General features: G+C 35.5%; 2 protein-coding genes across 2 annotated transcripts; both read left to right on the forward strand.

Moving 5' to 3' along the window:
• The first annotated feature begins 1,500 nt into the window (after positions 1 to 1,500).
• LOC149571962 (peroxisomal 2,4-dienoyl-CoA reductase [(3E)-enoyl-CoA-producing]-like) lies at positions 1,501 to 19,389 on the forward strand. Its single transcript, XM_089815754.1, has 4 exons — positions 1,501 to 1,702; positions 1,854 to 2,044; positions 4,655 to 4,722; positions 19,203 to 19,389. The coding sequence occupies exons 1-4, from the start codon at positions 1,501 to 1,503 to the stop codon at positions 19,387 to 19,389; spliced, it is 648 nt and encodes a 215-aa protein (XP_089671880.1).
• A 13,275-nt stretch (positions 19,390 to 32,664) lies between these two features.
• On the forward strand, positions 32,665 to 58,472 carry LOC149571963 (ankyrin repeat-containing protein ITN1-like). The gene is made up of 3 exons (XM_089813349.1): positions 32,665 to 33,520; positions 55,662 to 56,074; positions 57,267 to 58,472. Exons 1-3 carry the CDS (start codon positions 32,983 to 32,985, stop codon positions 58,149 to 58,151), a joined length of 1,836 nt encoding a protein of 611 aa, XP_089669475.1. The 5' UTR covers positions 32,665 to 32,982; the 3' UTR covers positions 58,152 to 58,472.
• Positions 58,473 to 72,089: the final 13,617 nt, after the last annotated feature.

A 72,089-nucleotide genomic window follows, 5' to 3' on the forward strand; every position in this document is an offset into this window, starting at 1 on the left:
ATCATATTAGTAACATTTTAGTTCATATGGTGTTAGCAGTAGCCCTCTGAACTTTTTTAGGAGGTTAGGTCAATCCTATAGCTAAGATAGCTATGAATTTGCAGTATTCAGTTAATAACCATAATATAATTAAAATCAAACTCATTTGATGTGGGAGGGTCTAGGATTGAACCCACCTAAGAATCAAAAAAGCTAAAATCAAACATTTCCATTCTGGTATTAAGTCCTTAACAGTAAACAAGTTTTACCCTTTTAGGCAGATCATATCATAACACAGGACTGAGATTCCTTAGCCAAGCATTATTTGACCCCATTCCGATGACATGGGTCCCTAGATCAAAGAGTAGCTTCAAATTACTACTCAGAATCCTCAGCCTAATCTCATTGGCATTACTGGTCTCATTCAAATGATATGAATCTACTACTTATGAGCTAAGCTCAAGACCAAAGGGTAGCTCCACATTACGACCACATTCCTCAGCCTAATCTCTTAGGCATGGTAGCTTTGTTCATTCTAGCTAGTATTATTCCTCAATTTCAAATGCACATAGGGGCTCTATTCATCCTTAACTTCTATGTGTTAGGGGCATGGTGCTTTATTTTCATCTTCCTACAACTTTTTTTAAACTTTTGCTATCTCTAGTCCCTTGTGGACATTAATATAATTTTCTTTTCTTGCTTTACACAAGCTCTGGTTTGACTATTTTCTTTTGAGATTTTATCCTGAAGTTCATTTGGTAATGCTAAACTATATTGATCTTTAAGCTTCCTTTGGAACTCAATGATTTCTTTTTTGAGGGTGATTTCTATTTACTTGTTCTGCCTGCAGTTTCCATTGTCTTCTTTCTCATGGGACATGACAATATTGTAGGCATAATCTTCTTGGTTAATTGGAATGTGCCTTGTGATCCATGCCATGGAGGATCCAATTTAAGTCCTTTGTATGATGATAACTTATAAAGTGGCTATAAACCCCAGATGTAATTCCTTCAAACAAAGAGTAGCACAAGAAATTTATTAAGTTTTGCCATAATTTGTACAATATGTATTAATTATTGTGCATTATAGTCTTTCACAATTATTATCTCGAACGTGGATGATCTAATGAGGGTATTGAAACCTGTGGATGAGAAATGACTGAGTGCTTTGTGGGAGCACACATAGGGAGACTACAACTTGAGTATTTGCCATTGTCTAAGCACGCATGTTGTTGATTAGCTATGCTATGGAAAATGATGGGGAAAGAAATTCAAACTGGTTTCCTAACGAGGTTGAGTGATTTATTGAAGTTTCTTTGACATTGATGTTCTATGGAATAGTGCCAAGTCACTTGGATGTTTGAATTGATCTCTCTGTCGAAGCATAATTTCTTAAGGACTTTTTTTTGAAGGGTTTGGATGACTCATACTTTTTAGTTCATTATGACATATGTCAATGGAGGAAGTGCTAAGTTTTTGTCTACTCTTTTCAGATGTTTTAGCTTTTCCCCCTAACTGTGGCATGAAGTTAGATAAATTACATGTGGTTGCAGTACTGGATATTGATGTTGTTGGCACATTTACAATGAGTCAAGCAACATTGAAGTATTTGAGGGAAGGTGGAATTGGAAAGCCTCCTTCAGAGGCTGATGTTATTTTAAACTTAACTGCTACAATACAGTACCTTAGCTTTTTGGTATCAAATTCATGTCTCTACTGCAAAGGTTCATTTTTAATCATTATATTCTTCTTGGATTAAGATTTGAATTAACTATTTAATAAATTTAAATGTTTCAGCATAAACATGAGAGTCATTTTACTTACATAATAATTTAAACAAGTTATCTAGCAAAGTTTTCTTTTGTTTACATGTAGTTGTTGATAGTCTTACAAGATCTATGGCTTTAGAGTGGGGGACAGATTATGGAATACGTGTAAATGGTATTGCATTTGGTCCAATTGAAGGTATTCCTGGAATGGGCATACTTTCACCCAAGGAATTCCTAGGTGATCTTCGAAAAAACCAACCTCTTTATAAAGAAGGAGAAAAATGGGATGTTGCTATGGTGATCATCTATTTGGCATCTAACATTGGTTAGTATCTCTTGAACCTATCTAATAATCAATATTCAAATCTCAAAGATGGAAGCTATTTAAAAAAAAAAATTGTTTGGAGGGTTTATTTGTTTTTAAATTTATTTTCTATAGACTTGGATGTATTTTTTTTAAAAATTAACAATTTTTGAAATTTCCATGGTATAGAACTTTGAAAATAAGAATAGTATATTAGTCATACAAGAATGCTAATAGTGAAGGTTCTCTCTAACAAAGGATCAGTCATACAATTGTTTATGTCCCTCTTAAAAGTTGTATACCTGATCGCTATAACTTTACATGAATTTCTATATCATTCAAATTATCAGCTTGAAACATTATATGTTCTTGTTTTATTTATTTGCTCTTTTTTGCTTTTAACTTGTATTGCAAAATTCTTCAATTTCTAAAAATTAATGGAGACATATCTCATACCAGAGATGTGTCCGTCTTCAAAACATGTCTCAGAAGGTGCAAGATGGCTCACCCTGTACCAATGCCTTTTTCCTTTGTCTGAAATTCATTAAAATCCTTCTATCCTAATCAATTTTCATTTAAATTTTGGCATGAATAAGGTCTTTACATTAAAACTTAATAAGTGTACAAAAACATTCAAATCAGCATTTTCATCCATGCTCAGAGTGGTAATTAATCTACCAGATGAATTCTCAAAAATAAGGGGCATTGACATGTTATTATATTTCTTTGAAGTGTTCATAGTTGTAAACATTAAACATCTGGTTTTCTTTCTTTTCTTTATAGATTTCAAGAAATTGTGCCATTGAATGTTGGGAACATATTGGGTGTAGAAGACAATGGTCTCGCTACAAAATGGTTAGCCCTTATTCGCCATACATTGAACAAAAATACAAGTTTTTCACCATATAGCTTGGATGGACCAAAAGATTCATCACTAGAACCTTGTAGTTCTGATTCTGATTGTGGGTGTTCTCAAGCAAATCAGAATTATGCTTCTTACCAGAGTAATTCCTTCCAGACTTTGAAATTTCATATCAAACCAAACATTGAATTGACTAAAAATCCAACCTTGTTGATTGTGTGAATGTGTCCCTTTGGAAATAGATATCTCAGTAGACTGCAATGCCTGGTTTGGATCAGTTTCATCACATGACAAAAGTGATTTCAATGTAAGGCATTCCTTGTAATATTGGTGTGTATATACATAGTTCCATGTTTGCATTTTTATATGTTGAATCAATGTAATTATGTTGTAGTAGATTTGATGATTGTCTCTATCATTTCGGTGTGCTCTATTTTATTTTAACTCTATTTTTACTGCGACTCTCCTGCATAATTCCTGCAAAGAAAAAGGTCTTAAGTACAAAATGAATTACTATCTCAATATGAGAGTCAACTATTGGAGAAGGAACATTCAAGTTGCCATGCATTGCTAAGAGATGACAAGGTATTATTTTGGTCTATGAGTTTTAATATTGCTACTTGTGTGAGAGTTGTGACCATGCTTTTTAGTATTTTTGTTTCTTACAATCTTCTACTGTTTAGAGTTTATGGTGTGCCTAAAATCTCTTTTTAAACTAAAATGCCACTTTTTTCTTGATGTTGTTTCTAATGAAGTCCATTCTCTGTGTGAGAATATTAACCAGTTTCTCTTTTATGAAATTCAAGTTGCTTGTTAATATATTTTGTATAACAATTTTACTATATTTTGCATTTACAGAATGCTTCTGTCCAGGTGAAAGGCCCCCCAAAGAAAGACACAAGCTCTAGAATTAGATAGTGAAGAGTCTAAAGAGGATATTGTACAAAAGGTATATTGCTTAATCTCTTTGCAATGAGGATAATGCTAATTAACATACTAGTTTGCTTCAAGTTGTTTTTATCTTTTGATTTTCAAAAATCCTAGGCAGAATGCCATGTCTATTTAGCAGGCATTTGATGCTTTTGAAGTATCACTCTCATAGTTGCATGCATTGAACTATTTGCATATGTAGATTATTTGATTTTTTTCCTCAAGAGTGAAGCATTTTGTTGTTCAAATACTTTTTGCTTTGTAATTCCTGACAGATATCAAAGCATCTATTTATGTGTGCTACTACTGGTTCAATTGTCAAAAAGTATTCATTGACAACTCTTATTTATTTACACAACTCCTTTTTTGTTTTTTTCATGTCTGAATGCATGTTTTTTTAAACAAATATTATTAAAAAATTAAGTACACTTTGCTAATTGTTTATAGTTAAGTTAGTTCCTCATTTGAAATGACTCTATGGGGTGTAGTTGAAATTGTATTTTTAAAAACTGATTGGTATTTTCATTTTTGATGATGTCCATGACCTTATTCTTATTTTCAAACATTCTAAAGCAAAAAACTAAAAATATGCTAAATGTATAAGTTTTGACTCAAAACCTCCACGCAGTTGAATCCTGATAAATTAACATAATTTGATACACTGGAAATAGTACTCATATGGGAATTAAAGTTACAATATCCATAAAGATAGAGGTTTCACACATCACATATCCTTTTGTTATTCATTGATTACATGATCAATAAACAAGTTAACTAAAATCTCTAGATTTCATGTTATATCCATTTGCAGCATGTGCCTCATGGCTATGTTTTTGTGATGGGCGATAACTGGAACAACAACTGTGACTCTAATGTTTGGTAAGTAGAGTGGAAGCTTAATTTTCTAATAGACAGTGTGCCACCTATATTTGTATATCTGACTTTTAAATGGACTAACTCTGATTTGTCTTATTTTAAAATAGGGGATCTCTTCCTATCAAGAATATTCTAGGAAGATATGTAATGTGTTATTTGCAACCGTCACAATTGGGATCCGACATATATAGACATCATTAGAAATTTAGAGGCATGAGATTTTCCAGGATGTTACTAGACAATAGATTTTATGACAACATGAATTTCTTTTTGTGGAGAAAATCCTAGTAGTAGTCATGCATCATATGCAACCTTCAAATATTGGTAGGGACCCTGGTGGACAGAAAACTAGTGGTTGTGAGTATGTGTCATTGGAGTATCAATTCTTGACTGGGGTAAAGCTTCTTAGGAAAATGCTATCTATAGTAAAATGAGCAACTGCAGACTCACTTCTCAGTCACATAATTTGGTGGTTGTAATTTCCTTATGTTTTTTATTACGAGATACTACTTGAATTTTTCACAATTCAATGAATATAGAAACAATTTCTTGTATTAAAGTAATATTTGAATGATTCTTAATTCCAAATGCATATACAGTATGGTTCAGATCAAAATAATTATGATTGCATAACAATCAAGATGATATATATTTGCTATTTCTGATATACAAAAAATTACATGCAATGACGGAGGAAATTCTCAGTACCTTGTATTGTTTGTTGTGTCTGATATACAAGCAAGAATTTGCAAATATGTAGGTCGTCTCTAATATAATTTTATATTTATGCTCTAAATAATGTGATAAGTTGTATGATATGACAATATAAATATACTCAAAGATGATGTTGTTTCTGATGGTAGACTTTATATTCCTGCACTGAATGGGTGCCAAAGGCAATATGCTCTCTTACAGAGCGATCATTGTGAGATACAAAATATAATAAGTTCTTCCAATCATCCTGAGTTGAATGATAGAACTACCTTTTTACATCTTTCATTAGAAATTATTAGTCATGTTGTAAATGACGTGAGTTATATCTCTTTTCACTCGCACCCTTTCATAATAATTTCTAATCACTTCTCTTATAATCCAAATTGGTTTGTTCACAATAAGCATTGGGTGGGGGTGACTTGGTGAGCTAACCTAGGGGGTGGACTTGGTGAGTGAACATAAAGAGTCCACTTGGTGAGTGTACTTGAATTGTCAGCTTGGCGAGCTAACTAGGGGAGTCAGCCTGGTGAGCTGACATGGCGAGTCGACTTAAAATGACGAGTTGGTGGGGGCAAGTGGGGGTGACTTGGTGAGCCGACCTGGAGAGTTGGCCTAGGGGGTGGACTTGGTGAGTGAACTTAGAGATTCGACTTGGTGAGGGTACTTCAATTGTCAGCTTGGTGAGCTGACTTGGGGAGCCAACGTGACGATCTAACATGGTGAGTGGGCTTAAAGTGGCAACTTGGTGGGGCAAGTTGGCGAGCTGACTTAGCGAGGCCACTTAGAGACGCAACATGGCGAGCTGACTTGGTGAGCAAGCTCGATGAGTGGACCTAAAGACTGACCTTGATGAGGCACTTTGGTGGGGTGACTTGATGACCGAACTCAAAGAGTTAACTTGGCGAGCATACTTGAACAGTCGACTTGGTGGGGCAAGTTGGCGAGCCGACTTAGTGAGTCCACTTGGGGAGGCGAGAGGTGAGTCAACTTGGTGCGGTGACTTGGTGAGCTAACTTGGTGAGCGGACTTAAAGACTGACCTTGATGAGGTGCTTTGGTGGGGTGCCTTGATGAGTGAGCTTAAAGAGTCAACTTTGTGAGTATACTCGAACAATCGACTTGGTGACATGACTTGGTGGGCTAGCTTGGTGAGCTAACCTGGCGTGCGTACTTGAATAGTAGACTTGGTGAGCTTACTAAAAGAGTCAACTCATTGAGGTGACTGGGTGGGAGTGACTTGGCAAGTTGACCTAAAGAGTTGACCTAGGGGATGGGCTTGGTGAGAAAACTTAAAGAGTCAACTTGGTGAGCGCACTTGAATTGTCAGGTTGGCGAGCAGACTTGGGTACTTGGTGGGACATGTGGGTGAGTCGACTTGGTGACATGACTTGGTGGGCTGGCTTGGCGAGCCGACCTTAAAGAGTCAACTTTGTGAGCGTACTCGAACAATTGACTTGGTGACATGACTTGGTGGGCTTGGTGAGCTGACCTAGCGTGCATACTTGAACAATAGACTTGGTGAGCTGACTTAAAGAGTCAACTTGTTGAGGTGACTCGGTGGGGGTGACTTGGTGGGCTGACCTGGAGAGTTGACCTAGGGGCAGACTTCATGAGCGAACTTAAAGAGTCAACTTGGTGAGCGTACTTGAATTTTTAGCTTGGCGAGCTAACTATGGGAGTCAGCCTGGCAAGCTGATATGGTGAGCTGACTTAAAGTGGTGACTTGGTGATGCAAGTTGGTGAGTTGACTTATCGAGGCAACTTTGCGAAGCAATTTGGTGAGTCAACCTACTAAGTGTACTTAAAGACTGACCTTGATGAGGCGCTTTGGTTGGGTGACTTGATGAGAAAATTTAAAGTGTCAACTTGATGAGCATACTTGAATAGACAACTTGGTGACATGACTTGGTGGGGTGACTTCGTTTGCTGACTTGGTGAGTGTACTGGAAAAGTCGACTTGGCATGCTGACCAAGTGAGTTTACATGGTGAGTGAGCTTAGAGAAGCAACTCTATGGGGCAACTTCGTAAGCACACTAAGTGAGCCCACTTGTTGGGGCAAGGTGGTAAAACCATTGGGTGAGTCGACTTCATGAGCTGACTTAATGAGTCAACTCGTTGAGGTGACTGGGTGGGGGTGACTTGGTGAACTGACCTGGAGAGTTGGCCTAGGGGGCGAACTTGGTGAGAAAACTTAGAGAGTCGACTTGGTGAGTGTACTTCAATTGTCATCTTGGTGAGCTGACTTGGGGAGTTGGCCTGGCGATCTAACATGGTGAATGGGCTTAAAGTGGCAATTTGGTCAAGTTGGCGAGCCGACTTAGCGAGGCCACTTAGAGAAGCGACATGGTGAGCTGACTTGGTGAGCAAGCTCGATGAGCGAACCTAAAGACTAACCTTGACAAGGCACTTTGGTGGGGTGACTTGATGACCGAACTCAAAGAGTCAACTCGGTGACCATACTTGCACTAGTGCATTTGGGTTCATTTTTTGACCTTCATTGATCAAATTTTTGACCCAATATTCAACCAAATTCAACCAACCCATTGGTCAAAAATTTTCTGGTCAAAATTTTGACCAACTCACTGGTACATGATTTGTCTCAATCATATAACTAATTATATATTTTTCATATTAGTTACTATCAGTGTTTTTCAAGCATTCTATAAAATAGTGCACATGCCTTGCGTATGATATGACATTTTGCATGCATCCTGCACTCTCTCTCATCTAGCTAATGATGGATTACATAGAGTGATCTGAAACCATGATGCTAAAAAACACACAATCAAATCCAAAATGAACTTGCACTACAAATGGATTGTGGAAATCTGATATTGGTAAAATTGTGTGCATGTCTACTAGGACAATCACAACTTAAACATATATTTGTCCTGGTAGACATGCATGCAAAATTAACAATATCAGATTTCCACAATCCATTTGTAGTGCAAGTTCATTTTGGATTTGATTGTGTGTGTTTTTTAGAATCATGGTTTTAGATCACTTTGCGTAATCCATCGTCAATCGGATGAGAGAGTCTAGGATGCATGCAAAATGTCATATCATACACAAGGCATGTGACTATTTTATAGAATGCTTGAAAAAAAATTACACCTACCTGTCGGTGGAAATTTCCACCAACAACTGGGTTTTTTCTACCTTTGTTGGTGGAAATTTCCACCAATGCCTAAACTTTTTTCTACCTTTGTTGGTCGAAATTTCCACCAACACCCAATTTTTTTCCACCTTTGTTGGTCAAAATTTCCACCTTAATTGGTCGAAATTTCCACCAACGCCAAAAAAAATTTCCACCATTGTTGGTCGAAATTTCCACCTTCATTGGTTGAAATTTCCACTAACACCAAAAAAAATTCTACCTTTGTTGGTCGAAATTTCCACCAACGGCCAAATTTTTTTCTACCTTTATTGGTCAAAATTTTGACCAATTCTTGATTGAACTTAGACAATAGCTATGGAAGGTTTTCGACCAATAGATTGGTTGAAATTTTGACCAAGCAGTGATTTGGTCAAAATTTTGACCGAAAAAATATCGACCAATGGGTTGGTTCAATTTGGTCAAAATTTGGTCAAAAACTGGGTCAAAAATTCGACCAATAAAGGTCAAAAAATGAACCCAAATGTACTAGTGGTGCATAAATAGTGAGTCAAAACATTGGCTCCAAGAAAATAACACAGCTTCCAATGAGGATAGACACCTCCACCAATAAAAATGGGCACTCCAAAACTTAACCAAGGTGGTACTCTATGGTCTACCATGTGGATCAAGAGGGCATGTTATAATTCAATGTGTGGGGCTTTATTCCTCTAAAACAAGCAATCTGCATAAGCGCTTTTATTTTCCAAAAAAAGAAATCTGAACAAGGACTCTTATTCCTCCAAAATGTTGATGGTTTTGGGTAGTGGGTGAAGTGCCTACATGGTCAACCCCACCAAGAAAATAATGTGCCTTCCAAGAAAAATCCACCCCCTAGTACCAATGCCACAAGCAATAGATTTAAGGATTCATATCCTCATAATCCACCTTTGAACAAAAGAATTATTTCATCTATGTCTCGGTGGTCTATTGCTAAACAAGAAGGGCATGTAAAAAGAATGCCTCCAAAAAATGAGACCTGTATTGTCAGTTCATACTTGTGTTCGAGCCTCTCTCACCCTACCAATTGCAAATGGGAATAGTGTGAGCTTCCCAAGAATGGCACAAGCCTATAGGGGTGACAGCCTACATGTCTCTTGAAATGGCCCACAAAATAAAGTTAGTCTCCAAAATAATATTGACATCTCCACCTCCGAAAGAAGCTGCCAAAAGAAATCAAACCACCACATGCCTTCAAAGGTGGAATAACTCACAGTCATAAGAAATGGAGCAATCGAAACACACACAAGTCAGGTTCCAAAAAAAGCCACTATAATGCCACAAATTTCTCATTAATATCCACACAAAAATGACCATGAATAATCGGAAGCCAAACTTTGAATCTGCCAAAAAAGGTGCTCTCCATGTACAAGGCAAAATCATGGTGCATCAAATCTACCAAAAACCATCACTAAACTCGACATAGAAGCACATCTCAAGGCATGGGATTGCCACAATCAATGGGAATTTCCAAACTCCAAGTTGGTGGCAAGTCAATCACTTGAGAAGGGGATGTAGATCAAAAGAGCATGTCTCGGGAATAAACATGCTATCTCCAAAGAATGAATGTGGGAGTCCACAAAACTTGGTGAAAATCACCATTTTAAAAATTCTCCTTCTTTCAACAACAAAAAATTGTTGATTGGGGGCTTAAACTAGCGGCCACATGATATTCCCTTCAATCAATGATGGAATGCATTGACCAAAGAAGGGCTTTGATGTATGTGTTGGGGCAAAACTTGAGGTCGTAGGTCTCTATTTCTTCAACATGAAGCACTTGTGCATTAAAAGCCATAGTAGACATAGAATGGGCATGAAGTTTAATTGGGGTGCTAGTCAGCAATCTCCAAGTGTTGCAGAGTGTGCGAGCTGGTAGGTCCTCCAAAAGGGGCAGAACTTAGCAAGGTTTGTGGTTGCAGAGGTACCTACATCAACTCTCATAACTAAGAGCCAATAGAAAGCACAAGAAGCCAAACAAAAAATGTGGGCTCCACCAAAAAAATATTCCCCTCCCTTGCCACACAAAAATCCACATGGGTTTGCCACCAAAAAAATGTCACTAAGGAGTGCGCAAGCTTGAAGAGAAATACACGGTGCCCAAGAAAGCATTGAACCCCAAGAATGTAAGTGTCTTCCAAGGCATTGTTAGACCATAGAAAGAGGACAATATGTCATCAGCTATAAGGACATCAGATGTAATGCGCCTCCCTCCAAGAAAAATAAGCAACGCTCCAAAGCCAAAAAGTTTGTGATAATTTTTTTATAAAAGAAATCAAAAAATCATAGTCCTCTCGATTTGTGTGCCTAGGTCAATATGGCCTAGGTGCAAAAAGCTTTTGCCTTAGATTTCATCAACATCCAAACTGGATGTATTTTATATGGAAATGGGGGTTTTCAAGTGTGTTGAGCTCAACAGTGATGTTTGTTTGGGCTCAAAGTGCTCTGAGCTCAACAATGATGTCTGTTTGGGCTCAAAGTGCTTTGAAAAATAGGTCCTCCCTAAATCCAATACAAAATCCTTTAAAAGTTGAAACCTTCTAAAAGAGAAAAAATATAGATCTAAAAACCAAGCCAAACCTCTTACAAATAGAATAGGGGCATGAAGATTTGGTGCTCTGATACCATGTTGAAGTTGATGAAGGATCAACCCCACATCTCCCAAGAATCACCTGCATGCAAACACATGTCATAGAAGAGAAAAGCAAAAGGTTATGGAAGCTGAAATTGTCAGATCCATAGATGAGACATTCTTGATGAGAAAAAAGAGAAATTGCTATTACCAAAAGTGAATTACAAAGAGAGATCATCCTTATAAAGAAGATCGAACCCCTAAAAAGGTCTAACCTAGGTTGCATCATAATAATTAACAAAAGAATTAATTATTAGATGCCTAAAGTTTAGCTTAAGCAAACTAGAGTTAATTAGGAAATATCTAATTACTCTAATAGCCACAACATGTGGAGATTGTTAACATGATTACCATGCTGCATTCATGACTATGTTTGTCATTGATGACAACATTGTATGGTTTCTGTGAAGACTGGAAGAGTAACAAATAGAGAATGATGTCGTACAGACAATGTATAGATTATCAGGTGAAGCGCAGTTATGGACATGTTCTACACTATGTCCTGATGATGAGGTTAAGTGTGCATGAAGTAAGTCAAAGACATGAAGAAGATATGCTTGATTTACAGAGAGTGGTACATAGAAAAAGTATCTAAGAAGCAATTTCTAATGAATGGATTGTATCTCCTAACACGTATGGAATCATGATATGTGAAGTTGTGTAGTGATAGTAGACAGCCCCATGGTGATGTTAGCGAGTGCATAAGGTCTAGAGTTGCATGTGTGAGAAGTTGTAAAGACTGTGAGTCCATAGTGTTGTATAATTATGAAATAAATAATTATCTTAATGTGGTCCTATTGTAATTAATTTGGAAAGCCTCAAGGCCAACTCAAGGAATTGTTTTAAGGTCTTGGTATAAAGGAAGGTATTTTTCTTGATTCAAATAAAGCTTCAAGTCTATGGATTGTGTGAACAAGAGTAGAGTATTTGGTAAATGCGAGTAAGCAATCCAAGAGATTATTAGATGTGAAGTTTATGATCTAGTATCAAGATCAGAAGAAGAATCAAAAGTTTGGTTGATAGGATAGAGGAAGAGGAAGTACAAGTACAATTTGCAAGGAATAATACAAAGATCATTTGGATAGTGGGTTCATTGGTCTTGCCCCTGAAGTTGTTTGGACAGTGGGTCCATCTGCCTTCTAAAACTCCTAATAGGCTTGGCACAACTCTTAATAGGGTTTGAATCTCCTAACAGGGATTCAAAACCTCCTAATAGGGGTTGATATGTACTGAATGCATTTCATTGACTCCTAACAGGGTCCATCCTCCAACAATTAATATTTATATTAGTACATCATTTTGTGGGTACCATCCCCACCACTACTAGGGCTTTCCTTCTGATCAAGGGTTACCCTAGTTAACATATATGGTGTTATTGTGTATGAGTATCTTGTTATGATTGCTGATTATATTGCTCATATGGTTAAGGATTAATAAGGTTGATAATTGTTATAATAGTTGTATAATTGATTCAACCCCCCCCCCACCCTTCCCTCTTAGTTATATTGGCAGACTTTACATTCTAACAGACACTCCCTGGTATGTAGCTTGAGTCTCTTTCATAGATTTTGTATTTGGCTTTGGTGATGTTTTATTGTAGGATGTATTTATTGTTGACAATTTACTTTCATTGATGAAAGTTGATGTATTGATAGTTATTATACTTTAACATGTGACTTTTGACTTAAAGTAGATATTTTTCATTGATTTTGTCTCTTGATTGATGATACTTGATTTATACTTAGTATCTATATGTTGACTTTGTATATGGTGTTGGTATTAGATTGAATGTCTTTTTTATTTTGACTATCTTTTCTTCTTTAGAAATTGTGTACACTTGAGGTAGTTTGAACTATTATGATTTTTTTGTCTACAATTATTTTATGATTGATTAGTCATATGTACATCATTCATTATCTTCCCCGCACTATGGGACTTGAAGCTTGACTAGGTGGCCACGCGGTCAGGAAGTAGTGACTTCTTACCATTTGGGTCCCCCTCAGTTTGATAGATGTTGGATGTTTGTTGATGCAGTTGCACCATTATCATTTTTATTCTTATCTTGGAGACTTCTATTCAGTTGATGTATTTATGTTATCATGTATCTTGTATTTTGATGTACTTGTATACATTCTAGAATACCCTACGACGTGTGCAGTGAATATTAATCATTAGATGCATTTCATTGTATCAGTTGTACTTATGCATTTTCTTATGAGACGATGTATATGTTATTTCCTTTTGATCATGACATTGTACTTGAGACTCAAATCTAATTAATGTAAACTTATTAAATGTGAATCAACATGAAGGAACCCTTAAGGAATGAAATTTTTATTGTGTTTGCATATGTTTAATTGATGTGTATGTGTATATTGCTTCTATGTTGTTACCTTGATATTGTTCAAAAATTTTAAAAATAAATGGTTCAGTAACATTGTGACATATTAGGTTAATTTCTCTTGAGTTCCCAAGTAGGGCATTACAAAAGATTTTCTACCAAATTAAAATGAACATACAAATTTTTATGTTTACCTAATATTTAAAAAAAGTTACAAATACAAGTTATGACATGTCATACTGAAACTTTATGAAAATGTTAATGACAATAAAATATTACAAAAATTAAATAATAAATGAATAGACTTAATAGTGTTACATAGCATAGGTTTCCTTAATCAAAAACATTATTACATTAGCATATAAGCCTGCCATTACGACTGATGTTACAATTAATTTATTAGTTGGTTAAACAACATGGCCCATATCAGAATCTTCAGGATTAAGCCTTTATTATGTTCCACCTCTATAGGCTTCATGGTACGAACTCCAAGTAAGGCAACAAATGCATATTAAATAGAGACATTGTTAGGAATTTTTTTCTCTATAAGTCCTCCTTTGCCACTCTCATTGGAAGTGTTTGGATAAAGTGGAGTATAGGGAACCTCTATTGGGTTTGATTTGTTTTTCAATCTTGGGTTATTGTTTCTTCTAGTAATATTCTCCTCAATCTGTTTCAAGTGGGATCTAAAATTCTTAAAGGCCTCCACTAGACTTTCATCGTCAGTCTAATTAGAATATGCATGTTGCCCCCAATACACTTCATCTGTGGAATGCTTGGAAAGGATCTCAATTAAGGCTATTCCTAGTGTCATTTGAAATTGATTTTAAATGGGTTTCAGTAGGAGGAAATTAGGATTCTCCTTCAACTCTGTCAATTTTTGGGAGCCCTCTTGAGGGATCAAGCTTCTAGTCACCATGGGTCGATTGTGCATGTACCTTGCATATGGATATTGAACAAAATTACTTACAATGTGTAGATTGACATTGGGAAGGATTTGGGAGGGTTTAGAAAAATAAATTGTTTGCAAAGAAGAGCACAATAGAAGTCATCATAAGCAATTATGTGTCATGTGTTGCCTTAACAGTGCTCTCAAATATGTTAAAATGTTGTGTTGATGAATGGTTTAGTGCAAGAAATTCATCAGAGGGTTTAAGCCATGGAGCTTATGTTGGACTACGAATTGGGCACCAGATAAACCCTCTCATGGCTACTTGAAGTTTCTTCTAACTTTTAGACTAGTTCCAAAGGTTCCTGGAACTTTGCAAGAGTTTCTACAAACTATCACACATTTTATTGTTGGGATTTTTACATTTAAAAAATAAAATAAAAAATCCTAGGAAAATTGAAACCAACCAATCAGAAAAAAGAAATTATTGATTAATTTTTTTTAAAATAAAATCTACCTTCAAAAATGAAATAATGTTAGTTAGGAAAATTAATTAGAAAGAACAAATTGAAATGTTAGTTCTCTCGCTGTGTAAACTTATATATACATAAGGACTAATAACAAGAGCTCTGAAGAGCTTTAGTCCCTCCTTATGCAAAAGGATAGAATGTAAAGATTTTAAGGTGAAATAAGTTTCAAATTTAATAGCAAAATATATATTGAAATTAGACATTCAATGGGGTTCTGCACTATCCTTTATGTCTAAGGAGTTAAGATATTAATAGGTGTAGTATTTTAGATCTTAAAAAAAAAAAAAAAATTGTGTTGAAAAAAGAACACTAAAGAGAAATGTCCAATACATCAAGAATTTCCTCCACTTAGAAAAGAGTTGAATTGATAATGTTATTGAGTGCCATAATGGGTCACCAAATACCAAATATCATTAATCTACATCATATAATACTAAGATCTTTATTGACATCGTAATAATTTCTAAATTTAATTAACACTCTACAATTTAAATTTATCCAAACAAAAATCATTATTCATTTAACAAATCATATTTTAAAACTAATTCATGTATACCTACATTATTCTTTCATTCTTTAAATTAATTAATTTCCTTTTAATAAATAAACTTAGAAAATATAATTAATTAATTTAAAAATCTTTTATTCATAAAGGTATTATATATCCTCACAATGCTTACTAAAAAAGTCATAAAATTAAAACCCAAAATCTTAATTGATATATATTTAGTATTATTTTAGTTATTTTATCATCTCCTAAAATTAGGGTAATCTAATCATACTTTCCAAAAGCCTTACACTCAAGTTTATTGTTTTATCCCATTTTTGGGGCTTTTATTAAGGGCTCCAATTTTTAATAAATAGAGAAATGTAAAGTTAGGTGGAAAATTTTAGGAGAAAGTAGAGTATAAAACACACTTAAGAGGCAATTCTTCATTCTAATATTAATCTTTTATTGTTATGTTTATTCTCCGCTGTCAACTTGCTTGAAATGTTAGGGCCTCAATGTTTGTTGCACTTTGTATTTGGGTGTATAACAATAATGGAAAAGTAAAATTATAATTTTTCTTTAGACGAGGAGGATGTTGCCACGAGGGGGGAATATCGTGGAGAATGTAGGAAATGATTAACAAGGTAATGTTGCATTTGTCACTTGGAAAAGGGTCAATGTGGATATTTGTACATTTGGCGTCTAAATTGAATGGCCGAGAAATATTTTTTGGGATGTTTGTCAATGGTGGTTAAATATATTTTTCTGATAGTCTGAAATTATTTCTGTGGAGATTCTCATGGAGGAATAAAGTTTGATCAATTGTTAAGCTATAGATTTTTCAATTGAAATTTTTGAAAAATTTAGTAGAGGACAAGAAAAGAAAAATGTTGTGAACACTTTTGGTTTCAAATATATATAGGGTAAGTTTTGATTGTTGATATGCTTAGGCTTCTATCATAGTGGGGATATATTAACTTTGTATAGTATTTTTGTTTGAAATTTGAAATATAGTCAAGTGGTTGGTTTCTAGTGAAACTTCTATAAATGTGCATTGTGACTTTAACAGTAAGCTTTTAATTTTTAGTGTTATTATGGTTAGGTTAAATTGACTGATGGAGGAACTATTTTAGAGGGCATTCCATCCAGTTCCTTTGACTACATCTTGAATGTGGTTTTTGATTATGCCTTCCAAATATACTGAAGGAAACTATCTAAAGGGAATACCAAGTGTACCTTAATGTCTTGAAAACTAATGTCATGTGGACCAATGAGCAACTATGGTAGAACTTAAAATTATTAATAGAAGACGTCAACCAGATTTCAGCTCAGTCAATAGACTTCCAAGGAAATGCAATTAGCAGGCGAAAAACAATCGATACCCAAGTATCATTTATTAATATTTTTGAGTTTTTGCCTTATTCACTACTATACCAGAAGGGCAACAAGTGTCATTTTATGCTACAATAGTAATAGGAAATTATGGTAGGAAACTTTGTAAATTTCTTAGTTAGAATCAAATCCATCTAAATTCAAGGAGCAAGGAATTCAAGCAGTCTCTGATCTCAATTTTCTTTTAGGAGAAGTAGAAATCTTGTTGCATTGAAATTCACTCTTGGTATAATTGACACTTGTCCATGGTTTTCTTATGAATTTAGATATTGTCGGGTAGGTAGAGGTTCACATATAGTCTATGGTGATACCGGATCTGTAGGCATCGACTTAGCTACTTTTTCAAGGTGGATATGCCTACTATGAACTAGTAGGGATTCCAAATTTGCAATTACATTGCTTCTGTATTCATGTTCAAATATACCAAAGAATCACATGATGTGATCTTGGCAAGTGTGGAACTAATAGTGGTGCAATGACATTCATCACATGCATTAATGATTCACAGAAGGACATCAATGGCAATTTTGGAACCAATTCCTCCACGGTTGCACCTAGTTTTCCCAGGAAACTTTAAAATGCAAAACAAATGGTCATAATTGAGTAATGAACTCAGAGTGTTTTAAAGAAGGGAGAAATACAGACATTAATGATTTGTAGAGAAATTGTGTTGATTCTAGCAATACATTGTTGGGTTTGTTCGAGAATTTGAAACCCTGAACAATGAGAGATAATCTTTTTAAGTGCTTATGGTGATTTAGTTACCAACAGTGGTTTGAAAGAGGGGTTTGCTCCCACCATTGATGATCAAGTGGGTTTTCCTTGAGTGCTTCATCAAAGAAAGACACCTGTAAAAGAGACTACAATTTAATTCAAGATAAGTATGAAAAGAGTGGAAACCATAATTTTATGGGTCATCACAAGACACAAACTAAACTCCATTAAGAAGAAACATTTAAAAGTAAAGCAATGTTTTTTGGAGTACCATTTTTTAGGTGATCATCTTGTTTTCGTTTGTTGAATTTATCTAATAGTTTGGCTGGAATTGTATATCTCCCCTCAAATTGTCCTACAAATCCCTTGACTTTGTTGAAGTTTGGTTATCCTGCAAAGCCCTGGACTTGATGGAAGTTTGGTATCGTATGCCATGAAATATTGTAAATAAGAGAAACTAGCTTGTTCGCTTTGCCACAGCCTAGAGTTGAGATTATGCTACTTCAACCATTATAACGTTAATTAGTCGTAGTACGAATTGTAGGCCAGGAACTGAGATGTAGGAGGCTAGAGGCTTCTAAACAAGAAAAAGGAGGTTGTATTAGATAAGCTTGGAATGGTTCCAGAAGTTTCTTTGAGTTTGACAATTTTATTGAATTTTTGAAGAGATAAAATAATAAAAAGCCCAACAAAATTGTAAAGATCCAATTAGAAAATAGAAATTTTTTCAAAGAATTCAAAATAAAAATAAAACACCACTCAAACATTAGAAATCTTGTCAATTTTTATTTTTTTTATAAACTACAAATTAATACAAAGCGGTGCAACCAAAAATATTAGTTCCCACCTATAAGACTAAGCGGGACTAATAACTAGAAAAAAAATAGATAATTAATGATTTTCATAAAATTTATGACATTAGGGTGACCATCAAATTCAAGGCCTAACAAGTTATTAATTATATCCTTTCATAAATCTTTGGTATCATTTTTTAAGCTTTCTTTAGAGCCAGAGGGTGGTCTAGTGCATTCCCCCTATCTCCAAAGCACGTTAGATGCAAATTAATATTATAATTTTTTTCCCTAGCCAATTATTTTCAAGCATCATGATAAGTTTAATAAAAATGTTGTATATTATAAAAGTTTAATAAAAATATAGTACATTATAAACCAATTGTTTTCAATTTAGTGCAGCCCTCTCACCGATAAGACAAACATCACGACGTGGCATCACACTCCATCGAGGCATGTGTTTAAAGAGCACCGAGTATACAAGATGACCTCTTTAACACATTTCAGAAATAAAGAAAAGATTATGAACATGGTGGCCATTCTAGAATGTCTGGTAAAGCTCTCAATTTTGTCCGATATGCCCAAAGCCTCATAAAATTCCTCCCCCACCCAATCCAGTCAAAACAACCACAAAGGCCCAACACTTACGGACGTAATTCCACGTGGCTTCCGTCATCAGTATAAATTACACTTTCCTCGAAGCTGCACGCCACATTAGCTGGAGCCCCCGGTGACGTTAAATGTCCTTGGGTCTCAATTAATTCATTTTAATTATCGTAGCCGAGAATGCTATTTCATTCATTTAGGGGAAGAATATTCCTGGCGGCACTCTCATGAAGTGCTATGGGAAGCCGCTGCGAAGGTGCGGGCTTGGAAGATTTGGGGGCATTCGTGCAAGAAATGACAACGCTTGACACGTGGAAGATCATTGAGCGTGGGTCCCGCTTTGACCGGGCGTGGAAGACGGCTCAGCGTGAGAGGACGGCTGAGGGTGAGAACACGAGTAACATTTGCAGTCTTTGTTAGGTGCTCGCTTCTTTCGGAATCTTTGTCTTTGACCTGCAAGCTGCTTGCTTCTGCTCTAACATTTTCCCAATTTATTTTATACCTCTCAAAGACAACCCCGGAGTTTTAGGGTGTAATTTGTTTGAACATTATAGTGATGGACAATGGTGTTTGAGACGGAGTTGATGCTAAAAAATTATATACAATTTAATTCTAAATGTAACTATTTATAAAAAATGTTGGATATGTAGTATGATTAATGGGCTTTGGTTTACTAGTGGAGTTGGATGGCTCACAAAGAGTCCACCAAAGATCAAGTCTTGTTGAGTGCAAGGTTCTGACATCAACGGGATGAGGTCGGATCACGCTCCAAATGATTTTGGTGGTGTGGATGCCCCTTAGTCATTGGCTCTAAGCCGAAGAAGTTTCAAGCACAAGTGGGCCCGTATTGAGTTCGTAAATCGTTGAAGTGGTGATTTCGCTGGTTGGTAGATTGCAGGCTTTGTGCCTTCGTTGGATTGCCTCACAATTTTTTTGTTCAAAAAATTTGTAATAGAATTTGTCTATCATAATTATCAATAGAATCTATTTAGTTTTTTGCATAGAAGTAATATTGTTGTTATTGATCAAAATTATCAATAAGAGGTTGATATTGATACTGCATGATGGTTAAGTTATGGTGTTATTGATGTCATTAGCAAGATTTAGAACACAATCAAGTTAAATTGTTGAATGGTTATTTTGGGGTGAGGTCCCCTGTTTGTGACCGCACCAATTCATTGCTTTGGTTCAAGTGTTTATTGCTCTCTAAAAAAATGTCAATGAGGAGTATGGTTTTATGTTTTACTACATATAATTAATATTATGGTTTTATAGTCTTTGACAATCTTATCAATCATTTTAGTCATTTTCTAGCTTTGGCTATTAAATATATTAATTGTCAATGGAGACTATTCACTTGCTTCTCAAAAAACTTATTGACTTTGAGGTGCTCTTGCATAACACTTTGAAAAGTTTGCCACTTAGAGAGGAAGGTTGGAGTAGAGAAGTTGCATTCAACTCCATGAGGATTGAAAGTGTTAAACATATGAAATAACAAGGGTCAAATACTATAAAAAAAAAAAAAGTAAAAGATGCAAATGTTAATCATTAGTTTATTTATGAAATTATACTTAATTTATTAAAAACATATTATTCTAAATTGAAACAAGCTCAGACAATATATATGATCAAATTCTTATAACATTTTTAGACTGAAAAAAGAAAGAAAATTATTTAATTATTTTTAAAAAGTAAGGCTCAACTAATAAACTCCACAAAAGTAAACAATTGACCCTAGATACAAATGAGTTATCGTGATAATCAAATTCTATAAGCACACTTTTTGAGATAACAAAAAGGAATGAAGACATGACTTTGTCTATAAATGAGGTTATGTGGTTGAAGATTGTTCCTTGATGATCCAAACGATGCTTTGCTATCATATTTGATTTTAGAAGACTTTGATGGATGACTAATTAAATGTTGTTCTACTTAGGGTTGAACCTAAGGACATGAAAGTAAATTGTATTTGCAAAAGTAAACCTTTCTCAAAAAGTTGACCTCCAAACATGAAAATGATCTATGCATGTCTCTAAGTTCCCAAATGGTCTTTTCCCTTACTTTTTAGGATCTTAATTTATAAAACAAGCAAATGACACCTTTAGGAGTTTTCTTAAGAGAAGATTGTCTTCTAATATCAAATTCCCAGATTCAATTTAATGGTTTTAGAATAAGAATAAAAGACACCAAACAACCTTGTGAATACCCTCATTAGTCACTTTCTAGTGTAGATTGTATGTGTAATGATGAGGTAATGATACATTATAATGCTTGTTAAGTGATAGGACTTGATCTGTAGTAAATTTTTGTCGATTGTGAAACTAAAGTGTTAGGGTTTTTCCTTTCATCTAAATCAAGTGTCATGACATGAGGTTATAAGCTCCCAAAATTATGTGTGTGGTTTAAATTCCCTTTCTTCATATAAAAATCTCCATTTAGGTGGGGGATTTCATGTTTTTTTGGCTTGATAATGACTCATAAAAAACCTTAATAAACAATTGACTCCAAATCCACAAATTGGGAATGAATATATTATATAAATGTGCATTTATTGTGAAAATTAGATGCCTTTAAAGGAAGCTCCATAAGATCAAAATCTAGAGATTTGTCATGGGAATGCATCCACTAGTTTTTTATAATAAAATATTCCTTAATGGGGGCCTTTGATTGACTAAATCTAACTTTCCATCCACCACCACCACACAAGTTGTATAAAGTTGATGAACTAGGTTGGCCAAATTAGGAACCCCAAAATAATAGAATGTAAATCAAATCTCATAAATACCAAAGAAAACACAAAAATAATATAGAAATATAATGCCAACATCGAAGGCACCTCACCATAAGTGAAATATTTTTGAATAATATACAAGGCGACGCAATTTAGGAGGCTCCTATTATGCAATCACCAATCAAGTGTATAACTAAATTAAACACGAGCCAACACCTCCACATACAAATTAGGGTTAAAACACCATTCTTTCACACATAACCCAATAAAGACAATACAACAAAATAATAGTAATATGTAGAATTATTAAAAATATCATACAATATTATTATGGACCTGGTTAATGTAGAACTTTATCAAGCCCCGCCCAAGAATAAATATGCTCATTGAAGAGGTTTTTGAAAAGTATATGATTTACTTCTAGGTTCGAAATAAAGTCTCCATTACGTTGAACTCTTTCCAATGTTGAGAATAAAAAAAATTACACTAAAAGAGTTAAAAAACCAACACTCACAATGAAAAAGACAATTCTTCCAACTCAAGAAGGGAACATTGTTAGGACCCCAACTAATAATCATAAACCATCAATTTATTAGGATTAAGGCATCATCCACCTTATATATCTAATGTCATAATATATGGTTCCAGTGATATCCTTGGAAAGTTTCATTAGGCACTTAGTGATGAAGGGCCACACCACCCTACCAACTCATAACCAAAAATGCAACAATATGGAGACAAAGAGAGACGAAATGCTTCCCAAACAATTTTATTATACTTGAAAATCCTTACAACATCCACAAGATGATATCATAGATATGACTTCTTCAAAAAGAAGTTTACAAATTCTTCAACATAAGAGAACTCCCAAATAAGAATTTCCACAAGAAAATTCTTCACACCAAGAGCTTCACCAAGAAGAACTTCCCAACTAAGAGCCTTCATCTCCAAAGCTTCCATCCAAGAACTTCTACTTGAAGAGCTACACCTTGAAGCTTGACCTTCCAAAGCTTGATTAGAAATGCTCATATGCCTTGCTTAAATAGGCACTTACCACCTAATGCATGATTTATCTACAACCTTCTAGAATTCCACCTACACAATATCCACAACCTTCTAGGATTCCACCTACACAATATCCACAACCTTCTAGAATTCCACTTACACACCTCGATAAATGGAATGACAACCATTTTTATTTTATTTTTCTATTACGCCACCTATGCACCTCGAAAATAGAAATTCTTTTTTTTTCTTTTTTCTATTTTCTATTTTTTTTATTTTTCCTTCTATTTTCGTCACTTTCTCTCTCCTCCATAATTTTTAAAAAAAAAATAATTTTCCCATGTGAGATGCTCCTACATTAGACTCTCCTGGTAGATAGAAAAGTGTGTCCCACACTTTGACGCCAAAAAGAAAGATCTACAACCATCTTCATCTTCACCAAAGGTTTCCACCTCAACAGGGACAACATAACCAACATGTAAATCTTCCACATCTACATCCATATGTCAAACACCATAATCTCAACCATCTAATCAGCATGCTCACTTCCCGGAACAAATGGAACATAATGCTTCCTCAACAAACCCTCATCCACATTAGCAACTAGTGAATCCACACTAGCAACAACAAACTCCACATCAACAAACTCTACATCAACATCAATATGTAGATTTCCATCAACACAAGCCAAACTCCCAACACCAGCAATCTCATTGCTCACAACAAGATGCTCTGCAACATACAAATCATCACCAACAACAACTAGATCATCCATGGCTGAATGCTCCACAATATCCATGTCAAACTCAACCAACTGATCATGAAAACCATTCTCCATCCCAACATCAACAAGGTTAGAAATATCTTCAGCAACAACCTCCAGCTACTCTACAAGTTTTGTATGAGACTCCACCATCTGATCAAAAAAACCAACTTCTTCCACTTTAACCTTGCGATGCCATCTTCTCTCTCAAACAAGTTTCTTAATCGGCCAAACAACTCTCTTTTGGATTGGTAGACTCCCACTCCACAAACATTCATGAAATTCCTTCCTCACCCCATCCCTAACTCAATCAGCCAAGCTAGCTTCAAACCGAGTAGTCATCTCAGAAAAACTCCTCTCCACCACATCAAAAAGATTCGCAATCATCTCAGGGTCCAATCCTCTTGGAGCCATTTATTAAGATCTTCATAAACCCTCTACAAATAATCCTTCCCACGCTCCTTGTGATAACCTTGAATTGTTTGCAAGTCAGATCACAACCTACCACCTCACATGAACAATCAAGAACCAAATCACAAGTCCAGGACCACGGATTTGCAATCCAAAAAAATCTTTACAATCATGCCTCAACAAGATCAATCTTCCATCTTTGCATCCATCTATCAATCTGCATGTCCTCCCAAGGTCCCAAGGTCCTGGTGCAAACTGGCTCACGTTCGACGATTTGTTCGCATGCTCAAGAACTCCCACTCTGATACCAATTGATGAAGGGCCACACCACCCTACCAACTCATAACAAAAAATGCAACAATATGGAGACAAAGAGAGACAAAATGCTTCCCAAGAAATTTTATTATACTTGAAAATCCTTACAACATCCACAAGATGATATCATAGATATGACTTCTTCAAAAAGAAGTTTACAAATTCTTCAACATAAGGGAACTCCCAAATAAGAATTTCCACAAGAAGAGTCTTCACACCAAGAGCTTCACCAAGAAGAACTTCCCAACTAAGAGCCTTCACCTCCAAAGCTTCCACCCAAGAACTTCTACTTGAAGGGCTACGCCTTAAGAACTTTCACACCTTGAAGCTTGACCTTCCAAAGCTTGATTAGAAATGTTCATATGCCTTGCTTAAATAGGCACTTACCATCCAATGCATGATTTATCCACAACCTTCTAGAATTCCACCTACACACCTCAATAAATGGAATGACAACCATTTTTATTTTATTTTTCTATTACGCCACCTATGCACCTCGAAAATAGAAATTCTTTTTTGTTTTTTTTTTCTATTTTTTATTATTTTCCTTCTATTTTCGTCACTTTCTCTCTCCTCCACAATTTAAAAAATAAAAAAATAAAAATTCCCATGTGAGATGCTCCTGCATCACTTAGGGCATATTAAGAAAATAATTTCTAATATTTATTTTCACTATTATATAGAATACATTCATAAGAGGTAATGACTTCCACTATGATAAAGGTGACTTGTGGACATAATTATTTAATATTATTTTCCCAGAATGTGGATCCGTGGAATAAAATGGAACTAATGACAAGTGAATATGACAAAGAGTAGTTGTTGAGCTTCTCCAAGCCCTTACTTGGAAAGAAGTAATAGGAAACTCTCAATATTATCATCTATCAGATCTAATGTAATACTTCTCTTCTAATTTTAGGCACCCAAGTTAGAGGGAAAGTAGTGGAACCAAAATGAGTGTCCTTCAACATTCTAAGGGGGCAATCCAAGGTTTGGGAATGTATAGAATAAAGAATCATCTTTGGGCACCTTGTTTGGTTTTCTAGAGCTCTTGGCATGTCCATATAAATGACTCCTTGGATGTGGAAAACAATGACAATCAAATGAATATAGAGTTACTTAGGAGGAATAATTGTGAGTTGAAGCATCTTATATTTCTCGAGAAATTCTTATAACAATCTTTAAGTTCCTTGAGATATCTCAAATAAAATAAAAATTTGTAATCTAAAAAGTTTTATACAACTTATTCTGAGCAATATATCTCCTTATATTCCTAAATATAAATTTAAAATATTAATCTAACATAAAAGATGCCTCCATTAAACCTATCCATCTTTAATCTTTGGTGCCTAGTTGAGACGATTTTCTAATCTAAACAAAATCTTGGGCTTCATGGCCTTTTACGTATTAAAAAATAAATAGCTACATTAGAAGTCCCTTGTGGTGGATAATCAATTTAACATTCTTCATCTTGATGATGATGCAATCTTTTCAAATCCCTTTAATGAAGTATACAACCTTGGAACACTCAAGATCTATTAATGTGGACTAATCGCCAACGTTCCCCTTTAGGATCCACGACATGGCTTAACCACCTCTTGTATTCTATAGGTCTAGTAGTTGTATCAGGCATTGATAGGTCGATTCTTTGGTACAATGAAAACCATATCTTGTAACAAGTAGTATCAGAGCTTGGTCACACGTTCAAATATCCTTGGGTAACATTGAGGGGGGGGTGGGATTGTTGGATCAAATTGTGTGAGATTTTTTTCTCACCATTGTATAATCACTCACAGTGGTTCATCATCATGAGAACATGAATCATTATGAGTGATTAAAAATGATGAGAAAAAAAATCTCACATAGCTTGATCTAGAAAATATATCTGATACATTCATGGATTGTGGAAGACTTGTACCATTGAGATTAATCATATCTAGCCCCCCTACCTTTCACATCATCCCTAGTTCGTATGATTATCTTGTTCACATTGACATTGTCACCATCGTATAATTTTTTTACCATGATTGAGCCTAAATACTAATCCCACTTAACATCACTTTAAACTTGAAATACTACTCATCATAGATATAATAATTGTTTTGAGGGTTTATTACTATTGAATGTAGAGTATAAAACTCAATGGTCATATTGGATAACTTGGTAGAAGTAGGTCATTACCCATTGCAAATTATTTCTTTCATGAACAAAAAGGATATCTACACGGATGAGTAAAATATGGAAAAGTCACTTAAAAGAGAAATATTCATGCTTTCTCCTTCTTCCCATGGTATTAAATCTTAATAATAGGTTACAACTCCTCTAAAACATTTGATAAGATAATTGGATTTCTTCAATGGAAATGGTTCTCTATTTCTATTTGCTACATTGGATCAAAGATAGGGATGGGGATATTAAGTTCTTATTTTAATATTAAAGACATAAGATCATAAATATGAACACACCCTTCTCATTAAGAGGGATAACGTCTCTTCGTACATTGACTTAAAAAATAAATTCATGTGAAGGTTTTCTCTGAACAATGTGAGTCCCTCTTCTTAGATGAATTAGTTATTAAACACCCATGCACATGATGAAAGAGGGTTTTAAGAAGGGATAACATCTCTCTGTACATTGACTTAAAAAATAAATTCATGTGGAGGTTTTCTATGAACAACGTGAGTCCCTTTTCTTAGATGAATTAGTTATTAAACACCTATGCACATGATGAAAGATGTTTTTGACAATTATGTCTAAAGATGATTAGTAAATACATTCACTAACTATAGTTTCTCACATTCAATGAAAACTATTATTTATATTAGTGTGTTATCTATAAAGTTTTTCGATGCTACCTTTCCCTACATCAAAGAAAACTTTTATTTTGTGTATATGAAGGGTACTAAAACTAACTCTTTAGATGCCTTCATAAACTAAGCTTTAATCAAACTTTTTCTTAGTTTGAAATTGAAAGGAACTACAAATATCCTCATTATCATGTGCAAAATTAATGCCAAAGCCTTGACTCTTGGAATCAAACATATCATCTAGGATATTCTTATATCAGAGTAAACTAAAATCTTGGGGATATACTTTATCTTAGATAAACTAGTTCTAGCTTGGGAGATCATTAAGTGGGTTCAATATTGTATGAAAGATAATCTCTTTCTCAAGTTAAATTTTGATAATGATCATGATATTATTTGATGACCTCTCATCTAAAAGATAATCAATGGTTGGGGTTCAAGCCCATATAATATGCCATGTCAATATGCTCAATGATGCCAATGATAAGTTGGTTGTTGTCTATCATTTATTTTCTTAGTTCCTCTTACAAACAACCATTTAATAAGATCATTCACTTACCCCACTTTCTATGTGTGCCCGTTGATATGAAAAAACCAACACTCATATGAAAAAAGACAATTTTTCCAACTCAAGTAGGAATCATTGTTAGGACCCCAAATAATAATCATAAACCATCAATTTATTAGGATTAAGGCATCATGCACCTTATATATCCAATGTCATAATACATGGTTCTAGTGATATCCTTGGAAAGTTTCATTAGGCATTGAGGGCATATTAAGAAAATAATTTGTAATATTTATTTTCACTATTATATAGAATACATTCATAAGAGGTAATGGCTTCCACTATTAGTGATAAAGGTGACTTGTGGACATAATTATTTAATATTATTTTTCCCAAAATGTGGATCCCTAGAATAAAATGGAACTAATGACAAGTGAATATGACAAAGAGTGGTTGTTGAGCTTCTCCAAGCCCTTACTTGGAAAGAAGTAATAAGAAACTCTCAATATTATCATCTATTATATCTAGTGTAATACTTCTCTTCTAATTTTAGGCACCCAAGTTAGAGGGAAAGTAGTGGGGCCAAAATTAGTGTCCTTCAACATTCTAAGGGGGCAATCCAAGGGTTGAGGATGTATAGAATAAAGAATCCTCGTTGGGCACCTTGTTTGGTTTTCTAGAGCTCTTGACATGTCTATATAAATGACTCCTTGGATGTGGAAAACAATGAGAATCAAATGAATGTAGAGTTACTTTGGAGGAATAATTGTGAGTTGAAGCATATTATATTTCTCAAGAAATTTTTATAACAATCTTTAAGTTCCTTGAGATGTCTAAAATAAAATGAAAATTTGTAATCTAAAAAGTTCTATACAACTTCTTCTGAGTAATATATCTCCCTATCTTTGTAAATACAAATTTAAAATATTAATGTTAACATTAAAGATAGCTCCTTAAACCTATCCATCTTTGATCTTTGGTGCCCAATTGAGACGATTTTCTAATCTAAACACAATCTTGGGCTTCATGGCCTTTTACCTAAAAAAAAAATAGATAGCTCCATTAAAAGTCCCTTGTGGTGGATAATCAATTTCATTTTCTTCATCTTGATGATGATGTAATCTTTTCAAATCCCTTTAATGAAGTATACAACCTTTGAACACTCAAGATCTATTGATGTTGGACTAATTGCCAATGTTCCCCTTTAGGATCCATGACATGGCGTAACCATATCTTGTGTTCTATAAGTCTAGTATTTGTATCGTTCATTAATAGGTCAATCTTTTGGTACAATGAAAACCATATCTTGTAACAAGTAGTATTAGAGCTTGGCCACACGTTCAAATATCCTTGGGTAACATTGAGGGGGGTATTGTCAGACTAATTGCCAATATTCCTCTTCAAAATTTATGACATCGTTTAACTGCCTCTTGTGTTCTATAAGTGTGTGTGTGTGTGTGTAAATAGGCACATTGATATTTTCTACTTTGGTAAGCGAATAGAATATTGAAAGCTAATTTTCAAACTACTTATATAGACAAATTATTCTTCTATACTAGTTACCAAAAAGGTAATTAGGGGAAGGGGGATTGCTTGATCTTTTAACTAGACCTTCCAAACTCTATATTTTTCCCAGTTTCAAGCAAAAATACCTATTTCATGTGGGACATTAATCTTACTCAAGCCACTTAATCGAGTTTATTGTCATATTTTATATTACATAACTATTGGAGTAGACAAGAACTAGCATACTCATTGTGAATTGTACTCTTCAAAGTGCCATTGATACAATGAGCAATGAAATGAACTAGATTATAATTGTCACCCCTACTTCTCTAATTTGGAGATTAATTCTTTGACATTGACTTATAACTCCCTTTATATCTTTTTTCTTTCCATTTCTAGATATCTTTAACCATGCACTAGTGATTGTATAAAGGATTATTTAAGAAATCTTAACAAGATTAATCTCAAATATATTTTATGGATCAAATTGTGTGAGATTTTTTTCTCACCATTTTATAATCACTCACAATGGTTCATCATCATGAGAACATGAATCATTACGAGTGATTCAAAATGATGAGAAAAAAATCTCACATAGCTTGATCTAGAAAATATATTTGATACATTCATGGATTGTGGAAGACTTGTAACATTAAGATTAATCACATCTAGCCCCCCTACCTTTCACATCATCCCTAGTTCATATGATTATCTTGTCCACATTGATATTGTCACCGTCCTATAAATTATTTACCATGATTGTGCCTAAATACTAATCCCACTTAACATCACTTTAAACTTGAAATACTACTCATCTTAGACATAATAATTGTTTTGAGGGTTTATTAATATTGAATCTAGAGTATAAATCTCAATGGTCATATTGGATAACTTGGTGGAAGTAAGTCATTATCCATTGCAAATTCTTTCTTTCACGACAAAAAGGATATCTACATAGATAAGTAAAATATGGAAAAGTCACTTAAAAGAGAAATATTCATGCTTTCTACTTCTTCCCATGGTATCAAATCTTAATAATAGGTTACAACTCCTATAAAACATTTGATAAGATAATTGGATTTCTTCAATGGAAATGGTTCTCTATTTCTATTTGCTACATTGGATCAAAGATAGGGATGGGGATATTAAGTTCTTATTTTAATATTAAAGACACAAGATTGTAAATATGAACACACCCTTCTAATTAATAGTGATAACGTCTCTCCATACATTGACTTAAAAAATAAATTCATGTGGAGGTTTTCTATGAACAACGTGAGTCCCTCTTCTTAGATGAATTAGTTATTAAACACCCATGCACATGATGAAAGATGTTTTTGGCAGTTACGTCTAAAGATGATTAGTAAATACATTCACTAACTATAGTTTCTCACATTCAATGAAAACTATCCTTTATATTAGTGGGTTATCTATAAAGTTTTTCGATGCTACCTTTCCCTGCATCAAAGAAAACTTTTATTTTATGTATATGAAGTGTACTAACACTAACTCTTTAGATGACTTCATAAACTAAGCTTTAATCAAACTTTTTCTTAGTTTAAAATTGAAAGGACCTACAAATATCCTCATTATCATGCACAAAATAAATGCCAAAGCTTCGACTCTTGGAATCAAACATGTCATCTAGGATGTTCTTATATCAGAGTAAACTAAAATCTTGGGGATACACTTTATCTTAGGTAAACTAGTTCCAGCTTGGGAAATCATTAAGCGGATTCAATATTGTACAAAATATAATCTCTTTCTCAAGTTAAATTTTGATAATGAGCATGATATTATTTGATGAACTCTCATCTAAAAGATAATCAACGGTTGGGGTTCAAGCCCATATTATATGCCATGTCAATATGCTCAATGATGTCAATGATAAGTTTGTTGTTGTTTGTCATTTATTTTCTTAGTTCCCCTCACAAAAAACCATTTAATAAGATCATTCACTTAACCCCTTTCTCTACATGTGCCCATTGATGCTTCAAATTAACTCTTACAACATTTTTAGTCTCACTATTTGATCAATAAAATTTTTTTCTTATAAAATTCATATTCACTTAATTCTTATTTTAATAATTATAATTTATTTTCCTTTAAAATAATATTTTAAAGAAGTTCATCATATCATACATACCAATTTCTGTTATGATTTATCTTTATTTTTGAGCTAATAACTAAATTGAGTTCTTTGCAATTTATCTTGATGAACTTTTTGATTGGATCCCATGAGAGTGACAGTTAGTTAAGCATGGACTCATTACTAAATGCTTGGTTATGTCCTTTGATCTTAGAGATATACTTCACAAGATGCGTAAATAATTTTTCAAAAAGACTAAGGAAAATCTTTTGAGCTATACTAATATGTTTCTCCTAATAGTTGACATATTTTGAATTACTAACAAGATCCAACGTGGTAGCCGTATGTATATTTCTTCTTGTTAGAGAACCTCAACATCAATAAAAAAATTGGAAAATAAAGTGAATGACTTTCATGATCAACTCAAAGTACTTAAAGAAAAAGGTGAGAACGTGGTTGAAAAATAGTGCCACAACTACTAAAGATTTAAAAACCCAAATTTATGTTAACAAAATCCTTCACAATGCAACACATATCAAAAGAGCTTAAGAAATGCATAGGACGCTAACCACCTCATTGTTAATTTAGTGGAGATTTAGACTAAGTGACACACTATTGACAATTTTGGTATTTAGCTACCTCAGTAAATCTTTTATGACTTTGATTATGACATGTATCCAACGTTGAATCTTTTTTTTGATATTTGGGCCTTGTTTACTTGTCTTAGTTATACATGTTCCACTTCCCTTAATTTCCCACCCATATCTTAGAATTCATTTTTCTTTTACACGCTGAGTATATGCAATTCTAAACAATTGTAATATACTACTTTTCTCAACTTCAAGTCAATGTAAAAGGAACTTTTATTTTAAACTATCAACTAAGTACTTATCATCTAAACATGACTTTTTTAAAATATAGAAACCACTTGAATATACAACATTGTGAATATAAATACATCAAAATCAAATGTCACTCAAATACAAATAACTACTCTATTCTTTTTATCCTATGCTCCACTTTCCTTCATTTCTCATCCATATCTTAGAATTTGTTTTACTTTTACATAATTACTATATACAATTCTGAATAATTGTAAATTACTACTTTTACCAACTTCAAGTCAACATACCATAAAATTCTCGTTTTAAAGTACCAAATAAATACTCATCATCTAAACATGACTATTTTGATAAGAAAGACTTCAATATACACCATTGTGAATAAAGATGCATCAAAATCAAACACCATTCAAATATAAAAAACTCTATTCAAATTATTGGAGAGTCAAAAATCTAATTAAGAAATAATATCTTCTTGTCAACCAATTGAATGAAAATGTTTAATTAGGCTTAGGCTCGACTCCAAACTATACCAAAACTTTTGAAACCTTAGGTTCGGTAGACTATTTTGTGCTTTCTAATCACTTAAACGCTATTCATTCCTTCGGATTAAAATCATTGTCCATTTTTTAAGGTGGCCGCGTATCTTTACTGTCGAAAACTCCAAGAAAGGTCGCTGTCCACGTTTCGTATAAGAATACTTAAAACCAGAAAAAATAAAATAAAAAAATGTTAAAGTCACACCCAAATTGGTCAGAATTAGGTACATACTCGTTTTGATTCACAGTTTTCTTTTAACTCCACAAAAAATGCCCAACATTTCTCTGACAACATGAAGCTACTGCCTATTTTTGATGCTCGACGAAATCCAGATAACGGGACCGTTAAAAGACCGGAGCAAAGCAACTGTTTCGGTCTGTAGAAGAGAAGCTTTCCGTCAGTAGTGAACCAAACCCTTCCCAGACAATTCCTATGTATTGTACTCCTTAAGGTAGATACAGTGTGGCCGCGGTCATGATCCCAAGTGAATGAATAAATGATTCCGAGCATGAGCCCACAGGATAATATGAACACCAGCAGCACCATGGTTGCAAGGGTTTTTCCAGAGCAAAGCCAACATCCCTCATTTTCTGCCGCAGCTCAATGTTCTCAGCCAATTTCGATTGAAATGGCGGAAGCGAGCGGCGCGGGTTCGAGCCCGCGACCTGTGGATGAAAACAGCGCGGGCCGGACAATGGGGCTGTCGAATTCAGGGAAGCGAATGGAGGAGGGGGGCGGGAAGAAGTTGTACGTGAAGCAGGTGACTGGGAGACACAACGATACGGACTTGCACCTGGCGGTGAAGGCTGGGGACCTGGAACGTGTGAAAGAGCTGCTAGATGCTTGTGATGATCCGGCGAGCCTGGTGAGTGAGGTGAATGAACTTTGGGAAACGCCGGTTTACGTTGCTGCGGAGCGTGGTCTCCTGGAGGTTTTGAAGGAGCTTCTCCGATTCACCCATCCAGAAACGCTCGCCAAGAAAAATCAAACTGGATATGACGCTTTCCACATAGCGGCCAAGCAAGGTCACTTAGGTAATTATTTGTTACATTTTCTTTCTACAGTTTCTTGCAAGGGTTTGAGTAAGAATGGTACTTTTTTCGAGGATCAGCTGAGATTGGAACGTAGGATCTGTCGTTAGGAATGTAGCTAGTGACACTATTGCTCTTTGAGAAAATGAATTGCAATTTTTTATGCAAATTATTTTTTTATTTTCTATGGAGAATCAGATTGGAGAGAGTAGTACGATACAAGTAATTGTTATTCTCAACTGATTAGACAGGACTGAAACCTTGGACTTCCTCCCATTAGCATTATAGCTACTGGCTTTTTTTATGTGAATCATTGCTAGTTTCCACAGATCGGTCAAAAGTGAAACTTGGAACCGCCTGTTGGGCTGACGACCATGGAAATTCCTTTGCAGACCAGGGAATGTGTTCTAATGAATATTGTCGTTATTTTTCGTGTATCATTGAAGGCTTGAACTGAGAATCTCCCCTTGGAATACCCAATTACGGTCCGTGGATTATTGCCTAAAGAATGCCCAAATAGTCATCTCTTTGAGATAGTCAGGGTGTTATGCTTTCCGAATGTTACTCTGCTTAAAGACCAGAGATGGACTTGTAAATGGCAAAGTAATCTGCTTGTTGCCCCGCATCTTGTATAGTTGGCTGTTTGTTACAGCTTTTAGTAATCTATTAGAATGCTGTTGGTTCCAACTTAATTTTGCTATGAATCTCTGACTCGAGCTTGTAAAACCCATCCGGTTCACGCTAACTCAGATGCCTAGCACGAATATGTACTAAATTTGTTGTCTCACAGAGGGGCTATTAGATATTTTTCTGCAGTACTGGGTAGGAAACATAAGAATGTTAATTAATATTATGGTAACTTGCAATTCTTAAACGATTAAGGGTTAGTGCTCAGATAACTAGGTTGCTTTCTTTGCATCAATTTCTCAAGAAATGATTAACTGCGTATTAATTGTTGCTTTGAAAGGAAAATGTTAAGCAGTGGGAGAATGCTCCAGAATTCCTTATCGAACATGTCTGCTTAACATATACATTATCACTTAGCAAAAATCATCTGAATGGTTGAGAGAGAGTTCAAGACCTCATCTTTCAATCACTGCTAAACATGACCTCCTTAACATATGCCAGCTCTGAACATCATGGGCAGGTTACTATTATTTTCCTGCGTCAGCAGTTTCTGCTGTTGAAATGCACCTCAAATTGAGGAGCATTAGTCCTCTTTATTGGATACCATTCATCTACCTAGCAAATTCACATTGGGGGAGAGTTCGTGACGTCCAGTTTCTATTATGTTAGGTGGTCCCAAGAAATGCGATCAAAGGTGGAATGCAAAAGCATGAATATTTCTTGAAGTATGAAGAGTATTTGGCATGTAAGATCAAAGATTTAAAGCATATGAATAGATGTGATTTTATCAATTTTATTGTCTAGTGGCTTGCATGCAGTAAAAAATTTTTTTTTTCCTTCCAAAATATGAGCAAGAGTTTTTGATCAAAGATTCTTGAAACCTTTAGCCTAGTCGGGGAATTTAATTTTTTGAGTATCCATTTGAAAAAAATTCATAATTTTTTTAGCAGCACCTGCCGAATTTTTTTTGGAAGCCTCTCTACACAGTGTTAGAAGTGTTTATCTGTTTATTACTCACTAAAACAGCACTTGAAAATCATTGTTTGTATTTTTCATAGCTCCGTATCATTTTTAGTCTACACAGGTGCTATAATCTTGTTCTATTTAATGTGCAGAGTTTATAGCTTATAGATGATATATGGTTGTTGCCCCATACTTCTGCTAGGTTAAATGTTAACTCATAGCTACCAGGAAATTTTTACCCTGACCCTTGGTACTTCTCTTTTCCTAGTCACATCCCCATGTCAGTGACCTATATGGAGAGGTCTCCAGATTCCAGACATTTGGAGACTCTAAATGAAGTTTCTTTGCAAATTCTATACATCTCCAATAAACTTTTGTTGGAAATGAGGAAACTTGTGATAGAGGTTTCTCAGATATATCACATAATTAACATTGGATTTTGTTTAGTGCTGATATGTGGTTGACAAAAGAGCTAAAAAACTACACCAATGGACTCTATATTTTCTATGTTTTTATTATAGCTTACCAGATTTTTTGTTGGTAGATAATCTCCTTGTTAAATCTCAAAGAGGTAAGATTATGAAGCAAAACAATAATAAGGCTTAAGATGTGTAAATGCATTGAAGTTTTATCAATTAATTGAAAATATAGTCATATCCAAGGTCATTCATATTTTGTGTTTAAAACTAAATGGAATTCTTGAAGGGAAGTAAAGGTAGCGGAACAACTTCCTACATTATTTTTGAGAGAAGGGTGATGCAAAAACATTTCAGGTCTTTGCAAGAGTTACAAAAACTTAATAGAAATAAACATAAATAGCTTGCATACGACACCAAACATAAAAATTATAATCATTTTATTACAACACTTTAAAATTTGAGCTTTATGGTTAACTTTGTAAGGATTTTAGCATTTAACAATCTTTAAAGACATGCATTGTTTGGATACACACACACACGTGTCTCTAAGTACCCTCTCGAACCTCTTTCGAAAATGGCATATTGATACGTCTTCATGTCCTGTAAGGGTACCAGTATCTGCCCCTTGTAATGTGTGTCAATTTCTTTTCCTACCATTCTTGAGGTCAAGTATAGTAGCTTGGCTGCAATCAAGCATTTCTTTGTTGATTTCTCAATTAAATTGGACAATCATTTGGCAAAGGTTTGTTCTAAGCGATTCGGGTTCGAGATTTGGGTTTGAAATTCGTTCGAATTTTTTTGGGGTGGATTCGAATTCGTTTTGGGTTCGTCCTTATAAAACATATGTTACATATATACACATACACACACATATATGTATGTATGTATGTATATAAATATGTATGCAGTAGAAAATAAGTTCATACACCACTATGCTAAGAGTAAAGCAACATAGCAAAATACACCCATATATATAAATGTTTTAATCTAAATGGCATGTGTTTTCTCTTTTTGGCCTTTTTGGCGGTCTATTTTATGGTTGGAGGGTTGGATTTATTACATTAATAGATACGCGTCTATTATTAGTTAATGGTTATCTATTTGTAATCTATTGTAAATATTAGAATGTTTCTAATATTTAGTCAGTTGTAGATAACTGTTAGTTTTCTCTTTAGCTAAAATAGAAAGTTTCTATTCTTTATGATTGTTTCCTAAGGAAACATCATTCCATTCATTTGTATATATAGACCTCTTGGTCTCTATTAATATAACGAAGTATTTTACCAATTACATTGTAATATGTTATCAGAGCCATTACTTATAATTTTTTTTGAAAAATCTATAATTTCCTTCGAAGTCATTTGTCTTAATTTTTCTAACTTATTCATGAGATTTCTCTATAGCCCATCTAGGGTTTCCATTTTTAAGAGAAATTCGTTTGTTCAAAACAAAGTTTTTTGGCTAGGTTTTTTGGAGATCGGTGATTGCAATTCATGACATCAAAATCGTGAGCAAAATTGCACCCTTTCTGGTCGATCTTTGTTTGCAAAATCATGTTTTTCCCAGCATTTGCAAATCGCGTCTGTTATTGCTCGTGTTTCTACTTGCTGGGGGCTCGGTTTGGCTACAAATCGCGAGTCTTTGGTGATCTCCATGATCACGTCTCCTCTGCTCACGACCAAACACCAAAAAATTGCGAGATTTTAGTGACATTTTTCTCAAAACGGCTTTGCCTCTTTCACGTGCACGAGCCTGTATGTTTGTGTTGTCCCTTTAGTTCTTCTTCACATCTCCATAGTTGTCTTTGTTCACACGCCACTCTGCAAAATCAACCATTATTTGCCTACGAAATCCCTTTTTTTCTTGCAATTTTTTGCCTCCATAGTTGTCGACTAGGGTTTTGGTCGAAAGCTCCATTTTTCGGGTTTGGAATTTTTTTTGATTACAAATTCTAGGTGGGTTTTTTGAGAGCTCAATTGGGTTGTCGTACGATTTTTCTAGGTGCCTTGATTTTCGAGCTAGGGGATATTGAAATTGACAACATATTTTTTTTGGGATTTTCAAGCTTTCCTCTGGGTCATCCTTCAAAATTTTTGTGACTTATTTTTTTGCCTTGAAGAATGTGCCTTCATAGATACTCACGCTTTTTCATTGGAAAACGTGCTATGGCATCTTTGACAAATATTCTGCTCGAGAGCAACTCAAAATTCTATAGTCGGAATTATAGCACTTGGAAGCAATGGATAATAGCAATTTTTGAATATCGGAATACCGATCAGATTGTTCTGGGTGTTACACAGTGTCCCACTGCCCCTCGTATTGATCAAGATACATGGGATTTGAATAATCGAGAGGCGGTGATGCTTCTCAAATTATTCGTAGTTGACGATTAACTCTCTCAAATTCCATCTGGCAAGATAGCTGTCGAGATATGTTTACATCTCAAAAATCTTTATTAGTCGTCTGACAAAAGCAGAGCTTTCTTCTGGAAGAACACTTTGTTTTCTATTATCATGGATGAGCGGACATTGCTCTAGGATGACTTGAAAGGATTCAAGAAATCCGTGATCAGTTGCTTGCCATTGGTCACAAGATGGAGGAAGAGTACATTGTGGTTATCACTTTGAAGTTTATCGAAGTCCTACAAGCATTTTATTGAGACTCTCAACATCATGTCTTCTGGTGTTGATTTGAAGTTCACGAATCTCTGCACACTTTTGCTTCAGCAAGATCGATGGAAACAACAATTCGGTAGCAATTCCAACTCTACCTCCACAGAGCAAGCCTTCGCTGCTAAATCCTTTCAGAAGGATAAAGGCAAGTCTCAATAGTCTTCTCAGCAGAACTCCTCTGCTCTAGCTTCAGAAGGCTCCCAAAAGAAGAACATTCAATGCAACTATTGCCACAAGTTTGGTCACATGAAGGTTGAATGTCAGAAACGCTTCGCTGCCCAATCTAAGCAATTAGGTTCGCAGCCCAAAGCGAACATTGCGGAGCACACTAAGTAGACAAAATTTGCCTTTTATGCCTTCATGGCTAAAAGTTTTGCAGATCATGTGACGTTGTTTGCCTAGTATATTGATTCAGGTGCTTCTCGTCACTTCACCCGTTGTAGAGATTGGTTCATTGACTACCAACCTTACTCAGATTCTGTTATTTTTGGTGGTAGAGAAGAGTACACCGTGGTTGGTAAAAGCAACATTCAAATTCAGTCTGTTGGGAGGAATCTCATTTTCCTCAATGTGTACTATGTTTCAGGGATGGAACTAAATCTGCTCTCAGTTAGTCAGTAATTGCAACATTCTCCACACTTGGACGTCACCTTCAGTTCACATCAGTGTACCATCACTGATAGGGCGACTTAGTCAATTGTTTTAGTGGGTCTTGAGGATCATGGTCTTTTTTGACTTACTGATTCTGGTGATTCTTAGGACTTAGCCATGGCTGCTTGGTGGTCTTCTGTTAGCACACTTTGGCATTGACGGTATGGGCACTTAAATGTGCATTATCTCTCTCAGCTTGCTTGGGAAGAGCTTGTCCTTGTTTGCCAGAGAGTCAAACTCAACAGCTTGGAGTTTGTGATGCATGCTAGGCTGGGAAGCAACATCGCACACCTTTCACCAGTGGCGATTCATGGCAAGCTTCTTAGGACTTCAGCTTGTTCATACTGATATCTGCAGCCCTATGGCCACTCCTTTTGTTCTTGTGTCCAGGTATTTCCTGTTGTTTGATGATGATTTTAGTCGAAAAATGTGAGTGTATTTTCTTAAAAAGAAATCAAATGCATTTCTTGTATTGCAGAATTTAAACCTTTAGTTGAAAATGAGTTTAGGAAATCTATTATTACTCTTAGATCAGACAATGGGGGGAATTTCGTTCTAATGAATTCTCTAGCATTTTGGATACTCATGGCCTCAAACGCCAGTTAACCACACCCCACACATCACAACAGAACAATGTAGTTGAACGTCAGAACAAAACAATCACCAAGATGGCTCGATCGATGCTTGAACACAGATATGTTCTGAAGAACTTCTGGGAAGAAGTAGTCAACACTGCAGTTTATCTCTTGAATCGGTCACTCACAGTGGTGGTCAAAGGTAAGACTTCGAAAGAGTCTTGGTCAGGTCACAAGCCCAGCATTTGACACAATGCAAGGCAGGAGGATCCCCAAAGGAGATGTCCTAGCCCCCAACAAATAACCACACAATGGAAACACAATACAAGATGCAAGATCTGATACCAAACACACAACTCTTTATTCATAAAATAACTGATTACATGCAATGTGCCGAGCTGTAAGGCCTTCTTGGTTATGGCCAAATGCAAAGAAAGTAATAGTTCTGCAAGATCCCTCAAGATCCAACCCAAACACTCGCTAGTCCAGATCCACACTCTGGTAGAAACCTCCAAGGAAGATCTGAACTCGTGCTCACAAGCCCACCAAGCAATCTCCTTGTTTCCCAAGCCTCAACTACTAGCTCTGCTCACAAACTGGCAACTCCACCACAATCCTGTTGTAAACTGCCTCACATTTGGCACTCTGTCCATAGACTCAAGAAAAAATTGCTCCTTCAGTTACTCTCCAGACTCACTCCTCCGAATGAATAAATAATGCCTAAAGACTCCACAAAACCCCTTATAGCCAACTAAGCCACAAGTTGGCCTAGTAAGCTACAAATTAAATAAACTCTTACATTAATTACATGTTGAACCACAGGTCGGCCTCCAACAGTAATTAAATACCAAATGCCTTAAAAGACTTACAACACTTATTAAATACATCAACAACTATTAACCAAGACCCAAATAGGTCCAGAAAACTCCACCAAAATCTCTCCAACATGCAAGATTGCAAGCAAGCCTATGATGCTCCTGCATTAGAATCAGCTACTTGAAGGTTTTTGACTCCCTTGCTTTTGTTTGGATCCTTGATGCGTCACACACCCTTGCTTTTGTTTGGATCCTTGATGCGTCACACACCAAGTTGGATGCCAAGAGTTAGAAACTTATGCTTGTTGGATATAATAGTTTTCTCAAAGCCCACTGCTTGATTGACATTGAGACATCTCATCTCTTGTACAGTCATGATGTAGTCTGTAATGAGCAATGAGGACCATTCATGCCTGTTTCTCCTGTTCTTGATCCAGTAGACCAGCTTATGAAGGCTCATGATTTGGGAGTTAGGCTTCCATTAGGTCCATCTGATGGGAGGGCTCTAGTAGCTCGTGCAGCCCCAGTTATACCGGTGATACCTGTATAGACACCTCCAACTTCTCCTACAGGATCACCTAGATTTGTAGATGTTTCACCTGAGTTTGATCCAGATTCTTTTGATGAGGAACATGATCACCAAGCATCTTGTGATACTAATGTTGGTTGTTCTCTCCAGCCTAAGTGGTGGGCTAAGACACTTGCTGATCTTTGTGATGATGAGCTCATCGATGGGAGCATTGTTTGGAAAAAGAACAAACCTACAGAGTTTGTTAACTTTGCTCTCATGGCCAACATTCATAGTGTGTTTGAACCTCAATTTTATTCCGAGGCTAAAGGAATACTAGAGTGGGAACAGGCCATGACATTTGAACACTAGAGCCTGTTGAAGAAAAACACCTGGGTCCTTTCTGATCTTCCACTAGGGAAGAAAACCATTGGCTGCAAATGAGTTTACAAAATCAAATTCAAATCTGATGGTACATTGGATAAGTACAAAGCTCATTTAGTTGCGAAGGGCTTTTCTTAGTGTCAGGGCATTGATTATGAGGAGACCTTTGCTCCTATTGCAAAGATGAGCACAATTAGATTAGTCCTAGCCATGGCAACACAGTTTGGTTGGATGGTCCATCAGATGGACATCAAGAGTGCTTTCCTGAATGGTGATCTCCACGAAGAGGTCTACATGATGCAGCCCCTTGGTTTCAAGGTTGCTAGTAAAGGCCATCAGGTTATTAGATTGGTGAAAGCTCTCTATGGATTAAAGCATGCCCCTCAGGTATGGTACATAAAAAATTGATAAGTACCTCTGTGATCAAGGCTTGCAGAGGAGTTCTTTGGACTCAAATTTGTACATAAAGACTACTAATAGTGACGTCATCCTTCTGGTTATTTATGTGGATGATTTGATCATCACAAGCAGTTCGACATCTTTGATTTAGGGAATCAAACATAATTTATGCCAGTCTTTTGATATGATGGATCTTGGGCTCATGCATTATTGCCTAGGTGTTGAGGTTTGGCAACAGTCTTTTGGTATATTCATCTCTTAGTCCAAATATGCCAGGGCTCTATTAGATAAATTCCATATGTAGGATTACAAGCCTGCATCTACACTTGTGGAGAAAGGTCTCAAGTTATCAGCTAAGTCTGATTCTCCTCCCGTTGATGATACTACATACATGCAACTAGTAGGCAACCTCATCTATCTCTCTGCTACTAGGTCTGATATCAGCTTCGCAGTTAGCTACACATCTCACACTTTATGACAGCTCCCAAGGTTGATCATTGGATGATAGCAAAGCGTGTGCTTCGTTATGTGAAGGGCACTTCAGATTATGGACTTCTTTACTCTCGAAGTTCTAATACTAGATTTAGTGGGTTGATAGATTCAGATTGGGCAGGCTTTGTTGATGATAGAAAGTCAACTTCTAGATATGTGTTTAGTTTGGGATTAGGTGTTGTCACATGGACTAGTAAGAAGCAACAGGGAGTTTCTCTTTCCTCTATAGAGGCTGAATACAGAGGAATAGTTAAGGCAGGTTGTGAAGTTGTTTGGCTTCGTCGGATGCTTGGGGATATGTAGATGTCACCAACAAGCTTGAATACTTTGTTTGTTGATAACGAAAGCGTTATCAAATTAGCATGGAATCTAGTGTTCCATGAACAAACCAAGCATGTGGATGTTCCTTGTCACTACATACGACAGCTAGTTGAAGATGAGACAATAGACTTGCAGTATGTTCCTACCACAGATTAGACTGCAGACATTCTCACCAAGCCTCTTGGTCCTGATAAGTTTGTCAAATTCAGAGGACAGCTTGGTGTTGTGGATAGATTAACCATTAAGGAAGGGTATTACGATAATAGATAAGCGTTTATTATTAGTTAATGGTAATCTATTTGTAATCTATTGTAAATATTTGAATGTTTATAATATTTAGTCAGCTGTAGATAACTGCTAGTTTTCTCTTTTGGCTAGAATAGAAAGTTTCTAATCCTTACAATGGTTTCCTAAGGAAACATCATTCCATTCATATGTATATATAGACCTCTTGGTCTCTGTTAATATAACAAAGTATTTTACCAATTACATCGTAATAGGATTGACTAAGATAGAGCAAAAAAAAACTTTAATAATGTAAAAGTTGTCCATTTTTTGGTAAAATTTGGCTTGGGTCCTGCTGCAGATTTTGAAATTTGCCATAAAAACAGCAAAATTTGTGCCGGATTCGTCTAACAGAATTTGTGCAGACTTTTGCAAGAATTTGATAAGGACCAGACTTTTGCAAGAATGGAACCAAACTTCAGACTTGCCAGGGAAGAATTTGGTAACATAGGTTCTAAGCCAATTGATTGGAGGCTACTAATTTACAACAGTACTAGTACTCTTATACTGACCCTAAAATAGATTCCGTGTTGGCATCGTTGAATATGATGAGTGAACTACTGATGCTTGTTAAGTCAGGGTTTTGGTCGATTATCGCTTTTAGGTTTACATTGAAATTGATTTGGGATGGATGGTAGTGATTTATGGAGATTTTTTGAGTAATTATCAGATTTTAATTCCATGCATTGATGCAATTCTTTTCTAAATATGACAAACTAAATCTGGAAGGTTACAATCAGCATGTCAAGGAATCTAACCCTAGTTGCTTTACATATTTCTACTGGAGCCAATAATACCAGGCATCTAAAAAATTAGACAGGCACCAAGGGTGGCATATCTCATCATCTGGAAACAGCAAAAAATCAAAGCCTTTTCCCTAAAAGTATTGCCAATCACGGTAGACATGTTAGTGTTTGTAAATGTCATAACCACAGACAAAATTTAAAGAAATCAATAAAACATATTGCTGTTCTTAACCAGTAGCGTTCATTTCCTCAATTATGCTGTCCATGGCTGGAAGGGTTAGTAAACAGTACTACACTCTCAGAGGAACCAGATGCTTGCACTCTGTCTCCAACTCCATTCAGCTACAGATATCAAGATCTTGGTAAGGCTGCATCTGTAGGCTGTCATGGAGGCATTTAAGGAAAGATAAGGTTGCCTTGGTTGTCCTCACTGACCCAGAACATCATCTCTAGTGCAAAACAACCAAGAGTTAATATAGTCTCACCATCCATGAGGTGATTGAAACTAATCATCTACTTTTCCAAATCGCATATTAATTAATTCATCTGATTGCCTCTCCTTTTTCTGATTGTAGGGTGTTTATCTTTTTTAAGAACCAACTTATGCAGGTCCTAGACATTAACAACTTTTCAATATTGCACTCTGCATCCATCTTCCTACTGTAATTCACCTTTTTTGTATTCGTAAACCCAGTCTGCTCCATAATCTTTGTAACCATCATAATAAAACTTTAAGGATCATTTAGCAGTCTGCCTACTGCAGCACCAAGTGGCTCGGTGACATGATGAAGTACTTGTTGGGGTCATGGAATTCTAGATTTGGACTTTCATAGCCGCAATCAATCCCTCCATCTTTGTATTATAGAATATGTTTTCATTTCTTGTGTCTGTGTAGTGTGGGTGGCTTGAGGTAATTACCAACATGTCTTCTCATGTGGGAGTTCATGTCATGGGCTCCCATATGTGAATGAGAAACTGAAAGAAATAAGAGAGAATTGCACAAATATCTCTCACATAAGAAAAACTACAAAGAATTAATACAACCAAGGAAAGATATAGTGTTGTAAAGTGTGTTGCCAGAGTACCATGTATGATGTGTCCAGGCTTGTTCTGGATCCTGGATGTACCCAGTCCATACTCAGTTATTTCTGCACCCGATATAAAATAAAAACATTTTTAGTGAAAAAACAAAAAAAATGAAAATGTAAAAACAAAGAAACCTTAACTAACCTTAAAAGTAGCTACCTAACCTTAAAAATGGCCAATGCTAACAACAAACACAAAAAGGAAAATTCCAACCTTCATTGTGTGTTTACCCAAAATATACATTGTGACACACTGCTCAAGGCTCCAAACTTGATTTGTGTCCAAGAATTGCTTGTTTGCTAGTCCTACATCTTTGGAAGTATTAGATAGCTGCCAAAAAGACCAGGGAGCTTGAAAGAAGGAGAATCTCTATTCAAGGCAAGATTTTAAAACATGTTTCTTCAAGCTTCACGAGAGCTTTTGTCATCTCTTTAGTAATGGTTGGTTAATCTTTTTATTGTCATCTTCTTTTTTACAAGAAGAAATAGTCATCTAGGTTATTTTGTGTAATGTTTTAGAATTTCCTTTTCTGTATATTGTTTTATTTAAAATGTGCAGAAACGGGTATATTCTTGAGTAGTAGGAATTTAAGCTGTGTAGGCCAAGGGGTGGCTAGGGGTTTCAAAATTCACGTTTATTCATGTGCCATGATCATTGAGTATGTGTCTGGAGGCAAGAGTTATTTTGGGTGCTGTATCAAATTTATGATCTGTCTTAGCCGGCGAAAGCCCATTTGTTTGCAGTTGCTGGCCAAGGGTATAGATGCTGTGGTGGGTTGACCAAATGCGGGTTGGCAAAAGGACAAATTATTGTGTATATGAAAGACTAACAGGAAGCATACTGTGTGGCTGATAGATCTGGATAAAACTGTTATCCTCTAAGGCCATCCTCAACTCGGACCTAAGTTACCAGATTCTCTCCAACAACCCTCAAAGTCTGGTTCAATTCTGTACAAAGTCTGTTCCTTGTCAAATTCTCTCCAAATTCTCTTGCAGAGCTATGAATTTGCTGCAAATTTTGCTAGAGGAACCCGGGCAGAATTTGCAGCGAATTTTGAAGAAGGCTGAATTTGGTCTTGGAACATTTTTTTTAGACCTTTTAAAGTGTTTTTTGACCTCTCAGCCCTATTGTGACCACTAAAAAGACCAAAAAGATGTTTACATGTCATTTATGCATTTGTGTATGAAAATGAAAACTTGCTTAGAAAGGAAATCCAAATTGACAATAGGTGACTAAATTGATGATTATAGAGGAATGCTTTTAAAAAGCTATGATATCTTTGAATCTGGGAGTTCAAATTTGCATCTCACCTTTTGATATAGCCTGGTTAGAAATGCTCTAACCAATACAAAATAAAAATTCAGATAACTGCACTCATCTTTTGACAATTCCTTTCATTCTCAAACTGTCCCCATGATATGGAAATATGTTCCATGCATGTGATCAAGCAAGTGTATCAAGTTGTATGTATTGCTAAATGATGCAATTAATGTCCTATTGAACTGAAACATAGATTTGGTGGTGTATTTTGCTATGTTCCTTTACTATTAGCAGATTCAAGTATGAATTTATTTATTGTTGCATATATATACACACATATACATATTTAAAAAAAACATATGTTTTTGTATGCATGAACCCAAAACGAATCCAAACCGTAGCCCGAAAAAAATTAGATGAATTTCGAACCCGATTCTTGAACCCGCATCCGTACTGGAATGCGAACCGGCAACTTAGACTCTGACAGTGGCTGTCATCATTTCTCCAAGAAAATATTCACAAGCCACCTATAAGGCCATCGTCAACTCCAGTGATGGCTGCTGTACACTAATTCATAGTCATATTATCTTCAAAAGAAAACAACAGTTTCCTTCGTTTTACAAAAGAGTGAAGGAGTTAGCCCCATTATAAAGAGCATTCCAAAATGAGGCAAAGGGTAGTGTCGATGAGCTTACTCCACATTGTAGTTACATCAATGGGCTTCTTTTGAATATTTTAAGATCACCATATTGTCAGGGATGGTGAGGGAGACCATAAAAAGTATGCACCATGTAGTCCCATACTGTGAAAGGTACATGCTGCCTTTCTTGCCAAGGAAGTAGTTCTTTTTGAGATTTAATTGTATCACATGAAGAATCCATGGGCCAAATCTCCAACATTTTTGTTAGATGAAAAGATTTTAAAAACACACCCCTTATTCTTGCTATTGTGGTGTGTTATCTAAATGGGTAATGCTTTTGAGGAGTAGGTCATTGCCAACATCCTTATAAAGTTTTCCGAGGTAGTGGAACCTCAAAATATTGTATAAGTGAAAGCAAACAGTGCTAAATATTGCCACAGTTGTTTGAGGTGAAATATGGACACATCTCTACACTGAGGCTAGTGAGATTGAGATATTCGTGACTAGTTAACATGTATCACAAGCCATCTTCAGGTCCTCAAAGTACTTAATAAAAAAGTTGATCAACTATCCATGTATCTTTGTAATGGAGGCATATAAATGGGATAGAATGATAGTGATGACTGAGATTGATTATTTGAAATTTCAGGAGGATGGAAGACCACTTCCAGTCTACAGAAATCTTTAGGCTGGAAAATAATCCACTTTCAAAGACTTTAAAGTGGTTGGCCAGAGCTATACAAAATTCTACCTTGGATTATAGCTTGAAAAGAGATTGCTACCAAACAAAGGAGTTGAAGAAACTTTCAGTTCTTTTTTGTAGTCTCTATTTCAGAATTACTAAAGAGAAATGAACTTGCTAAGGGATTGGTGAATAAAAGGGACACACTGAATGACAGTGATCACCAGTGAGTGGGATGCTTGGAAGTTGCCAAGCATAGAGTAAATATCCTTGAACAGTGAAGATTTTGTGTTTTGGGATACCCTTCTCAAACCAAGGACACAATTTTCTGATCATGTCATGTCCAAGTACACAAACAGAGCAAAAAATGTTAGATATAGAGTATTTTAGATGAATGCAGTCCTGAGTGGGGATAAATATGGGTTGGAAGGGAGATGGAGGAGAAGAAGACTACCTAAATCTAAGTGGGAAGAGACTGAAAGCAAAATTAACTGGTGGAATTCAGAATTGCTTAATGAATAGTGAAATCTAGACATACCTTCTACTGACCAGTCTAACACTCTCTTCTGCTTTCTAATGAACATAACTATAACTCACTGCAACTGAGATGAATTGCTGATATGCTTAGTTACTGATGCGGCCTCCTGGAGCCTGGAGGCGGAAGCGGATGCGGACAGATGCGGGATGCGTTGGATACTGGCAGGCTGCATTTATTGAGTGCTAACTTATGTTTACTGACTAAATCACTGCCCAGATCTCTGTCACAAACTCAATCACTGCCCAGAACTCAGCTACAAGCCTGGTACAGGCCTCAATCATCTTGTACGACACCCTTAATGGAGTATTTCAGACTTATGTGGAACTGCTGTAGCAGTCCCTAACATAGACAGCTCCTTCTGTGGCAGTACGACCCTCCAGCAGGTATGTATATAGAGCCTTTGAATGTTGTAAGTCCTACTCCAATCTTGATGTCTCTCACAAAACTCCCAACATTGCCCAGATTGGTATGGCCACCTGATAGACAATTTGTAACAGCAGTTAGCACTCAATGAACTCTCAGCAGATAGACATTTATATATTGCCTTGTGTGAGCAATGTTGGGTGTTTTGTGAGGGACAGCAAATAGAAAATTATATATATAATTGTTGGAAGCATGAATACTGATGATACTTCTATGGGGGAGTATTGTAGAAACATGATTAGATCATTATCATGATGATATGTTACATTCATGACTGTTTTTGTCATTGATGTCAACATAGCAGTTTTCTGTGGTATCTGACAGAAGAACAACGGTAAAGATCAAGTTGGTACGGATAGATCGTTGAGCATTTTCACTTAGCAAGGTTAAGGGGAGATAATACTAAGTGTCTAGTACATGCAGCTAACCTTAGAAGCATAAGATATTAAGTCTGGAAGAAGTTATGCAAGTTTTGGTGAAGACTGTTCTGAGATAGAGTTTACAGAAGCATGTTCTGGTAAACTTTTTATATCTCTTAGCAAAGTTGTTATTCTGAGAAGCTGAAGTTAAAGATGTGAAGAAGACATTCTAGAGATGACGTAGCTAAGCTCGCTTGTCATAATGTCACACATACAAAAAGTTATTCAAGTTACAAGGCAAAAGATCAATGTTATCATTAAGTGTAACATATTCTTAATGAGGTCCTATAATAATTAATTGAGAAGGTGTAATAGCCGACTTAGGGAATTGTTTTATGGATTCGGTATAAAGGAAAGACATTTTTGTTACATCCCAAAATTTTGCTCAAAATTTTAAATTCATCATAGCCGTTGGTTTAACGAATTATTTTCATGTGAAGTGAGTTAATTATAGACGTTGTATCAATTTACTTCTTTCCTGGTCAGGTGAAATGAGTTAGTTGAATTATATACGTTGTATCAACTGATAATGAGTTATTTTCACGATCATGTGAAATGAGTTAGTTATTATAGACTTTGATGAAATCTCTAGTGGTCACTAGATGATCGGCAATGGTTTTGAATTAATTAATATATTTTGAATTAATGTCTTGGCGAGAATGTTTGTTTGAGTGATTGCAGGAAGAAGACTGAAGAGAGGGGAAGCATTGCTAAATAGGATCATCGAAAGGGGAAATATATTGCATTGTGGAACTGTGAGCTATTAAAAGAACTATATAATAAATAATATAAATTAAACATAATTCATACCTTTAATGAAGTTATTATTTAATCATTATTTTACACTCTCAAATACAAACATATGTATATAAAAATAAGGTGACACCAATAAATTATAAGTTATAATCTAATAATGCCACTTTATCAATACATGCACATGAACTTACATAAGAATGTATAATAATAATTAAATAATAATAAAAACTCTTTAACTTCTTATTTTTTTTCTTTCCCTCCTTTTTTTTTTTTTTTTTTTTTCTCTTTATTCGATTTGAATGACTTTCGAATGGCTTCTTGTAATTGATGGTAGCCGAAGAGTCAAGCTGCTTCTTTTATTACAAAGTCTCATGATCGTATCGAACAATCCATTCTTCCTTCTCTATTGCCGGTGGATCACCATTCTCTACGTTTATTCATAGAGTGGAGAAACTAGAAATAATTTTGACCTCATTCACTGTTCTTCCATTTCCTCGTATCATTTTCACGTCTCTAAATCTGCAGGTTCTTAGCAAGGAGCGGAGTCCATTCTTCATGCCGCGGAGTTAGAAGCAGACAAGGGCGTCATGTAAGCTACCGCAGACCATGTTTCTTTTCTTTAATTCCTTTCATATTGCTATGTCTGACGTGAGTCAGGTTTATCATAAGAATCGAGCACAGATATTGATTAGCTATGATAGTATATCCTTCCATAATACTGTGATAGTCGAGTATCTTGTTTGTGTAAAATCCAAGATACTGAAACCAATATAATTACATACTGAATCGTGGTGGACAGTAATAGATTTCTAGATCTTGGAACTTGTCTTTATATCATAGATGTTTCTTTATTCATAAGAGTGTATCAATGATGTATATAAGAAATGGAAATACAATGATAACTGTGAACAACTAATTTATCTTAGAATGTAATACATTTATTCATACCATACAAAGATGAATCCAACACCGAGGAATTCATCGGCAATGATGCCATTGTAGGTGAAGAGGTCTAAAGCAAATATAGTGGATATAAACTCGCAAGCACCTAGGAATCACTGACATGGTAGCCTGAAAAGGTGAGGAGGTTTAGAGAGCCTGCACAAGCAAGGATGGAATCAGAATAAATAAATAATAGACAAAATAAAACTATAATAGCTCATGCATGTTCCAGTTATGAAATATGTTGTCAAGTCGATTGGTGGAGATTAGGTTTCCGAACCCAACTTGAAATCCTTGGCCAGGGTAGAAATAGGCATATGTGTCGAACATGTGATCTTTGTTGTTTGTCCAGACGCTTCAATTATTTTGGAGAATAACTGTTGGGACACTCAAACCACCTGATTACTCAAATGGCTGGACTTATGAACATTCCAACCCGATCTTGAGGTAGGGAGGGCCGTTCTATTAATTTAGGATGAGTGGGGATAAGTAATGGTCCGTGGTTGGGAGGTTAATCCTGTGTCAATGCTTCTCCTCTCACCAATGCCGAGGCTTGGACACTGAGATAAATGGATTTCTTTCATTATTATTGTATGTTTATTTTACTCTTAACCCTTAGAAACATAGATAGACACTTTAATTTCTAGATGGAGTAAACATTTACTTTTATGTTGAGTAAGCATTTCAGTTGATATAATTAACCGTTACTTTATTTTCAGTTGAATATGTTAGAAGTAGATAAATTGTTAGCAATGCATAAATATTCCCTTTTGTTTCTCGTGAAATCAGCTGAATATGAAAGATAGTTAGATTGGAAAGAGTTTCTTTCAGTTATAATGATTTTTTAGAAATCATTGTCATGTGAAATGGAATCAGTTACTTATAAAATCAGATTATTAGGAGTTTAAAATTCGTTATGAAAAATTCATATGTTACAATTTTCTTTTATCATGTAATGGAATGAAATGAATGATTGCAAGGAGCACGAAGAGTTGAATGCGAAGATAAGAAGAGCAGAGTGAAGGTGAAGAAAACTTCATTGCCGAGGTTTTATTGTGAGATCCGAGGTTTGATATTTGGATCTGAGGTTTGTGACCTGGTCTACAAGGTTTGACAGTGATTGGTCTGGTTGACAGTATAGAGGAAAGAGGTTAAAGTACATCACAAACAATTATTTTGCAAGGAATAGTTGAGAGATCAGTTGGACAGTGAGTTTAGTGGTCTTGCCTCAAAAGCTGTTTGGACAGTGGGTCCTTCTGCCTTCTACAACTCCTAACAGGGTTGGCACAACTCCTAACAAGGTTGGAATCTCCTAACAAGGATTCAAAGTCTCCTAATAGGGACTCATATGTACTAAATGTTGTAATAGATTCCTAACAGGGTCCATCCTCTAACAAGGAATATTTATATTAGTACATCATTTTGTGGGCATCATTCCCACCGAGGTTTTCTCTCTAATCAAGGGTTTCTCTAGTTAACAAATCTGGTGTAATTGTGTACGTGCATCTTGGTATGGTTGTTGTTTACTTTGATTGAATGGTTAAGATTAATTAAGGTTGATAATTGTTTTAATTGGATAACTGATTCACTCCCCTCTCTCAGTTATCTTGGTGGACTATTGTTTCTAACAATAATGTTTAGCAATATTTTCTACACACACACACACACACACACACACACACACAAACACACACATAGGCATCCATACACATCCGCATCCCTTGAAAAAAACAAATCATGCTTCCCACATCCGCTTCCCGAGTCCGCATCCGAATTGGTAACTTGGCTGATATGTACTGTAGAATTAAACCATGCGTAAAAAAAATTGAACTCACACTCACACAGATGTCAAATGAAATGGCTGAGATAGACACGCAATTTTGCCCACTATGCAGGCACTTTCTCAACAACTCTCTCCCACACAAAATGAAATGGACAAGACAGACCAGCAATTTTGTCCGGTAAGCAGGCACTTTCTCAACAACTCTCTCACACACAAAATGAAATGGACAAGAAAAACAAGCAATTTTGCCCAAAAAGCAGACACTTTCTCAACAGTTGCAATGTAGCCCCTCGGCCCTCTACCTTAATTTTTTAAGAATAATATGGTTTAGTTATTCATAGAACCCTATTGCGGATGTCATGCATCAATTAACAATTGCTGCAGGACAATAAATTTCTGTGCCCATGCTCCTATTTTCAGTGACTTGCAATGGCAGTCCTTGGATCTGCATTTGTGGAAGAAGCATAGAAAAGGTAATCCCTGGACTTAGTTACTTGCAAAGAAACAGTTTTTTTGCCTACCATATGGTGATTGAAGGACAACCTGGAGGTGTTTGGGTGTGTGCTGGAACATGTCAGATGGTCACTTCAACTGTTTTCCATTATTGCCCTTTTTGGTCTGCAGTCCTGTAGCAGGCTGAAAGATGTTGTCATGTTCCCTTTTTCAAATTAATGTAGAATGGCCATAGCCTATCCTCCTTTCTCGCAAGTTAATGGACAAAGCAAGGGAAATGACGAATAACCTTGTTACAAGTTGGGCCCTGTAGTTTCCAAGTGGCAACTTAATAATATAATTAGTAATTACAATTCTTTTAAAAAGTGTTTTGAAATACTTAATAATAAAAAATGTTTTTAAATACTTTGGAGAGAAATTTTAATTCTAGGGCCCATTTTGGAAAGGTTTAAAATGGTGGTGTCTGGGTTCATTTGGCATTCTTCAGTTTTTAGCATTTTGTTCAAAATTCAAATTCACAACCAAGAACGAAAAAACTTGGCCGTTTGGAGGTCTTGGAGAATGAAAACCTGCTTGGATTCTATTTTGAAACTGAGGATGAAAACCTGTGTTTCCATTCACAGCATCCTCACACCAGTTGCATTGGAGCTGATTTTTGAGAGTTCGTGTCAAGTTTTCCAGCTTTGGGTAACTGGATTGGCAAGCCAATTTTGGTGCATCGACAATTCATTATTACTTTGGAGTTTGACATTGGTGTAGTTGCTGGTAATCATAATTGGATTGTGATATTTTGGAGGGATTCACTGTGCCAGTGTATGCTGCTGTTTTCATAGGACCAAATCATTTATTTTCCAAGTTGCAGGGATTTCCCAAGTGCACTTACTTTTCAGAGTGGCCGCAGTTGCTCAGGGAGCTGTCCCTGCTGTCATCCAGCTTTCATCCAAGGGCATGAATAATTAATGTCTGTTGATCTCACCAGTGCTGTATCATGCAGGTGTATCAAAATCTCTTTCACAAATTTGCCATGGAGACAGCAGGCAGTGCCTGTTGATCTCACCAGTGCTGTATCATACAGGTGTGTCAGAATCGCTTTCACAAATTTGCCAGGGGGACAGCAGACCACAGTGAAGGCCAATTGTAGAATTTGGGGGCCTAATTTTATTCCAGATCTGACTGCAGCATGCAAGCTATATTTTGGGCTGAAATATCTGCTGTTTAAGTGAAGTGCAGAATTTGATTCATTGTGCAGAATCTTGGGTTTGTAAATCAACACCTGAGCTGATGAATTACAATTCATGTCTAATAAAAAAGTTGTTGAGAATGTGAAATTTTTGCTTTCCATTTTCTTTGTTACAGTTCTATTTAATTTGTTTCAGATTATGAGATAGATGCAAAACTCATATATTTCAATATTTTTTAGATTGAGACATTACAGATGTTCAGTAGGAAGCTGAAGACAATAAGATGGCTTCTGGCGAACCCTAAATATCTCTTCTCCTCCTTGTTGATGCCGAAACTAGAATATGAGTTACCCTGCTAAGAATAGTAGAATTTATGATCCTTTATTATATCATAGTAGCTATTTAGAGACTTCATGAAAAAAGGTGGAGAGCTCAAGTAGCGATATCACAGTCAACTGTTTAGCTATGTGCAGAAATTTGAAACTTTCGGTATGCAATTGGAATATCCTACCATTTTCTTTTCAAAATCTAATCAATTCTATCCATATCTTGAGGAAAATATATCATTGTAGCACAGTTACTTTTGGAGCAAAATGGATGGGAAAGAAATGGTAAAAAGGAAATTATATCATAATATGCTGAAGTGTACCATTTTAGGTTTCACTATCATCATATTGGTATTACGCTACAAAATAGACTTTTGTAAATGTGAGAAGATTTTCTATAAATTTGTAAGATCTGTATTTCAGTTAGTTAAAGAAGATAGCTATACAGAAGCCTTTTATGTATTTAAAACTTCAGAAGTAAAACAAGCCTGAATGTCAATTAATGTAACAAACATTTGGTTCTTGATGGGCTAGAAAATGATTGCTTGCAAGGCAAAGTTTCTTAAACCTAATAATTTGTTATCCATTATCACATTATGGAAGAAGCCTTCTATAAAGGATAGGGAGCTCTTTCATTTATCAAATGATATATTCATCTCTTCCAGAAAGTGGCAGATCTGTCTCCAGTGGGACCTGCTAAATGTGAGCTTGTTAAGGATGCTTAAGACATTTTTAAGTGGGATGAATCAGTTATAGATATTGTCAGTTTAAAATAATCAAATTATTAACTACTGGAGTAAAGCTATTTAAAGTTGTTGCATAAAAATAAATAACATCTGGAGCATAAAGCATTGAAATTTGACCGTATATAAATACAGTATATACCTGCAAACTGACATTAATACAAAATGATATCAGATGATAATCCTAGTTATTAGTTTTACATAGTGATTTCGTGGCCACAAAGACTTTGCAAAAAGGCTTGGCATAAACTATATGATAGGGAGAAAATGTTTAAACTTTATATACGTACAAAATATTTAATTGTTCTGTTTTATTTTCAATTGTTTTCTTTCTTTTTTGTATACATAGAGTACTGATGATACTTACCTAGTCTTGTAACTTTTTATTTATCAATAGCATAACTTATGCAGTTCTGAATGCTATCAAAATAAAAAAGATTTGAATTTATAATTTCAGCACTTTCTAGTGGTGTATATATATGAATTGTGATATAATTTGATAACACAAGATGTTTGTGTTTTATCCCATGTAGCATGGTTTTTTCTTGCCCATTAGAATCTATTATGCCTGTAATATTGAGGTTTTTTGGTTTACCTTTGATGATTTAATCAAGACATTGAATTATTGCTGTGATGTGAAATTAAATGTCGTAATTTTCTACCCTCCCCAAAATTTGTGATGCAAAATTAAATGTATGGTCACCTTTTAAAATTTTTGATGGAATCTTTACATAGACATCGAAATTTGATCGACTTTTCCTGTAAATACAAGATACTCCTTTAAGAATATGATCACATTTCATCTTTGTCAGTGCAAGTCTGATAGAATTATAGGATTGATATTTTCTACTTATATATACCATATCATGAAAATATTTTTCAATATCCTTTCGTGTTCATGTTGTTATACTTCTGGGCGGATTTTAGGAGATTGAAATAATTTACTTTTTTGTGTTGAGCTATGGAACTTAGTTGGCTTTAGGGGCACATAATGAATTGAGGATCTACGTACTTTAAACATAAGTGGAAGATAAACTCACTTGCGTCTTTTGCAGGTGTTGTGAAAGAGTTACTGAAACACAAACCCAGTCTTTGTATGACTTGTGATTTGTCAAATGCCACCCCTCTTATTTCTGCTGCATCCAAGGGGCATACGGAAGTGGTTCAGGAATTGTTATCCACCGATCGTCAGTTGATGGATATTTCCAAAAGCAATGGCAAAAATGCTCTTCATTTGGCAGCAAGGGCTGGTTATGTTGATATTGTGAGATTACTGCTGGATAAGGATCAACAGATGGCCCGGAAACAAGATAAAAAAGGACAGACAGCATTGCATATGGCTGCAAAAGGAGCAACCTGCCTGGAAGTGGTGAAAGAGCTTCTGACTGTTGATCCCGCCATAGTAATGCTACCTGATAGGAATGGCAATACAGCTTTGCATGTTGCTACAAGGAAGAAGCGAGTGGAGGTAATGCTTTTTAATGCAAATTCTTATTGTTTCCAGTAACTGTAATGTGTATATTTTGATGCTTATATGTACCATCCTAAATTTGCTTTAGAAAAACTGAGCTTCTTTTTGCTCAAAATGAAATCCTGTTTGTAGAGGAATATTTTATAATTTTCTAGTCAGTAAAACTACTGCTATTATTAGCGGTGAAGTATTTCCATGAAATCCTATTTCTAAGATCTAGATATCTAGCCATCTCGGTTTACAGAAGTCCATACTTTCTTGTTTTTAAACACAAAGTTGTGGTATTCAATAGACATTTCCAGTTTTATAATGAACTGCTGTTCGAAGATTAATACATAAATTTGCTTATTCTTTTTTAAATTTCTGATAGCTGTAACAGAATCTATAAAAAAATGGGTTCAGACTAATCATGCGATAGTTTTTTGAAAAGATAAATAGAAAAGATGGTTGTGATTTGCCCGACTTTCTAGATAGGTAGTGATTTAGGCCTTAACGTTACATTGTGATTAATTAATTTTTTTCCCTGCTGGGAACTGCTGCCGGAACATATATAAAGAGAGATAAAGAACGTGCATTTTGGTAAAAGGTCACAGCCTGTCAAGAAAAGTTTAGCTTTGAATGTGGGACAGCATATACTATAACACATAATTGGAATACAGTTTGACATACAAAGGCCTAACAAAATGAGACATTTCCAATAATTATGAAACTACGTTTTGGCCACAAACTGTCAACTTAATTCAAATGCCTGACAAAATGTCTTGCTAAATGATAAATGCAAAAGTCAAATTAGTGACTGTTTAAACTGTAAAACCACACATAAAGCTCCACTGCTCATTTAACATAGATTGTCAACATGGGGTAATCTTAATGTCTGATGAACAAGGCTATGTATAAAATTTCTGATACTGCTTCTGGATTAGGTTGTGTTGAGTTTTTTCGTCACTGTTTCAGATCACACTCTGATGGAAGCAAAAGTCAAACACAATCTTAATCCAGAAGTAAAATAAAAAATTAAATCATTTATTGTTGAAATCTTATATTATTGAAGGTCATGTATGTTGAATTGGACTGCAATCAGTTACATGAATGAAAGTTCAGTTACAGTTTATGTTCACTACTAATATTAGTAAGAATATGCAAAGTTATTGGATTTGCCCACTTATAATGTATTTTTTTTGTTATGCAGATTGTGAAAGAACTACTCTCGCTAAGGGACATCAATGTGAATGCATTAAATAGGACGACAAAAACAGCCTTGGATTTTGCTGAAGGTCTACAATCCTCAGAAGAAGCAGCTGAGATAATGGATGCTTTGGTTAATGCAGGTGCAGTTAAAGCCAAGAATCTAAATCAACCTAGAGATGAGCTAAAACAAACAGTTACTGCTATAAAACAGGATGTGCATCATCAACTGAAGCAGACTCGGAGGACTAATAAAAAAGTGAATGGTATTGCAAAAGAGTTGAGGAAGCTCCACCGAGAAGGTATTAACAATGCAACAAATTCTGTGACTGTTGTTGCTGTTCTGTTTGCTACTGTAGCATTTGCAGCTATTTTCACAGTTCCAGGAGGTTTTGTAGGGGACAACAACAATCAACCATCACCTGGAACTCCCGCTCCTCCTAGTGAAGATAATGGAACAGCCGTTGTGGCACATTTTTTTGCTTTTAAAATCTTTTTCATATTCAATGCAATCGCACTCTTCACATCCATAGCAGTTGTGGTGGTACAGATAACCTTAGTACCATGGGAGACAAAAGCTCAAAGACAGGTGGTTTTTGTCATCAACAAGCTAATGTGGTTAGCTTCTGTATGCACATCTGTAGCATTCCTCGCATCTGCATATATAATTGTTGGTCGTCAAGGGCAATGGATGGCAATCACAGTATCAGCAATAGGTGGTTTCATCATGGTGAGTGTTTTGGGCACCATGACATTTTATGTAGTAAAATTTCGAAGAAGCAGATCATCACAAAGGAGGCTCCGAAGAAATTCGTTGAGTCATTTATCAACTTCTTCCCGTTTAGATTTTTCAGAATCAGAACTGGATAATAAGATTTATGCAATTTGAATGTAACAACTTTGCGTAACAAATGTATGTGCATCCTCCAGTCTTGCCACAAACACCATGGTTTAGCCTAGTTATCTTAAGAACAACAGCGAGAGTTGTTGCCGTCCATTATATTTATTTTGTCTTAACGCAATGCACGTGTTGTGAGGGATAATGTGTATCCATGTCACAAGGTTTGTGCAGCAAAGGCCATTAAGAGGCTTGCCTTGATTTATGTTGTGTTCCTATTAGAGTTGATATCGACAATCTTTAAAAAACATTCTATAATGTTAATCGATTATTTCAAGTGATGTAATTTAAAAAAATTCACGTGAGAGTGCCTTCCGGAGAGTTTTTCAGTTAAGTTTTGCAGTCCATTAATATTATTCTTGATCTTTAGCAAAATGACATTTAGTATCTTATACACGAGAGACATTCGTAGAAGCTTTGGGTGGGTATATTAAAGCTCTCTGCGGCACACATAAATAGAACAAAGCATGTTAAACTTGCCTTTTTCTTTAAGGATATGAGAATGCATTTGTGACGAGTAAATATTAACGACTCTCAAATCCAATGCCTCTGTTCAGATATTATGTTCTAATCTCTACTATAGGCTTCTACGTACGCTAGTCTATATGCACGACATCGACTCATTTAAAATCTAGTTCTGTTATAACGCTAATCAAATAAAAGTTCAATGGAAGTTTTTTCGAAAATTAGAGCTTTAATGTTGATAGCATTTGAGTTGTTCTTAAATCATTTTCGAATGTGGAACAATAATATGCAATAGTGTGGGGTAAGACTTTTATAAATCCACGAAAGTAGAGTGAAATTCTCGTGCCCTCCACTACGAATTACTAGAGATGGAAATCTTGCTTTTTATATTAAAAACATTATCCATATTGTAGCCAGCTATATCGTAAAAAAACTAGCTTAGAGAAATGAGCAAATGTCATACAGGACTAACCAGTTTGAAAGGAGATATTACCATTTGAATGAAATGGTGCGAGGGGAAGCCTTCAACGTCAAATCCGATATCTTTGCGAGTTTCATTAGCAGACGATATATAGCTAATCCGAAGCTTTACAACGAGTCTATTTTTTTTGAAAAGTCGAATTCAACAAAATAAATCACGTGCAAAAATACACTATGTTCCATGTGAATGAAGGGATCACGTGACACGAGCGTGAGATTGTATTTCTAAAGGGATATTAACATTTAAGCATTGTAAAAACAAAACAAGTGACCAATGCGTTAAAGTTCGTGTCAATTGACAATTGTTAGAGAAGAAGGAAAGTTGAGATATATGGTGGAAATGAAAATAGAGAACTAGAGAATATATAATGAGAGAGTTAAATATAATAGAAAAATATGTAATAAGTAAATATATCAATATACTAATGACAAATTTAATAACTACAAATGTACTTTTTCCAATGGATACATCAATATATATATATGGGGTATCTGCTAATAAACTAATCTTTATTAGGTGAAAGATGTGTGGAAGGTCAATTAGAAAAGAAAATGATTTTTTTTACATACATTTGTATTGCGGGTGAGGTCAATGAATAGATCATTTAGATACTGTGTTTATTGTTCAACAATGATTATGCATTGTTACCTTGATATTTTTACCTCAGAAGTTGAAGGAAGTTTTAATTTGGGAATGAGAGTAAATTGAAATGCTAAATCCTTCTCTCCCCGTACTAAAACTTTCTCTCACTCTATGTACTAAAGTTTTCTCACTTCACGTACTAAAGTTTTTTCTTTCTATCAACCTTAACTTTTGGAAAGTTATGGTTGTAAAGTTAAGAGTTTGCAAGTTGGAATCAATGTTTGTCCTTTTTCATCCTCTCACTGAATTGCAACTTTTTTTTTTTGTTGAAAAAGTTAAGGTTAGAAAGTTTGAGTTGGGGAGTTGGAGTTAATGGCCAGACTTTGCACTCCTTCTTCAACCTTAACTTTTTCCCTAATCCTAACCTGTATTGTTCAAGAATCCCAACCCAAACTAGCATTTTAGAATAACCACCTCATGAAAACTTTGAAGAAATGAGGTTGCAGGTGTAAATCCAATGGTCCATTAAAGCCAATGATAACTTTATTGATGAAGGCGGTTTTGGCAAATATTATAGTTTGAAATGCTTCTGTCAGCCATCAATTCCTTTAATGAGTTGTGTGTATCCAAAGGTTTTTGAAGAAAATTTCAAACAAATGGACAGGGAGTTGTATCAGAGTTTGTAGTTCGAAGGATTTGAGTGGGAATGTGAAAAGGCTCTCCATAATGGACATTACCTAAAGAGCTTTAAAAACTTTCAGACAAATGCAATTGGTTGATGCTATAGTTATAAACACTGCGACAGATAGGCGTCCAAAATATGAAATCACAAATGTCATCCACCAAGTGTTTGACAGAGTTCTCCATGCCAGTCCCATATCAAGGATAGACTGCACTGATTGCTTGGTATACTAACCTGAATCGATAATAAAGGGATGGTGAGTTATATCTTGGTCCTCTCATGGAAGGAAATTTTGAGAAGATCATTCTGGCAGTAGAAAAATCAGTAAACTCTGTCTACAGCTTGCAACTTTCTTTTATATACTAACACTCAAACGATGAGAACTCCAAAGCACTCGATGTGAAGTTGAAAGCATAGAGAAACATGAGTTTCTCACACATCATCCTAAGATCATGGTGGATTACATGGTTGTATGAAATCAATGTCTTTGTTTTGCAATAACCCATACATTCACATAATTGAAGGATACTTGAATGCTAAATTGATGGGAATAATCTTCTGCACACGGTTTGTTTTGCATATGGGCCATTAATTTCCCACTGGCATGCCTTGTCCACCGCATGAGAAAAATGCGGATACGACCATGTACATGAAATATTTGACATAATGTGTCACTGCTAGCCCGTGGTTGTGTATCCTTCTCAACACACGCCTTAGATTCTCCGTGAGCATGAACAATAGTCCAAGCCTCACACCCAGTGTCATGCCCAAAAATCAAGGCAAAAACACAACAATGATTTCAAAAAATAAAATTAATAATCACTATGTTTATTTCATATATTGAATATGTTACGAGAAGTTGACAAGGAATAAAAGTGGGTTTCAAATTTCATTTCATTAAGATGCAGAGTTGACATCCAAACATACTGTATGGGTTCAGAAGACAAAAGTCAAGGTGCTACAAGAACACCTAGATAAGGTTAACTAGGTGGGTGCATTTGGATTAAATTTGTTTAGGTTTGAGTGAGGTTAGATCCATATAGTTCCTCTTTTGACATATTCTCGAAATAACACCCCTACCATGGTACATTCAGGTTTAAATCCTAATTGTTGATTAGGTCAACCTTATATATATATATTGCATTTCAAAATATTAGGTTGGACCAATCACATAAGTTTCATTAGGTTAGAATTTGATACTATCCCCTATTACTCTTTAATAGGTCAAATTGATTTTGCATTTAAAGGTTAACGTGTCATTATATATTCTGGATATCATTTTAACCTATTTAGAACTAAGTAAAATGTTAAATACTTATCATTAAAGTCATTTTGACATTTAAATTTATCCTTTGACATAACCCCAAGGAAACTATAGAGTTACCTATGCAATCCTTTCTAATCACCTATGATCCTTAACATTAGGAACACTGAAGCTATTAAAACCCAATTTAAATACATATTATGGCGATAAAACATTACAATTTTTTTTTTCATTAACAAAATAATATAAATTCAAATAATACTCTATCATAAATGAATAAAACCTAAATTGTAACCCTTACTTCCTAAACATATACTTCTAATCCTTACACTTACCACTTATCACCCACTTACTAACTATATATCACCAATTATAATTACTAACTAAACATGTAAATCACTAGTTGCTAAACCACTAGCTCAAACAATTAACTAATTTCTAACATTACTAGTTAAACACTTATTATTAACTAACATAGTGATAATGCAATAGTACTACAAACAACTTTATTAAATTAAAACACCTAATTACAACATAACTTAAAACACCACTATACTAATTAATTTACATACTAATCCTGACTTTCTATCCTATAGAATATTTAACATTCATACAAATCCACTACTTACTTTATTAACAACTTAACTACACTTGATAAGTAGGAGATAATTTCCACAGCAAGTCAAATTGTTATATTGCTATCAAGATTTAACCATGTGATTTTTGAGTCAAACTCATTGACCCATGTTTCATGAGTAGTGATTCAACATGAATCCATCTCTCATGAGAATAAATGGAACACTTAGCACTCATTGGATCTAGGTGATGCTCACAGGGGTGAAGCACCGAGACTTCCCGGGAGGTCACCCATCCCAGTACTACTCTAGCTCGAGCGCGCTTAACTACGGAGTTTCCTCCATGGTTAAGCTCAAAGCTTGCAACCCCATATGCAAAACCTTCACCAAGTGTTGTGCCTTATGAACCATTCATTTGAAAGCCCCTTAAGCCCCTGATAGCAATATCACAAATTAACTACACTTACTAACTGAAAAGTAGCCTTAATCTACTTCTAACTTCCAACTACCTAACACCTACCCCAACCTTACCCCTTACTCCCCTTCCATACCTCCTCAAGGTCACATGGGCCAAGAGGGAACACTGCCCCATGCGTGACACATTGTCCCAAGGATGGTATGAGAGGAGGGTGGTAAGTGTAGAAGGTGGCAGGGGATTTTCTTAAGGAAAACACTCCATTTGCTAAGTTTGCCTCCCTCCAAATGTCTCCACCGACTAGCACATCCATGGGAAATGGGAAGGGGTGGAGGGTATGTGGAGTGTAGAGGCATTTTATGTTTTCCCTAAATGCATGTGAGAAGGTGGACAAAAGGTAAGTTCGAGGATTGTATTTTAAAAGTTTATTTGCGCTTTTTTTTTGGTTGACTTTGTGCCCCTTATGTAGACCTACATCCAACCTCACGTGGGGTGCTTTAGGAAAGAAGGGGGATGAGTGGCATGGGACCCACCTCCCTACTTGTCCACTAACATAATTATATATTTATTTGATTCAATCTCATGAATATGTAAGATGATGATTTCTTGGGGGAAACCCTTTCTAATATAAACTTGTTATTTTTATTCCTTGAACTTAGAACATATTAAGAAGGCATCTAAATGGAATATTCTTTGTGGCACCACCCTTGAAGTCAATAATGTTTACCCATACATTTTCTAGAGAGAAAATGGGCTCTTCCAAAAAATATATGGGAAATATGCATTTTGAGAGTTTTATCTTGTTTTCTTTATTTCTTTCCCTAGGAACTATTAGCATGAACTTTAGATTAGAAAGTATTGAGAAGCACAGAGGTATTATAAGTTTGATAAGCATAATTTAATTTTCAAGGGGCTTAGATAATCAATTTAACCACTTAGGAGATCAATAGATTTAAATGTATTAGTTTCCCCTTAACTATTATGAACTTGCAAGTAAGTTTCATAATATGATTACTCATTTTATCATATAATAGGTCTTCTTGAACTAAAACTTATCCAATAAATCAGTTCAGCCAAATTAGCATGAAACATTGAAATATATATCAAATTGAATATGAAATTAACCCTGTACTTAGGGAGCCTAATTGCTTTTAACTTTGATTCATCACGAGTTACCATGAGCATTCAAATATCAATCTTTCCTTTTTTGTTGAAATTCCAATTTACACAGAGATGAATAAAGGGTAAATTCAACATGTAGCTATTGTGTTTCTCCATTACCTTTGAAAACAAGAATCAATCATGAAACTACAAGGGATATGTTATACAATGAAACCATGCATATTTCTTCATAGAACGAGATTATCTTATTAATAGGTATGCAATTTACCATGTTGGATCAATTTCGTAATCAAAATCAAGATACAATCCCTTCCTTGTTAAACAAATGTAAGAATACACGAGATTGAAATAACGGATAAATATCCACACAAGGTGACTCAAGGAACATCGTCAAAACTTCAAACCTGGGTTGCTCCATCAAGAACCTATCCAAGCAATTTGCAAAACACAAAGAACAACCATGGAGAGCTCACCTCCCAACCTATGCCTCGATGTGAAGCCACACCCCGAGCTAGGAGAACTAGTAACCGACTGGGTGAAATTCAAAAAACAATCACAATGGCACAACTCAACATATAATTCCCATCCAAGGTATGCACAAGTAGTTTCATAATGAACATATGACTAGGGAGAAGGTGGATTTTTCTAGGTAGGAGATGTCAATCATGAACACAAATCATATGCCTCTTCCAAGGCTGCCAAATCACATAAACTTCCATTTATTTCTCTCTTTATCTCCCCAAAACAAATCAGTTTTGTATTGACATGCAAGAGCACATAACACCTTACTCTCTCCCTCTTCTCAACATGAGAAGAGACTCTGCATTGACCTAGAGTCCACCTAAAGCCCTTCTCCTGTACGTGACCACTTTTTCCCTATCCGAGGGTGAGTAATGCCACTACACCCTTCATAGTTCCCCAACAAAACAAGGGAAAAAAACATGAAAAGAAACAAATAAAATCCACAATTACCCATCCCTCACATGATCTAAACACACACACATACTACAATATGCAAGTATTTAACACATACAAGCAATGAACAAGAACATAACCATGACAATGGAAAACCTACCTTTACAAAGGTTATGACAAATGAAATTTGAGATCAGCTAAATCCTCTCCTTCTTGCAACTCCAAATTTGACTTCTCTAAATGTAGAGAATGGGTGAACAACCCAAAACTCTTCGAAGGGACTCTAAATAGCCTCCAAACTTATCTACCCAAAATAACAATAACTCTAATATTGACTTTAAGCCTCCTATGGTCTTCCCACTTTCCCCTATCATAAAGACAACCTTTTAGAGGAGTGAGAACTTGGGTAACCTCATGGTGATGGTCCATTTTCGCACAAAAGGGAAAATGAGATATTTTAGGGGTCATAAATGTTGCTAGGAAGTTCTAAAAGGGTGGAAAAGGTTCCTAACCCATACACATACCACTTGGGCACTTGAATTATATTAAATTTGGCTTCTAGGATCAAATTTTGACCTATACAAGTGACTTGAACTATTTGATCTTCAAAAACCTAAGGATGTAACCTTTCCACTAACCCCAATTAAGAGAAACTAATTTAGGTTACTAAGTAATCAATCTTAGGTTAACGAGTTACTCTGCTAACCCTAAATTAATACGTCAACACATATATGCATATAACGAAGGTCAAGTGACACCATAATATTTACTTTTACATAACATTCGACACATCAAAAATTACATAATGTTACACATACATTCAAATTATGATACAAATTAAACACTAGACAACGAGGTTCGAATCACTTTATTGGATTTAGCCTTAGTCTTATAGTTTGCACATAGGGTCCATTACCGATTCTCTGATTATTCTCATTGTTAATTATCCTGCACACTCAATTCGAATATCAGTAGATCAATAACATCACATTTACATATTTAAACCATATTTGCGTAATTACATTGATCAAAATATTAAAACTTTCATTTAAATAACCTTTCTCATTTTTGCACACATATTTAATCATCACTAATCTCATAATTGAATCATCATATCATATTCATCAGTTCGAATTAAAAATACTACAATTATCATCGTAATGCATATGTATACCCAAAACATCATAAAAAAGAAGAAGAAGCATACTGAACTATCTGAATGCATATATTCTAATTATCAAGGTACCACAATTAACATCATCATCATAAGGTAAAACACCTCATATCATTGTTAGTACAAATCAATGTTTAAACGATCGAACATTGTAGTAAGTCTCGAATCACGGAGTATCAAAACATGAACGTAGCAACTGATCTCAATTTTCATTAGGACACCTAAACCATAAAATGTTAATTCATATCCATCATCATAATTATCATACATAAGATAGCCATAATTTATCATGATGTCCTCTACATGGTTTCTAGCAAGAACAACAACATTTGCCCATACCATTTCCTTTTCGTGCTCGTATATCCATTCAAATCTCCTATAAAGGATTTAATAGTGAAATTCATATTTAAAGATGTACATATGAGGAGGGGTCTTACATCCTCCCCCACTAGCCTTTGATTTCCTCCTAGAAGTCACGTAACTAAAACATTTGTCCCATGCTAGACCTTGTCTAGACTTATACCAGAATTTACTCCTATAAAAAGAATGATTAATAATTCACATACATACTTAGGGATGATAACACAATTACCTAATTATCCTTACTAAAGTAGGTTCAACCCATACTTTGACATGGGTACGTTTCCCCAAGTTGAACACTTCCTAAAACATACAAGTCACATAAATATAACATTCTAAATTGGTATAATTATACTTATAGAGTCTCTCATAATAATAATAATACCATAAAGTGTTTTGAATTTCCATATAATCACTCATCAGGGTAACAGTTGTACGAGATTCCCCCAAATGAGGTTTCTTATTATGCAACTTGAATCTTTATTCAAGGTTAATCACTTTTACTTTAGAGTTCCATTGCGTACTACACCTTTGGTAGGACATCAAATAAGTCCATCACTACACATGCACCTTTTGCATCTAAAAGTCCATTAGGTTAAATCATAACCTTAACTAGTTTATATTGGGGTGCAACCCATTACTCATAATAATCAACATATATCCACTAGTCCTATTCTAGTAGTCCTAGGAGAGGGTGGGGCACAAATACTTTCACTAATAACCTCATACCTAATGCTATACCTCCACTTGATTGTTAGGAATCCCTTTGGTAGGCCTATCATATGTCACTTTGCCAACAAAATTCATAAGAAGGTTCCTCAAAGTTTAAATTCAAAATCAAGGATGAAATATTCAATGCAAAAGTATGAAACAAAAGAAATAAAGAGTGGCCACAATAGTAAACTTTTAATCAAGAAACAAAGCATGACATGCAAAATAGAACCATTAATAATAAATTTGGCTAAGCAATCCCACATCAAATTGTTGGAAAAACAAAAAGAAAATTAAAATATTGAAATTTGAAATCAGACAAAAAAGGAAATAAATCCAATTGCTTACAAAATTTATGTTACTGACATAATGTGGCCATACTAGGGTCACTGAGGGAAAGGAGGAATCTTGAGTCTTTCCAAATACATTGTAGGGATCTTGAATTGCAATTAGATCGTGGTCTAAAGACCATATTACTCAAATTATGATTGATTGCTCATATTGATTACATATCTATCTTTATCAACATTACCCTATGGTTAGGGTTTACTGTACTAAGGGGTGTGTCTAGACCAGAAACCCCATCCTAGCGTGAAAATGTGAGGATAACCAAAATGTGTTTCCTTCCATCCTCTTGTTATAGGGGTCTCCTAAACATGTGGGGACATCAGTGTCAGTAGAGTTCTACTCTGAGTTGTAGCTATAATACCAAGTCCCTTATACTTTATTCATTATGTACCCTTGCTTGGGGTATGACCCTCAAGCGACCTTATGTAACATGAAAAAAATCTCCAAGTTGTGGGACTTGAACTGTGAGATTGAGTCTCTAGAGAAGGCCAACTTCCTTACAATCAGGATGCACCTAACTACTGCTTGAGAGGAAAAGGGAAAAGGAGAATTGGAAAGTAAATTGATGAAAGGGAAATGGGGGTGATGCACCTAATTGAAATGGTTACAACTCTTCCCAAGACTACATAAAACATCAATGAGACACTTAGATACATAGATCTTGACTCTAATCTACCTTCAAAGAATTCACATGCAGGTTTGGAACTGATCAAATGCTGAAAGGAAAGGCATTTTCATGGTACAAAAATCATCAACAGATTGAACACACCATAGAAACCTTAGAAAAAAGAAAGAAAGATTCAAAAAAAGGCAAGATACATGCAAAAATAATGAATGGAAAGAAGAGGTAAGGAAGAGAGCTATTTCATTAAAGGAAAGCAAAAGTTGCAGAGCATAATGTTGCTACAAAATACAGATAGAGAAGAACCTCTAACAAATATTTACAAATGTCTTTTATATAGTTCAGGCATAACTCTGATGCTTACATTGAGTTCAAACCCCAACTAGGTGGAGTTGAGATTGTAGAGGAGAGCAATAACTAAGAATCAAAAGGGAAATCTGATCAGATGCACACCTCTATGCAGAAAATCTAATCATTGGGTGCAAATTTGGCCCTGAAGAGACAAAAATGGTGGCCATAATGGCCATGGTTGGTAGATGGATAACCATGGGGGTGGTAGATTTTTTTTGCATTTATCAGGCACGAAGAACACCAAAAGGTGGTTGTAGATGATCAAAAGGACCTATTCACCATCAAATAGTTGCTTGATTTTTTGTTCACAACCATGCTAGGTCAGCTGTGTCATTATTCAATAGCCAATCTTGTCATGTGATGTCATATCATCGAAGCATTTTGCCACCTCACATTTTTTCTAACTGTCGTGTTGACCTGCAACATTACACTTTCCTCTTATTTTTTATTTCACAGATCTTTATCTTCATTGACTATTTGGCCATACAAACCTATGACACCTTCACGTATGCCTTATCGCTTCTTTGTAACTTGAAATCATTTCAACTCATTATCTATTGCAACCCATTGATGACCCACAAACTGACCGCTTCACACCCTCACAACTGCCAGACATAAACCTTTCTTTAACCATGCAACGTGATGCCCACTATTCTCGATGACTGCTAGCTAATTTTGCAACTTCGCAACTCAAGAAATTAATTGACGATGAAAACCTCTTAAGCTCTGACAACCCTTAATTCAAAATTTTTGATACATTTTGTGCTTTCATAACTTAAAATTTTAACTCATTTCTTAACCTTGCGAACGTGCGACAAAGGAATTTGCCACTTCGCTGCCCAAACCTCGGGTTAACTTGAACTACATGCGAAAATGTGAAACTATTAAACTTGACATTTTCCTTTCTTTGTTTGTAGTCTCACAACCTTAAGTCTTCACCAAAGCTTTAACCCCACAAACGTGTGACAACATGCCTTCACCACTTCACAACCTAAACCAAGGGTAGCTCTTAACCATGTGTGATGGAGCAATGACTGAATTTGACTGAAGCTGTTGACTATTGCACCATCGCAACTTAAAATTCCTTTAGCCAAGACTAAGCCACGATAAGGTGACTGAAGGGATATCACACCATCACAATCTGAACATTGGATCTTATCGATGGAATGATAACAATTTAATTTATCTTCTTTCATTTGACAAGATACCCCTTCAAGATTGATTAACATTAAACTGCCTCATACCCTGCGACAATGCAATGAAGGATTTAATATGAATCAGGCCCACCAAGAAATGTGTCCACTTCTTGGATTCTCCCTTTATCTATTTTTCATGCAACTTTGAGAAGCGAGAAACTGACAAGCGTTGATCTGCTAAAATTTGACGACTAGGAAGATGCATCAACTTATATTGCTTGGAAAACAGAGAGGGTCGCACTGAGATAGGTGTCAGCTCATCGCTTCCTTGCAACTTGAAATTCGAGCTTAGTATTTAACACTACGAAGATGCGAACAAAGCATTTTCCAACCTCGCCACCTTGATCTCGGGTTAAACCTAATTGCATGTGAAGGTGCAAAAACCATTAAACTTGACTGCTTCTCTCCATCATAACTTCACAACTTAAGACTCCATATTGCATAATTGATTTGTGATCATGTGATCAATTGTTTTTGCTCCTTTGTGACCTGCATTTGAATGTTAACACTAACAACTGTGAAGCCATGCTAACTGTGAACTTGACTGTTTTGCATCTTCATAGCCCCTCTGACAGTTAGATCATAAACTAGAGTGATAGAGTGATGAAGGGATTTGCATCATTGCAAGATATGACATACAATAAAAAAGAAGATTAAAAGACTAAGGGATATAAAGGAAAGAACGTATAACAAAGATTTTTATGTATTCATTTTATCTTTGCATAAAAATCATGAATAATTCAAACAATGTAGGACATGGCTATCACCTTGGGTGTTCACGAAGATGGCAACATTTGGAACAAACAGGGGGGGCTAAAATGGCTAACATTTGTGGGGGACGCAGAGGGGATGCTTGCTTGCTAAGCATAGACCAATGGCCTTAAGCAATCCATTGGGCTATAGAGTCACAAAAATGAACCTTGTTCTTCAAACAACCAGAAAAAAGTACAACCTCTACAACCAACAAAATTTGAAAACCTACTATTTCACAGAGAAATAGCCTATGTGCACTTCTTGAAAAGTAGAAAACACCTAATCTACTATGCACAAAAATTTACAGATATGGAAAGTCAAAAAAACCCATTAACTATTTTGTTGAAGTAGCTACCCTTCTTTACCAGTTGATTTCTTCTTTCATGTATGTAGGCAACTGAAAATAGCAACAAGCATGACAAGTACATTGCTGCATGGAACATCTTCCTCCCAATGTTGAAAAGAATGAAACTTTCCAACACTGGGACAGTGTTAACTTGAGCAAAACATGCTTGCTTTTCTTTGTGAAAACCTACCTCATGCTCTGGAATGAGCATGACCCAGGGAAACATGCACTGTTGCAGAGCTAGATGCTTGATGGGGTATCCTCTTCATGTAACTAGGTCTAGGAAATCAACCTTGGCCACATTGTTGTGCTCTACAACCTTTGAATCCTCTTGGCTAATAGGGGCTAGCTCTGATGGTATGGTTGTAGTATGTTCTCCACTAGCCCATGTGAGTCCTTGCAAACAAGTAGCTTCACTTCCTGCACTTGTACATGCTCTTTTCATATGGGAGGGAGGGATGGTTATGTCTCTTTTTCTTCTGTGTAGCACTCATCATGCACATCAACCTCTCTTGTAGTTCCTTCTCACATCGATCCTTTTGTGTAGCCAACTCGCTTGCAAGAACTGCTTCATGCTCTTGTTTCTAGGCCTCTAGCCTCCTCATAAACTCTACCTCAAGCTTCCTTGAAAGCTCTGCCTCAAGGTGCACTCATTGTGCTTCTAGTTGCCACAACAATATTTCTTCCTTTGGAGTGTGTGTTGGCTCATGAGTAGCAACTGATACCTCTTGAACTTGGGGCAGAAAAGGTAATGCTTCTTCCTCCTTTGGAAGCAACTCAACATCAAGATAAAGAGCTATAGACTCTTGATCATTACATCAAGGAATAGAAATTTGAGGAGGCCCACTCCTTCTAAAGCTAGAAAACTTGCATTTGGGTGGCTCTTTTTTAGATGGATTTGGCAATGTTGCTTGTGAGTGGGCCTTTGGATCTTGTGTGTTGTCTTATAGAATAGGAGGGCTACTATGTCTAAAGCTACAAAAATTTCTCCTTGGAGGCTCTTTTAATTTAGCTACTTGAACTTGAGCAAGCTTGAGGCTTGTCTCCTCTTTTACAATAGCCAATCTTCTTGCAAGATCCTCCTTAGATTGCCTTTATCTTAATTTCTCCTCCTACTACAATAGGAAGAGAGCCTCCTGAACCTCTCTAAAAATAACTATTGTCTCAGATACTACTTGATGCACACAAGGATCAAAAAATCACATCTCCTTGTTGCTATACATCACATCAATCCAAGACCTCAGGAGGAGCATAACGAGGGAAAATTTCCCATGGTTTGAAAGCTCATAAGGATTATGAACTTCATCAAAAGTCCTTCCCAAGTTGGAAAAACCTAGTAGAAAACCATCTATATGGTCGCAAAACTCCTTTAACTTGGCCTTGGGATCATTATATGGTTCTATGGGAAACTAAGAAGGTTGATCATTTGATGTTGCAGGGGAGATTAGACCTAGGGAGGAATCAACATATGGGCTTGATTCTTTCTTCCTCTCTTGATGCTCCTAGAAGTCTTGGACTGAAATGTAATTGGAAGGGTAAATCTCAACACATTCATGGCCAAAAATAA

This window comes from Cupressus sempervirens, chromosome 2 (assembly GCF_028749045.1).
Source record: "Cupressus sempervirens isolate cs-2001-9-10 chromosome 2, ASM2874904v1, whole genome shotgun sequence".
Taxonomy (NCBI): domain Eukaryota; kingdom Viridiplantae; phylum Streptophyta; class Pinopsida; order Cupressales; family Cupressaceae; genus Cupressus; species Cupressus sempervirens.

Bases quoted from the DNA above. Each gene is read 5' to 3' on its own strand.
- LOC149571962 (XM_089815754.1), top strand. From the start codon at position 1,501: ATGAAGTTAGATAAATTACATGTGGTTGCAGTACTGGATATTGATGTT. The intron at 1,703-1,853 runs GTTCATTTTTAA...GTTTACATGTAG, and splicing joins TTCATGTCTCTACTGCAAAG to TTGTTGATAGTCTTACAAGA. The intron at 2,045-4,654 runs GTGATCATCTAT...ATCCATTTGCAG, and splicing joins AAAAATGGGATGTTGCTATG to CATGTGCCTCATGGCTATGT.
- LOC149571963 (XM_089813349.1), top strand. From the start codon at position 32,983: ATGATTCCGAGCATGAGCCCACAGGATAATATGAACACCAGCAGCACC. The intron at 33,521-55,661 runs GTAATTATTTGT...CGTCTTTTGCAG, and splicing joins GGCCAAGCAAGGTCACTTAG to GTGTTGTGAAAGAGTTACTG. The intron at 56,075-57,266 runs GTAATGCTTTTT...TTTGTTATGCAG, and splicing joins CAAGGAAGAAGCGAGTGGAG to ATTGTGAAAGAACTACTCTC.